The following is a 72,089-nucleotide window of genomic DNA, read 5'->3' as shown; positions in this document are numbered from 1 at the left end:
GGCAGATGAGAAAAAAGTGGTCCCCTTACCTGCTATCACTGCAATGAGGTGGGAAATATTATCTCTAGGTGCCCCAAGAAACCCCCAACACCCACTGGTACTCCATAACCGGTTTAGTGAGTGCAGCTTTGGAGAGGATTTAATTTCTAGTAAAGGGATGGGACTAGCAGTTATGACCCTTGTCTCCCTAGAAGACCACTCGTTGTTCCAGGAAACCTACCTGCCCCCGAACACTAAGAAATACGGGCAGAAGGTGACCATCAATGGGAGAGAGATAGAGGCTCTGGAGACACAGGAGCCAGTGTGTGATCCGTGAGGTGGGTGTCTGAAGAGCAGGTCATTCTCAAAGTACTTCACCCAGTAGTTGCAGCTGACAACTCAGTGCACCTCTGCAAATTGGCACAGGTTCCCTTTGAGTGGAGGGGGGTCTCAGGTCTCTTGAAGGTTGTTGTGAGTCCATCCATGCCTGTAGACTGTCTTCTAGGTAATGACCTGAAGAGTTCCCTATGGAAGGAGGCAGAACACCAGGCTCATATGGAGATGTTGGGTCTGCCTGAGTGGGTCAGTGTGACCACTCAGTCTATGTGGAAATAACAAGGACCCCCTGTAAAGGTAAGTACAGTTCCTAGGACAGGGAAAACAATTACGTGTATAACCCTAGGCATTCAATAACAACATAGTGGAGAACTGAGATCACACTTGAGAGAGAACAAACCAGGCACAAAATTCATTAAAAAATTCACTTATTTTTAATTTATACAAGCATATAGGAAAAACCGTTTATATTATACAAATGTAATCAAACTCAATAATACATAGTTGGTCATATAAAAATTAAAACATAATTTTAAACATAACAATAAATATAAAATCAATTGGTGGTATTAATGGGACTCTACGCGCGTTTCGGCGTCAACAAAACGCCTTCTTCAGGAGCTACGAATAATTCTGTAAAAAAACATATAAAAAATTCCAGCTGTTAATTTACCATTCGTACAACATTATACATAAATAATTATGAAGTTGTACATCTGCCTAATTATTTAAATGCTTGTTCTCCTCTTATAACAGAATTTAACTTTCTTTTATTGATCTCACAATTATCCTCTTTATTCAACACAGTATATACTTTGAACAGATTCATAGTCGATTTAATGAGCATTTGCATTTGGGACTTTTTTCCTTTATTATTATACTTTTGGTAACAATCTATAAGCCAAATAAAGCGATATGACCCTCATTCCTAGGCATTACTTACTTAAGCTAACTGATGGCTGTTGCTATTCCTGACCAAACAAAGATATGTTGACAGGTAGACTCTATATGATGTAGATGCGTTGTCTTGATACAAGCATCACAGCCTGGACCTAGTGAAATGAAAAAGGTGGAGTCAGACTAATAAGACTCCTAATCTTGTTAGGACCCTTCTTGTAAAGTTTGGACAGAGGGGTCTGCTATGTAGTACTCACCGATTAAAAACTCTGCCACCTGTTTATATATAGGTTGATGTTCATAAACACGGGAACTTCTTTATATTGATGTCTCCACTTTATTTTTTATTTTTTATCTAGGGGACAAAGCAATTTCAATGTTATAATATTTTGTGTCTTCTACCATGAACTATTAATATGAGTCCTAAAGGGTCAATTTGATTTACCAATAATGCTTACATTAGTGAAGGAATGGTCTCATGTTTAATTAAAAGCAGTTCGGATAAAGATCTTGATCTTTGAATTATCGATGTTCATCAGATCGGGCGCCTAAAACTAATGACATGGGCTCATGAGCATATATTCAGTTAGTCCAACAAGAGGATCTAATACACGTTAAGTAAACCGATGATTACTAACCGCGAGTGCAGGTTTCCCCGGTTAGACTTGTGATGGTTCCAAACGTTCCATCTATGATAACACTGGATTAGAATCCGACGTTTCTCATTTAGGGCTGGATGTTACTCGGTGGATTCTGGGCACTTAAGTCTGTGTAAAGAGAGATAGGGGAATAAGCGGAAAATCAGATCCGCTCATCCGACTCCATTTTACACTCTTCCCTTCCCTAAATTAGTGGCTCTCATTCTAATAGCGCACTTACCAAGATAGGACTTCGTGCAGGCTGCCACGGCGGATGTCCAGCAACGTCTCCTCGGCGGTTGAAAGAAAACGACCACCGCTTTGAAGCTGGGCACTTTAAATACACCCCGTTAATTAATCACATGGACTGCCGTATTCTAGATTTTTAAATTTTAAAGCGGCAGTGATATAATGTCAGCTTTATAAGGATTATTATTTGAAAGGCAGAATCACACGATATAATAGCGTGCGTTAAGCAATGATCACGTAGTTGCTCTGTCATAGCTTAGGGGAACCGGCACCTAGCCGCCATGCCGGAGACAGTCCACATCCGGCAAGGGTTCGAAACCAGCCTGATCACTTCAAGTCCACCCTGTTTATTAGTCGGTGAACTGACATATTCTAAATTTTTTTTGAAAACGGCAGTGAAATAATAAAAGCTTTTATCTGCTTAAAAGTATACAACTCTGCTTCCAATCACCAAGATTAATTATGTGTAAGGCAAGATCACAGGATATAATAGCCTACATTGTAATGGATCAGGAGGTTGCTTGGTCATAGCTTAGGGGAACCAGCACACAACAGCCATGCCGAAGACAATCAACTTCCGGCAAGGGTTCAATACCACCCCAATTCCAATCAAAAATACAATGTGAAAAAAATGTTTTTAATATATTATTAAAATTCTAAATATAAAGATTTAGAATATAAAAAAATTATATAGTTGTGTTGTTTTGTAATTAGACGACAATATTTTTTCTTAAATATATAATGTTATAGTGTCATTTGTTTCTTTTTACTTAAAAAAAAAATACGTAAAAAGAAAGAAGTCTATTGGATTTTTGTTCTGAATACATTTAAACAAGGTTTGAACGGAGAAATTCCTTGGGAAAATGCGATATTTTAATTAAATATTTTCAGTCATATTGGCAATAAGTTTCTAGATGTGCTGAAACCCAGAGTTATTATGGAACGCTGTATCCAAGGTACTTTAGGTCCAAACATAGTTTATGTTATATTAACAAATGACACTATAACATTATATATTTAAGAAAAAATATTGTCGTCTAATTACAAAACAACACAACTATATAATTTTTTTATATTCTAAATCTTTATATTTAGAATTTTAATAATATATTAAAAACATTTTTTTCACATTCTATGTTTAGTTGGAATTGGGGTGGTATCGAACCCTTGCCGGAAGTTGATTGTCTTCGGCATGGCTGTTATGTGCTGGTTCCCCTAAGCTATGACCAAGCAACCTCCTGATCCATTACAATGTAGGCTATTATATCCTGTGATCTTGCCTTACACATAATTAATCTTGGTGATTGGAAGCAGAGTTGTATACTTTTAAGCAGATAAAAGCTTTTATTATTTCACTGCCGTTTTCAAAAAAAATTTAGAATATGTCAGTTCACCGACTAATAAACAGGGTGGACTTGATGTGATCAGGCTGGTTTCGAACCCTTGCCGGATGTGGACTGTCTCCGGCATGGCGGCTAGGTGCCGGTTCCCCTAAGCTATGACAGAGCAACTATGTGATTATTGCTTAAAGCACGCTATTATATCGTGTGATTCTGCCTTTCAAATAATAATCCTTATAAAGCTGACATTATATCACTGCCGCTTTAAAATTTAAAAATCTAGAATACGGCAGTCCACGTGATTAATTAACGGGGTGTATTTAAAGTGCCCAGCTTCAAAGCGGTGGTCGTTTTCTTTCAACCGCCGAGGAGACGTTGCTGGACATCCGCCGTGGCAGCCTGCACGAAGCCCTATCTTGGTAAGTTCGCTATTAGAATGAGAGCCACTAATTTAGGGAAGGGAAGAGTGTAAAATGGAGTCAGATGAGCGGATCTGATTTTCCGCTTATTCCCTTATCTCTCTTTACACAGACTTAAGTGCCCAGAATCCACCTAGTAACATCCAGCCCTAAATGAGAAACGTCGGATTCTAATCCAGTGTTATCATAGATGGAACGTTTGGAACCATCACAAGTCTAACCGGGGAAACCTGCACTTGCGGTTAGTAATCATCGGTTTACTTAACGTGTATTAGATCCTCTTGTTGGACTAACTGAATATATGCTCATGAGCCCATGTCATTACTTTTAGGCGCCCGATCTGATGAACATCGATAATTCAAAGATCAAGATCTTTATCCGAACTGCTTTTAATTAAACATGAGACCATTCCTTCACTAATGTAAGCATTATTGGTAAATCAAATTGACCCTTTAGGACTCATATTAATAGTTCATGGTAGAAGACACAAAATATTATAACATTGAAATTGCTTTGTCCCCTAGATAAAAAATAAAAAATAAAGTGGAGACATCAATATAAAGAAGTTCCCGTGTTTATGAACATCAACCTATATATAAACAGGTGGCAGAGTTTTTAATCGGTGAGTACTACATAGCAGACCCCTCTGTCCAAACTTTACAAGAAGGGTCCTAACAAGATTAGGAGTCTTATTAGTCTGACTCCACCTTTTTCATTTCACTAGGTCCAGGCTGTGATGCTTGTATCAAGACAACGCATCTACATCATATAGAGTCTACCTGTCAACATATCTTTGTTTGGTCAGGAATAGCAACAGCCATCAGTTAGCTTAAGTAAGTAATGCCTAGGAATGAGGGTCATATTGCTTTATTTGGCTTTAGACTGTTACCAAAAGTATAATAATAAAGGAAAAAAGTCACAAATGCAAATGCTCATTAAATCGACTTTGAATCTGTTCAAAGTATATACTGTGTTGATTAAAGAGGATAATTGTGAGATCAATAAAAGAAAGTTAAATTCTGTTATAAGAGGAGAACAAGCATTTAAATAATTAGGCAGATGTACAACTTCATAATTATTTATGTATAATGTTGTACGAATGGTAAATTAACAGCTGGAATTTTTTATATGTTTTTTTACAGAATTATTCGTGGCTCCTGAAGAAGGCGTTTTGTTGACGCCGAAACGCGCGTAGAGTCCCATTAATGCCACCAATTGATTTTATATTTATTGTTATGTTTAAAATTATGTTTTAATTTTTATATGACCAACTATGTATTATTGAGTTTGATTACATTTGTATAATATAAACTGTTTTTCTTATATGCTTGTATAAATTAAAAATAAGTGAATTTTTTAATGAATTTTGTGCCTGGTTTGTTCTCTCTCAAGTGTGATCTCAGTTCTCCTCTATGTTGTTATTGAATGCCTAGGGTTATACACGTAAATGACCACTCAGTCTATGGCAGACAGTAGGGGTGATTCAGCAAACCTGGAGCCTGAAACAGTGGGCCAGGTACCTGCCAGGAAGCAGAGGGATAGGGGGTGCGGTAAACCCGCCCCCGCTGTTCCCACAGCCCAGGAGAGAGCAGAACCTGAGGGGGATGTCCTGGAGCCTACCAGGGAACAGGTGGTCAGACTGGGGGACCTACCTGAACTGACCCATTGGCAGCAAGAAGGTGGCACCTCCAGGGAGGAATTCTGCAAAGCGCAGATGAAATGCCCTTCTCTCATTGGTGTGGGGCAGCAGGTTACAGAACAGGCAGCAGGTGGAGCATCCAAGGATCATCTACTTTACTGGGAAGATGGGTTGCGTTAAAGTGAGCCTAAGTTCACTGAGCCTGGTGCAGCCCGTGTGCTGGTGTTACCCGAGCACTTCAGGGACTTCCTAATGGGTCTGGCTCCTGACGTGCCTCTCAAAGGACATCTGGAGCAAGACAAGACCTTCCAAAGGCTTGTTACCCACGTCTTCTAGCCCCAGATGAAGAAGCACATTGGTACATTCATTAGGACTTGCCAGACCTGTCAGGCAAGTGGCAAGAGCAGAGGGAAGTGCAAGGCATCCCTCCAAACCTTTACTGTAGTGAGCAGCCCTTTCGAGCAGGTTAGCATCGAAATCGTGGGGCCACTGGACCCCAAGACAGCCTTAGGCAACAGGTTCATCCTGGTCTTGGTAGACCATGCCACCCGGTACCCGGAAGCTGTCCCTCTCAGGACAATCACAGCACCCATGGTGGGCCTTGCATTGACGGGGATCTTTTCCCGTGTGGGGTTCCCCAGAGAGGTGGTCTCCGACCGGGGTACCAACTTCATCTGTACGTACATGAAGTCTCTGTGGGAGGAGTGTGGGGTAACTTATAAGTTCAACACTCGTTACCACCCTCAAGGAAACGGGTTGGTTGAAAGGTTCAACTGAACTCTGAAAGGTATGATTATGGGCCTAGCAGAGCCCAGGAGACGGAAGTGGGACGTCTTTTTACCATGCCTGTTGTTTGCCTACAGGGAGGTGCATCAGAAGTCCTAAAAGTTCAGTCCCTTTGAACTTCTGTATGGCCACCCTGTTAGAGGATCTCTCACACTGGTGAAGGAGGGGCGGGAGAAACCTCGCGGAAAAAAAACCCAGGATGTGTTCAGCTATAAGCTGGCCTTCCACAACCAGACACAACACTTCAGGAAACTCGCTCAGGCGAACCTAGAAGCTAGCAAGGAAGAAATGAAAAGATGGTATGACCAAAAACCACTCTGGTCGAATTTCAATCTGGGCAGAAAGTGTAGGTGATGGCGCCAGTGGAGCCCTGTGTGCTCCAAGACAAGTGGACTGGCCATATGAGGTGGTGGAGCGCAAGAGCGAAGTAACCTACCTGGTTAACTTGAAGACTCCCAGGCAGCCCCTGAGGGTCTTGCATGTGTACCGCCTCAAACCCCACTTTGTGAGGTCTGATGTGACAATGCTCCTGGCTACAGATGCTGGAATGGAAGAGGAAAGTGACCATCTTCCTGACCTCCTGGCAGCCAAGGAGCAAGACGGGTCAGTGGATGGTGTTGTCCTCTTGCCCACCCTGACCCCAGAACAGCAGAGGGACTGTTGCTAGGCGTTAGGTCAGTTTGCCTCTCTGTTCTCCCTGACCCCAGGTGTCACCAATTGGTGCGTCTATGATGTGGACACTGGAGATAGTCTGCCTGTGAAAAAAATATTTTACAGGGTAGCTGACAAGGTCAGGGCCAGCATCAAGGAAGAGGTTTGTACAATGTTGGCGCTAAGAGTAATTGAGCCCTCCAGCAGCCCCTGGGCTAGCCCAGTGGTCTAAGTTCCAAAAGCTGCTACGCCCGGTGCCACTCCAAAACTTCGGTTTTGTGTGGATAACTTTGGGCTCAATGCGGTCACTAAGACTTATGCCCACCCCATCCCCAGAGCTGATGAGCTCATGGATCGGTTGGGAGCTGCCCAGTACCCCAGTACGTTTGACTTAACATCCGGGTATTGGCAGATTGCCTTAACTGAGTGGGCCAAAGAGAGGTCTGCGTTCTCAATGCCAGAGGGGCACTTCCAAATCCGTGTCATGCCCTTTGGGTTGAAGAACACCCCTGCCACGTTCCAGAGACTTGTGCCCCTGGAACTGACCGGGCTGGAGGAATTTAGCGCCACATACCTGGATGACATTGCTGTGTTCAGCTCCACATTTGAAGGACACTTGCAATACCTCTGTGTAGTGTTGAAGGCTCTGCAAAGGGCAGGCCTCACTATCAAGGCCAGTAAGTGCCAGATAGGGCAGGGATCTGTAGTGTACTTGGAACACCAGGTAGGGAGCGGCCAGGTGGCGCCCCTACAGGCAAAGATTCATACAATTCTGGCTTGGGAGCCCCTCAAGACCCAGACAGAGGTGAGAGCCTTCTTAGGTCTCACCAGGTATTACCGATGGTTTGTCAAGGGATATGGCACCATTGTTGCCCTCTTGACAGATCTGACTTCAATGAAGCAGCCCAGGAGAGTGAAATGGACCGATGCCTGTCAAACTGCTTTTGATGCCCTGAAGACTGCCATGTGCACAGCACCTGTGCTCAAGGCGCCTGATTTCTCCAGTGAGTTCAAAGTGCAGACAGATGCTTCAAAGCATGGTGTGGGAGCAGTAGTCTCACAGATCAATGATGAGAGCTTGGACCAACCTGTAGCTTTCAGTAGTAGGAGGCTACTACCCAGGGAACAGAAGTGGAGTGCAATTGAAAGGGATGCTTTTGCTGTGGTCTGGCCTCTGAGGAAGCTGAGGCCCTACCTGTTTGGGACTCACATCGTGTTCAGACAGACCACAGGCCCCTCAGATGGTTAATGCAGATGAGGGGTGAGAACCCAAAACTGTTGAGGTGGTCCCTCTCCCTACAGGGAATGGACTTTACGGTGGAACACCGCCCTGGCACAGAACACACCAACGCTGATGGTCTGTCCAGATTTTTCCACCTTAGTGAAGAGATCTCCCAAGAGCGTGGGACGTTTTTCCCACTTTCAGCTGGAGGGGACACATGTTAGACCTGGCATCTTTGGCATGGTTTACCCTGACTTTTTGCCTTTACCTCCTTTATTTTTGACACTGTGCTGAGTTTTGTTTTTGCTGGTTTAGTAAGTATTTTAGTATTTTTTTATTAGCACAGTTAATTAAAACCAATGCAATACAAAAACGGAGTATATAAATCAAAGGTATAAAATGACATGGATTTTAAAATGATGATTTGGGCACTTAACCACTGCTGATCAGTGTCAAAGTGCAAGTGCTCCCTGAGAAAATTGTTATTGGTTATCCATGATTGGCATAATTTTATTACCAAGAAGTCCCTAGTAAAGTGCACTGAGTGTGCCAGGGCTGGTGATTCAAATTCTACTAGTGGGCCTGCAGCACTGATTGTGCCACCCACATGAGTAGCTCTAAAATGGTGTCTCAGGCCTGCCACTGCAGTGCCAGTGTGTTGTCTGTGGAGGTGTGGAGTGCAGAAAATTATGGATTTAGGCCCAGATCTCTGTACTGGGGTGAATGTATGACATTGTTCTGCATTCTATCCATCAACTGTTGTTTTTGCATTTGTCCCCCCGAGGGGGATGGGTATGCTCAGACGTGAGTCCCATGCTCTCCATACCACTAGAGTCAAGCTATTCTGGCTGAAGACGGCTGATAGCCAGAAACCGGTCCTAGGATGCTTGATTCCAGTCCAGGAAAGACATGGCTTGGCAGTTCGTGCTGGACTGTTCCCATGGGGCACAGGGTCAAGGCTGATTTGCATAAGGCCATGTCTGAACTGGGGTGGTGTGGAGTGCAAAAAAAGATTAATTTAGGCCCAGATCTCTGTACTGGGGTGAATGTATGACATTGTTCTGCATGAAACAATAGTTAATCCAAAATAAATCACATGTAAAGTAATATGTACTCATTCACCAAAAATGGTATGTCTGTAAGTACCATTTGTGAGAAAGTGCCCTATTACTGCATGGTTACCCTCACTTTTTTCTGAATTGTTGATGTGCTTTGATTGGGTGTGCCCAGGGCTCTTGCTCATCAGGTACCCAGGGCCTATGTTCTTTCCATAAAACTGCTTTGAAGCTAAATCCAATTGGCATCTCTGGCCACAGGTCAGCCCCTGGCAAATGGTAATACCGGTACCCAGGGCACTCAGACCAGAGAAGGACTCTAAGGGCTGCATTACTTATTATGCCACCCTTGAAGGTCCAGTACCATAATACCCACACACTGCCTTTGCTGGCTGCATATTGTGGAGCAGAACAAAGTGAAGAGTCGACATCGCACACATCTCTGAGTGCCATGCCTATAACCCACTGCTCTGGCAAAGGTCAGGCACCCCTCAAGCTGGTTGCACTATACAAGTGATGAGAGTACAGGTGCATGAGCCCTGTACGCCTACAGTGTCTAAATCCATTGTAAGTGTAGTGCTGCCATTCAGAGTATATGGAGCTGGGAGGTTGTCATTATATACTTCACAGCACCATAATGGCTACACTGGAAACTATGAAGTTTGGTATCAAACTTCTCAGCATATTAAACTCACACTGATGCCAGTGTGGGATTTAATAAAAAATGCTCACAGAGGGCATCTTGTAGATGCCCCCTGAAAACTAACCTACCACTAGTGACCAGGCTGAGTGGCTGCTTTCTACCACCAGCTATGTTTCTGGACCAGTGGACGAGAGCCTTCTGCTCTCCAGGGCCTGAAACAATGCACGTCCCGGGACGAAGTACCAAAACTTCTCCACCAGGATGGGCAGGGTTCACGAAGGGGAAGCTTCCAAGGCCTGCCGCCGCTGTGATTTTCCCCAGGCCACTTGCTGCTTTCAGCACCTGGTCCCCACTGGTCTGACCCCAACTTTGGGTGGGAGAACCAGCAGGAAAAATAAGTGAGGAAGAGAGGTGTGCCCACCTCTGCCAACACCATTCGTCAGATGGGGGAGGCAAGGTGTAACACAACTGTCAGTCCCCACCATCTTGCATATGGGGGGCTCAGTCAACCAAGGACAGGCTCATGCCCCCCTCCCTCTGGAGTGTGGCATATTAGGGGTTGTACCTGTAACTCCCCTAAATCTAGTATGTAGGGGCACACCTGAACCTTGCTTCCTCAGACAAGAAGAAACTATAAGAAGGACAAACAAAATACAAAGTCAAAAAGATACCTACCAATCACATTCAATCAAGGCCTAGCATAGAGGTCATTTGATAAATAAAAGAAAGCCCCACGGAACAGACATAAAACAGTTCAATACAAATGTATAAAGATGATGCCGCCCTTCTATTTAGAAGAAGGACGAACAGCCGTGCAGAAGCTAACAAGAGGAAGTCATTCACTGACTTGGCCCCAGCCCTATCTGTCAGGATTGAGCAAGTTTGCCGTCAGCGCACACACCAGGTTCCCATCTTTAGAGTCAGAAAAGGCTATTTAGTTTTACATTCTCCGTGGGGTTGGACACAGAGGGTTGCCAGGTCCTTTTGCCGACATTTCCCCATCTGAATTGAACTCTCTACCCTACTTCCCTGTTGCCACGTTTTTGCCTGAAGTTAGCGTTCTAGTCTTTTTCCTGTTCCCCAGCTGTCAGCGGTTAGGTGGTGCGCGAGCAAGTTGAAGGCTTGGCACTTCACCCGTCGGCTCACTGAGAAGCAGCCTTTCTTCAGTCTGCGTCCTATTCCTGTATCCTGAACCCTTTGAACTTCAAGTATTCTTTCGGAAGTTCGTTCATTCCTTCGCTCGCATTCAGTAAATCCTGCGAGGAAGGTTCCAGTCCAGTTTCCAGTTTCCAGAGCAGTGTCAGTCCGAAGTAGTTTAATAATTCCCTCACCTTCCATGTGACTTTGTGAGGAAGCCTACGACCCAGTAAGGTAGCGGTAACCCATCTCCTCTCTCTTATTTTCCAGTCAGCGAGAGAGTCGGGGTAAGAGCTGAACCTTTTTCATTTACAATTCTACAGTGACTGAAGCCTCCGTGAGAGTCAGTATCTCAAGACATAGTGATTATTCGTTCCTGGTCTTCTGGGTTCAGGACGTCAATCCTAAAGACATTATAACTCATGTTAGCAGGTTTACAGTTACAACTCATCTTGAGTGAACTTTCAAACCATAGTAGCTGAGAGCTGTATTCTTCATCTGTTGCCAGCAATTGAATATAGAACTCATTCTCAAGTCTTCAAGTAAATATAAATATATATATATACATATATATATATATATTCACTGAAAAAACCATAGGTTATACACCATATATAGTTAGGAATTAGCATTTAAAAAACCTTATTTTACTCACACAAAACCAATGAAATTCCATATATAGTTAGTTGTACTAACTATATATCACGCACCCGCAATCCACTGCTGATCATGTCACATATGACATCATTCATGACATGGTCAGTGACATCACTGATGACATCACTGATGACATCTCAAATGACATCACTGATGACATCACTGATGACATCTCAAATGACATCACTGATGACATCACTGATGACAACATCCAGTGATTGTATTTTTCTGTAAAGTTAAAATATGTCTTACATATTTAAGAATGAGTGGATGTATAAGTGTCTGGATGAAGGATTTAGTAGGTGCATGACTGACTGTATGAGTGAGTGGTTAAATGTGTCTCACTGAGTGCATGGGTTAGTGACTAAACTGTCTTAATTTGTGCATCATTATGTCTGTTGTTCTGTAAACTGCTGCATGTGTTGATCAGTAGCTATATGAGTAACTATATGGGTTATTGATTGGTTGCCCAAGCATTTGTATGGGAGACTGAGAGTGTGTGTGGGTGGCTGGGAGGTGTATGACTCTGTGCATAGATGTATGGGTTCAAAAGTGCATGTGGAAACAGCTGTATGGGTGGTTGACTGTGTGCATGACTGTATTGGTGAGTGAATAGATATCTCAGTGCTACATGTCAAAGTAAGTACATATGTAAAATACAGTACATGTGAGAGTTGACATATATAAATAACTGTGCATAAGAGCCAGTGAATGTGTGAGTGGCTGTATGGATCATTGTGCTCTTGTATCCAGGATTGTATAAGTGAGTAAATATGTTTTAGTATATGTTTGAATAAGTAAGGTGTGTATAACTGTATAGTTGTGAAAATGGAGCTGTGATTGATTCTTTGCATGACTGACTAGGTGTGTAAGTAACTCCATGGATGAGTGACAGTCTGTGAGTGTCTGTTTACACTGAGTGTATCTAAGGTTATATTAGAGTCTGAAGAGGTTCATCGTATTATCACATGAATGATGTCATCAGTGATGTGATCATTAATGTCAAATGAGATTTTATCAGTGGTGTCATCAGTGATGTCATTTGAGATGTCATCAGTGATGTCATCAGTGATGTCATTTGAGATGTCATCAGTGATGTCATCAGTGATGTCACTGACCATGTCATGAATGATGTCATATGTGACATGATCAGCAGTGGATTGCGGGTGCGTGATATATAGTTAGTACAACTAACTATATATGGAATTTCATTGGTTTTGTGTGAGTAAAATAAGGTTTTTTAAATGCTAATTCCTAACTATATATGGTGTATAACCTATGGTTTTTTCAGTGAATTTTCAAGGTTTTGTAAATGCAAATTCCTAACTATATATGGTTTATAACCTATGGTTTTTTCAATGAATTTCATTGGTTTTTTAAAAGCTAATATCTATAGCTGTAAAATGTATTCTTCTTTAAATACAAAAATATATTTTATATGTTTATTAATAATTTTTTTTAAATATTTTTTTTGTTTCGCTCCCGGTCCGCGAACCGGGAAGCTTTCCGTTAGCTCAAATAGATGCCGCGACCCGGTCCGCGAACCGATAAGAAATCAACATAGTGACGGTATCGCGTTGCCCCGTAATGCGTCTTATGACGTACTGCGTTAGCGCACCCGGAAGTGCCCCGGGGCGCGGACCGAGGCGCGAAACGCAGCTCCCCGGAAGCGATCCGTGGCGCGTCGCGAAAGCGCGACGTATCGCGTTGCCGCGAAATGCGTCTTGTGACGTATCGCGTTAGCACACCCGGAAGTGTCCCGGGGCGCGGACCGAGGCACGAAGCGGAGCGACCCGGAAGCTAACCGGGGAGCGTTCCGCAGCGCGTAACATGAGCGTGAGAGGTCATGTGACTTGGTAATAAAACTTTTCATTGGTTCATTTCACTTTTGGTTTCATAATGATGGAAGGCTAGGTCAGATGACCTAAAAATAACACTTTTCATTGGTTGAGAACTTTTGCTTTTCCCAAATGATGAAAACCCCTCCTTCTTTCCTCACTCTGACTTTCATCTTGGTGAGAGAAAGACCCTTTTACATTCTAGAGAAATGGCTTCCATTGTTGCTTCAGCTAGTGTTCCCCCACCACCACCCCCACCTCCTCAAGGGAAGAAAGGACCACCTGCTCAAGCAATCATAGAAGAAGAGGAAGATCAAGAAGAGGAGCAAGAGGAGGAAGAGCCTGAGTTTTTGCGAGAGGAGCCCAGAAGATACAATAGAAAAGAAAACTACATCTGGCAATTTTTTTAATTTCCAGCAGGGCAAAAAAAAGTCAATGCCAGATATGTGTTTTGCCGTATTTGCGACGATCGACTTTCAAGGGGCACTGACAAGAAATACAGCTTCGGAAATTATACGATGCACAGGCATATGAGTAGGTGGCACCCAAATAATTATAGTGCTGCCCAGCTTCGTGATGAACAGCAAAATCCCCCGGCAATGGCGAGAAGATCTGTTGTCAAAGAAGTATCGGGACCAGAGGCGAGGGAGGTGATCCCGAACATTCAAATGGACATGGGGGAAGTAAAGCAAGTGTGCGTGTGGTGCAACCAAACACTTTGCTACCGAGAAAGTAGCATTACTCTTATAATGAGAGCTATCAATAATCATGTTTGCCCGAAACGCCCCAAAAAATAAATTCTTCTTTTTTTCGTTGCTCCTGTTGAGCCCTTTTCAATGAATCATTTTTGTTTCCCCCCTCCCCCCCAAAAAACAAAAAAATTACAAAATGTTCAGAAAAAACAAAAAAAATATAAAAAATGTTCAGAAAAATAATAAAAAAAATTTAAAACAACAAAAACCAAAAAAAAAAGTTCTTTTCAGAACTACCTCCCCATTATAAAAAAAATTGGTAGAATTTTTGAAACTCTGCCAACCTCTATTTCTTTTAGTTCGCTTCCAGTTCGCACTCCGGTACGCGAACCAAGAGCGAACCAAAAATTTTTTTTTAAAAAAAGAACAGTAAGTATAAGGGAAGGAAACAGACAGTTATGTTACAAGAAAGACAGCTACAGGGAGTAAAGAAAACATACTGTTACCCGCAATCCACTTCTGATCATGTCACATATTATATCATTCTTGACATGGTCAGTGACATCATCAGCAGTGGATTGCGAGTAACAGTATCTTTTGTTTACTTCCTATAGCTGTCTTTCTTGTAACATAAATGTCTGTTTCCTATCCTTATACTTACTGTTCTTGTTTTAAAAAATTTTTGAGATCATTCAGAAACAGTAACATTAATAGAGACAGAATGAGTGAATAATAATGAAGAAGTATGAGAAGAGAGGGACTGAGAAAAATACTGGAAGGAGTAGAATAATTAAGTAATAGAGAAAGGAATGAGAGAAGTAGCAAACGCAGGAAAGTAAGGATTAAAGAAATGAAGCAGTAGAACTAATAGATGTTAAATGTGATAGATTAAATGATTGATTCAGGATGACGATAAGGTGTGTCCTCTCCAAACGTTTGTTTAAGATGAGGCCTACTCAGGGTTGCATATCAAATTTATGCTTGTTGAAGAATACAGAGGAGATAATACATGTGAAGGCCTACCATTGAAGTAAAACATGTCCACTTCACTCTTGAACAACGGCCAGACCTCTTCTGTGTCCATAGACAGACCTAAAGTTCATCTGCACAATGTCATCCGTAAACTTAGAAAACACAAGTAATGTAATTGAAAAACGTGGAGTTTCTTTTGCTCATTTCACAATCACATCACCTGTGTTGCCTTTGCTTAGGTATCTCATAGTGCAGATGTAGTTCAGCATATGAAACAGTACGCAGAAGTGCAGCAGTGTATGCATTAATACATGTGAAGGCCTACCAATGAAGTAAGTCATGTCCACTTATTACATCATTCATGACATAGTCAGTGACATCATCAGCAGTGGATTGCGGGTTAAAAGAGTAGAAAACATTTACCTTATAATTCTTGTTAACTTTTTCAAATATTTTTTCATACTTTCAATCTGTAAAAGAGAGAAGAAACATTTCAAAAATATTAAAACATGTATTTAAAAATTTGAAAAGACAAGGGAAAAGGTTCAAGAAGAAACAGTTTTTCAAAAACTTTGAGATTTACAGAAGCCTCTGCTGCTATACGTCCCCTACACAATCCTAAAGATATATATTTTAAACAAACAGTATCTTGATGCTGATGAAGTGAGGCCTATTTTGGAACATGGTGCATCTTTTGCACTGCTGATGTCTCACAATAGTGATGCAATAGCAGCGCAAAAAAGATGTAAAGCCATCATAAAATTGTGTCTAACATTTTAAATGATTCTTTCAGGATACAAATAAGATGTGTCCTTTCAAGAGGTTTCTTTAAGGTGAGGCCTATTCAGTTTTCAAAAAAAAACAGTACCCAGAAGTGCAGCACTGTAAGCATTAACTTTGACACTTACAGAAGCCTCAGTTTCTCCATATCTACCTCACATTTCTAAATGTATATCATAAGTACAAAAAGTAGAACATTAATTATACATGTTAAATGGTTTATTTTTGCTGTTCTCAGAATGTATCAAATTTCACTTAAATCAGTGACTTGAAGGTATTCATCATGTAACAGCGGGGAAAAAAAAACACAATCAAAATGATTGTGTTTAAAAAACCCATACAACATAAGAAATCAGAATTCAGAACTCCTTAAAGTTAACTTACTTTCCATGACGTCAAAGGATGTCCTATGAACAGCTTACACTCTTTTGTGCTGTTATTACTTTCAGCCCGCCACTTTCTGAAAGAAAATCTCCATCGTTTTTAAAAACACGTTACATGCAATAAATGACTTCTTGCTCTCTACCACAAGTTTCCACAAGGCCAAATCTTGTCAGAGCCATTTATAACTCTTGGATTTCTTGTAAGCCAATCCCGTCATTTGGCATTTCCGCAACTTTCAGAATTAAAATGTTGAAGATCATTTTCACAATCCTGGAATAGTAATATCTTCCCCTTCTTGCTCAGTCATGTTCTACATTTCCTATGACACTGATACTGCTTACTATGAAGCAGACTTACACTACCTCTATGACTACTACAATTATTTAATTCTCTACATCACTTTTAATCACAAAGCAATGTAAAACAGTAGACAGCATTGCAGACTTACATTCCCTCTACTCCATGTTTTGATTGGCTGCTTCAATTAGCTTATAAAAAGAAACAGTTTTTCTGAACTCATTCAAAGTGCACGTATTTCTCCATGACGTCCAGTCTTATGGTTAGAAGTTATGTCTCTGAACTACACTTATCCTCAAGGCCAAATTGTGTAGGAGCCATTAGAACTTCTTGAAATTCCACAGAGCACATCCCGAGATTCTTTCCCTAAAATTTTGGTTTTAAAAACACCAGGTAAGAGTTTTTAAGGTCATACGGCAATTTTTTTTTGAAAATTAAAACAGAATCATTGCAGAATGACCAGCCATTTCTAGACTTTAAATAAGCTGTGTAATGTCCTGATGTTATTGAAGGGCCGTCATGATATATAATTGCTGCAGTTACAAAAGTCCTTCCTGATATTGACAACTGCGAAGCTACAAAATTTTTAATTAAAGTTGTCAATTTTGTTCCATCAGGCCTACATCGTTGGAACATTAAAATTACATACTGGCCATATGTTCGTATAAATAATGTGGACATCATTTCAGATTTACATTGGCTACACTCCATGTTGTGATCAGCTGCTTTTACTAGCTTATTAAAACAGACTGATTTACTGTCTGGCAAAGTTAAATATATAAATCTTTCTGAGTCTACACTAGTAGTACTTGATACCATACAGTTCTCGCAGTCATGCTGCCATTGATAAGAAAGCCCAAACAGCTGATCTACATCTACACCTTCAGCATGTAATACATCAAGCATATACATTAAAAACTCCTGACAATCTTGCTGAATATTTTGAGAGAATTGTGTTTGCCCTGAACATCTGTCTAACAGATTTCGAATTTCAGACACACTTTCTATGTTTCTTCTATCAGTGCTACATTTCTCTAACACAGAATTTAACAATCTGCTAAATCTTTGATCAGAATTGACCACAATCTCTTCTTTTACATTTTCTAGAGAAAACAAAACATTAACCACTACATTAGCATAGCAGTTGACACCAGAACTGTTTTCAAACTGAAAACCAACAACATCTTCAACAGAATCCTTTTTGTTTCTGCTTGTAATTTTAGGTTCATTGACTTTTTGTCTTTTTGCTACAACCTCCCCAGTATTGGTCACATTTCTTCGTTTCCGGCCTACCACACGTTTCTCAAACAAAGGATACTGAGGCAAATGTGGCGCATACTCTCTTCTTAACCTATTGTATTCCTTAACACAATCTAGATCCGCACAAATGTTTGTGACATCACACTCAATCAAGTACAATCCCGATAAAGTTCTAACTCGTGACAATGCCACATATGCCATACCCTCCTTGAACACAGAACTGCCAATATTCACCAATGCACTGTCTAACCTTGCGATTTATGAATTGTCACCGCATATGCCAAGCAAACAGGAAACTGCTTACGGCGAACATATAAGTCTTTTACAAGCAAAAATCTAGCAGAACAACGACCAATTAGCTGTACTTCCTCAATGCCATCAAATTTAATTTTTAAAAATTCAATTCCATCTCTATTTCTGTATTTCACAAAATCAACAACATTACCCATTGATCCATTTACCAGACCTCTTTCAACATGTAAATTCCTTCTTAAAATTATACGGCAGTTCAAGCACACATTCAGAGTCTTTTCAAAACCTGCAGTTTTAGATATACTCTTCTCTAATGAATCCAATTTTGTTTCCAGATTCTCAGACAAAATAATTGTTGATCCCATATGCTCTACTCTATCAATAGCTTCCAGTTTCACAATCTCTTGCTTTTCTAAATGCAACATTTTGTTGTTAAATTTGGCACATTCTGCAAGAGTTGGCATCAAACATATTCCAGATTTCTTCTCAGTAATTTTCTGAAAAATATTCTCAGGCACAACATCTTGTTCTGGATATAAATTTGACAGTAATCGTGCATGTAAAGCTTCTTTCCCATGCTCGGTCACTTTTCCAATTCTAACATCTTGTAGAATAGTCTTGTAAACTTCATCCTTCGCCTGATGCATATTTTCATGCAGTTCAGCATAATTGAAGTTTAACCATATATTGACGTTGCCAATGCTGCCTATGCACTTCCTGGTATCTTCATGCGTGAGCATTTTGAACACAGGTTGCCCTTTCACTGGTGTCAGCTGCAGAAGATCTCCGAAAACAATGATGTGTTTGCCACCAAATAACACATCATACTCTGTTTTGAGAACTTCTTGCATCCTCAAATGCACAAAGGCAAGCATGACATTGGAAACCATGCTTACTTCGTCAATGATAAGAAGTTTCATTTTCCTCAAGATTCTTGAAACTTCAAAACAAGCATCTCCAGATAGCTTGTGATATTGTAATTTGTTGTCATGCTCCACTGGCAGCATCAGTAAACGATGTAAAGTAATCCCTTTAATATTATGTGCTGCCAGTCCAGTTGGAGCAGTGACAACACAAGACAGCGATGACTCTGTCCTTTCCTGCAAATAGCATGAAATTGCTTTAATGAGGAAACTTTTTCCAGTTCCCGCTTCTCCACTCACGTACAGTCGGACAGGCTTCAACGACGTACATGAGCACTCTTTCTTATCATGACTTAATCCATGATCAATTTGCATGGTAACTTTTTCATATATTTTCCTCTGCTCAACGTTGAGTTGTCTTTCCAACTCTTCTAAGTTAACCGCATCCTCTTGAGCATGTGCCATGGCTCTTTCCACTTCATTCATAGCAGTGGCAGCTTCATTTTCAATAACAGGTCCTCCTAGTGGATCCTGACTCAATGAAGCAGAACTCTGACTGTCCTGAGAACTGTCTCTGGCAATCTCGGCTGCAATCGTTGCTTCCTGCTCAATTTCCGCATTCAACATTTCTACATATTTGGGAAAAGCAGGACATTCTATGGTCTCCTTGGCGGCATTGAAAGAGTCTTCGTAACAGAGGAAATCTCCAAGCAGTTCCTCTTCTGCACGCCAAGGCTTGAAAAGTTGCAAAAGTGCTAAATAGAAAAACTCCTTTTTTTCAGGAGATTCGCCACTCAATTTTCGATGGTTTACCAAGTGGCATTTTCTTTGCTTGACCAGACATCCCTCACTTCCTATTACAGCATACACTCCTTTCTCAGTATCTTCTTTGATGTTCCTCTTGAATATGTAATTTTGAAGAACCTCATACAGACAAACATTCTCGAGGTGAAAGCTTCGATTTGGATAATATGTATCCAACATGTTGGTCTTCAAAATGTCGGTACTGTTTGGCTCCTTTTCCGCCAAATACTCAATTTCCCGCACAGGTTTGAGAACTCGATTACGCGTTGCAGCAAGACCAAGACTCGCCCAAACGATACTCCTGGACTTGGCATAGAGACTTGCTGAAGACAACCGGTCAGAACATTCGTACGCTCCGATTTCTCGATGCGACAACATCTTCAGACTGAAACTGTACAACTTCTTGCTGAGGCTCTTTTCATGGGAAATGTCCTCCCACATATCCTTCAATTCTGTCTTCTCTTTTTTGGTGATGTAAGACGTCACATACCGAGCCACAGCCATACAGTTATCAGCCACAAACTGAATATCCATGTTAGCATTTCACATGGACAAAATCACCGGGTTGTAGTCGTTGATGTACTTGGACTCTTCGTTCCTCTTCAAATTGTAAGTGTTTTTAAGTGATTTCTTCATGACATTGTGTCGCAGCGAAGACATCAAACTGTTTACTCTTCCTTTAGAAATCACCGGTCGTGGAAAGCCGAAACGACATTTGGTGTAGAACTTGTCCTTGTTTCGGAATTTACGACGGCAGTACTTTCCACATCGATGGCTTTGGAAACGCAGAACTTTTTCTCTTAGGCTTTTCTTCTCCTTTGCGTTTGGAACAGCACACGTAGAATACTGTTGGATGAAACTCATCACTGAGTCTTCTGGATCCGTTCCAAATTTAGGTGCATCCTTGATCCACAGCAACATATGTATATGAGGAGCACCTCTTGCTTGGTACTCCTTTCTCCAGAAGAAATCCAACACCTCTCCAAGAGGTGGATTCTTCTTATTCATGATGAAAGACATCATAGCTTCAAATCTATGATTGAAGTACCTACATACATTGACTGGATCCAAAGAGCACAGTTCTCCGGGTGTCTTGAATTCGATGTTATCTACGTTAGCATTTGCCTCTCGTAGAAATTCAAGTAAGTCTTCCCAGCCATACTCGGCACAGCTCAGAGTGAGGAACCATGTGGGAGTACCTAAGTTCCTCAGCATACATTTTAAATCACCATGACGACGGTACCAGTACTCATTAGTACCACGCTGACACGCCATGAGATTAATCAGGTGAGAATCCAAAATACTGTCTTGGACATTGACTTTATCCATAAAGTCACTTGCCGAGATGTTTTGCATGTGTATACCACTTTTCAAGATGTGGTTCACTGCATATGACAGTCCAGACAGATCGCTTTCAAACAGGAGATGAAACAAATAAGGAATGCATTGTCGAAACCTAGCATCTCCTGCATACAATCGCAAAGTCCGGTATTCAGAAGCAGGAATTTGATGAGGTCGCTCATCATATCTTCCTCCCTGACCTGTTGGAAAAAGCTGTGGGAAACACCGAGCTTCCAAACTTTCCTCCCAAACACTAATGGGACTCCCTTTGGCTTGTTTCATTTGAAACAACTCAATAGCATTCCCCATGACTTCCTTGGAATGCAAAGGATGAACACTATAATGTTCATATATTTCTTCACTAGTAGAGGGTTCTACTTTCTCAATTTGACCAGCACACAAATCGCTATCCTCTTCCTCACTTACTTCCTCTTCTGCAACATATACATTCTTATAGTATTTATTATTTTTTTTCAAATACAATGTTGCCTTTTTAACTTTCCTAACATCTACTAAATCTTGCCATATTTTCTTATTCTTTGTCGGAACCCCATTAACTAAGATAACCAGAGGTTCCTCTTCCACTTTTTCTACTCCAATTGTGTTAATGTTTTTCTTCAAATCTAGAGGCAAATAAACAACTCTTCCCTTTAATCCTCTCTGTAAATCTGATGGAGGCAAATTCCCTGTCTTTGGCTCCATTCTTACAATAGCCTGAAAGGGATGGATACTTTGAATCAAAATAGATTCATAAGTATTTAAATCCTTCAATTCAGAAGGAATCTCAACCAATTCCAGATTATTATGAACTGCTCTAGCAGGCATCTGGTTTTGATTTAATTTGCAACAACAATAACTACACACACGTTGATCCAATCCCAAATCAAAACAATTTTCTACCATCAAGTATGTTGCGAAATCCTTCCATTCACTATTATTTTCCCTTTCACTTTTTGCATATAAATCCACTAACTTAGTCTGATTCTTATAATAAGTGCGTCGACAACACACACAAGTGAAATTAGGCCTCTCACTTGATTTCACCTCAAACGTCGCAATTTCCCTCTGGAAATTATCTGTACTGGAAACCTGTACACTATCTTCCACATGACCCTCTTCTTCTTGCTCAATTTCAACATTCTCCTCTTTACTTCCAAAGTAACAAAACTCAATTTCTTCACATATATTCTTCACATCTATTTCAGAACCATGCAAAAGAGCAGCGCATAATTGTTTAAGCATAATTGCTGGACTCTTAGCATAATACAACATTCTAACTAATTTCCTCACTTTATTATGATGCACTGCTAGCATCCTGAAATGATGAAAAACACTCTGGCATACTCTCCTGGAAAGACAAGCCAGTGAATGACCATGCAAATCTGTCACTTCTCTTACTCTGCAAGGATCTAATTCTTGCAACAACCTTATTTTCTGCTTCAAACTTTTCTTATTAAATGACCGTACAAAATCACAAAGCAAATTGATGGAATCCTGTCGCACACTACAAATACTACTACACTTCCAGGTGTACACAGGACCCTTAGCACGTCTTCCTAAAACCTCATTACCTAACACCTCTTCTGCCTCTGTTGTCACAAGTTTTTCTTTTTCAACTGGACAACCATCTTTCACTTCATAAGCACGACCACTGGTGTCAACTGCATGCACCAAATCATTATCCTGGAAATAACTCGCCTCATTAAAAAATGCCTCACAGCTTGAACTATGCATCCATTCTCCAGAAAAAACTTCACAAAAATTACTACGATTAACTATTCTCTTCCATCTACTATTTCTTTTGAAATCATAAATTGCCTTGTTTAGCTTCCTAATTCTATTGATTATCAAAATAAATAACTTACGTTTAATTTCAAATGCCTGATCAATAACTTTCTCAACTTTTTTTTTTTCTCTTATAAAAAACCAGTTTCTGTTGACCTTTCTTAATATTTTTTAACAAATTGCCAATTATCCTGTTGCGGAACATTCGTTTACGAATCTCCCTAAACTGTTGTTTCCTTCTACTATCATGCACAGAGTTATCTCTTGCTCTAGCAGTAACATTTTTGATTGGCCTTTCCTTTCCATTTGAATTCCTTCTCGTTTTATGGACTGAAACATTTTCTGTAGTAATATTTTTTTTACTACACATATTTCTTATGAAATATTTTGTGCTCTTACCCGGTGCTTTCTTCGTGACTTGACAAATCTTTTTGTTAGAGGACTGCTGCTTATTTTCTTTCACCTGCTGTCTTTGACGTTTTGCAGCCTTTCTCTGTCTTTCTATTGTTGGCATGGAGAAATCTTGAAATGATCTGCAGTTGAATCTGTGGTAAAATATAATAAAAAATGTTATTAACCATTATTACCAAACAGTAAAACAATAACAGTGATCAAAAACTTAACACACTACTTGACATTTTAAATAGAAGATTTTTTAGTCCTTGCAAATTTACAATACAGAAATAGCAGAAAAGAAATGACATTTATATTTATGTTACCTGTGCTATTTTATATGTGAATCTGATCTAATTTTATGAGCATATTTTAATATTTCATTGAAGACACTACACATAACCTGCTTTTGAAGGTGTCTTTATTTTTAAATTAAACGGTTTACCTTTTTACTTTTTATTAATTATAAATTTTAAAAATAAATGTTTATATTTCCATAGGCTCAAGCAGGTCAGCTTCCCATCCTATGTCATATAATTCGGACAAATCTGCATCCTCATCACGCTCTTCTTCATCCTCAGGATTTAAATCATCCAAGGGATCAACATCCACTGATGTTTCAATTACAAGTTCAATGATGAGGTCAAAATCAACTGATTGCAGATTGTCGCTCATGTTGAGGTTGTCTTTATCTTTAAAGAAAGATAACAACAATGAGATGTTGCAGAGTAAGAGACAAATCTCAGAGATTATAATAGTAAAATTGTTTAACAAGAGTAATATTTTGCAGCTATTATTTAGCCATGTCCAGCAATGCTGAGCAGGTGAAGACTATGTCTAAATTTTCAGTGAACAGGACTCATCTCTTCTTAACCTTGGATAAGCCTCACCGACTCTGTGTGTCCTGCACATACTTAAATGTAAAGGGGCAGATTTATGTTAAATGGCACATCCCCAGGCATGCACCAGTTAACGTGCACCACTACTCTGCCACCCATGGTGTGCCGTATTTACAATCAGATAGGAGAAAGCTTCGTCAAAACCCTGCGCCTGCTTTAAGCAGGCATAGGTCTTGACGCAACATTGTGGAGATGGGGCACCCCTGAGCCTTGCTTGAGCTGCATCGCACTTGCGATACAACTCCAGCAATCACTACCTTTACAGCACAGATACGTCACGCATCTGTGCCATTTTTGCCCCATGATGCCCCGCATTCTAAATGCAGCACACCATGGGTGGCGGAGCAGCGGCGCAGGATGACTGACACATCCCTGGTGATGCACCAGTCATCATAAATCTATCCCTAAGCTTCTTATCTTGTTACAGATGAACCGCCATATGTAGCATGAAACTATTTTGCATTTCCTAAATAGCGAATTTTAAGGAATAAATAGCAATTCTTTACCATTCCTAATTTGAATGAGCAAATTGCTAATTGCAAGTTACCCATTCATTTCCATGGGCTAGGAGGCTCATAGGAATGAAGGTTTAATTTGCGATTAGCAATTTGCTCATCACAAATTAGGAATTTTTCCAAGGGTGCAGGGGTGTCTCAAGAACACCCTGCTGCACCCCTGAAAAAGAAATTTGGGGGCATATGGCACACATACATGCCCTAAGGGCATGTGTTGGCGTCATATGGGACCTTTTGTTTTTTTGAAAAAAAGCTTTTTGAAAAGAATTCACAAATTACCACCAATTTACCACAATAGTTTCCAAATCCTTAATGTAATTTTTTACATATTTTTTGTTTGATACATTGCATTTAAGTAGTCACAAAATTTGCAAATCCTTCAGTGCAATTGCAAAATAAGGAATAGCAAATTTTGCTACTCCTTATTTTGCATCAAACTTGTTTGATACATACCATTTGTCTAATTAACATTCGCAAAGGCCGAAATTCGTAGAATTTTGATCTTTGCGAATGCTAATTAGCTTGATACATATGGCCCCAAGTGAGGCCTGTCTTGCGACATTGTGCATCTTTTGCATCACTGCTGCATCGGTTTCATGTGGTACGTTTTTTTTACACCATGACATATCTGCCTAAATGCATCAATTTGTAATGTTGTCGCCTCATAGCAAATCTTTTGCACCGCCGCTGCATCATAAAAGTGACGCACAGTGGCACAAAAGAGGCATACACCTATCATAAATCTGTCCCTAGCATTTTAAATGATTAATCCAGGATGACGATAAGGTGTGGCCTATCCAGAGGTTTGTTTAAGGTGAGGCCTACTCAGGATTGCAGATTAAAGTTACGCTTGATGAAGAATACAGAGGAGATAATACATGTAAAGGCCTACCAATGAAGTAAGTAATGTGCACTTTATTGCGCCAGTCATCATAAATGTATCCCTAAGCTTCTTATCTTGTTACAGATGAACCACCATATGTACCATCAAACTATTTTGCATTTCCTAAATAGCAAATTTTAAGGAATAAATAGCAATTCTTTACCATTCCTAATTTGCAATGAGCAAATTGCTAATTGCAAATTAGCACCGCCGCTGCATCATAAAAGTGACGCACAGTGGCACAAAAGAGGCATACACCTATCATAAATCTGTCCCTAGCATTTTAAATGATTAATCCAGGATGACAATAAGGTGTGGCCTATCCAAAGGTTTGTTTAAGGTGAGGCCTACTCAGGATTGCAGATTAAAGTTACGCTTGATGAAGAATACAGAGGAGATAATACATGTAAAGGCCTACCAATGAAGTAAGTAATGTCCACTTTATTGCGCCAGTCATCATAAATGTATCCCTAAGCTTCTTATCTTGTTACAGATGAACCACCATATGTACCATCAAACTATTTTGCATTTCCTAAATAGCAAATTTTAAGGAATAAATAGCAATTCTTTACCATTCCTAATTTGCAATGAGCAAATTGCTAATTGCAAGTTACCCATTCATTTCCATGGGCTAGGAGGCTCATAGGAATGAAGGTTGCAATTTGCGATTAGCAATTAGCTCATCACAAAATAGGAATTTTTTCAAGCGTGCAGGGGTATCTCAAGAACACCCTGCTACACCCCTGAAAAAGAAATTTGGGGGCATATGGCACACATACATGCCCTAAGGACATGTATAGGCGTCATATGGCACCTTTTGTTTTTTGGAAAAAAATGCTTTTTGAAAAGAATTCACAAATTACCACAAACTAGAAGTTGGTGGCAGTTTCCAAATCCTTAATATCATTTTTTACATATTTTTTGTTTGATACATTGCATTTAAGGAATCGCAAAATTTGCAAATCCTTCAGTGCAATCGCAAAATAAGGAATAGCAAATTTTGAATTAAGGACATTTTAAGTAATTTCCACATGTGGAGTGTTTTCAAATTATGATTTGAAAATCGTTTTTGGGGAAAAGTAATGGTTTGCAAATTTATGACAAGGACATAATGGTGTATGCTTCTCTATAAGGCATTTCAGTGTCTCTGATGTCATTTTTCCCATATTACATTGTAAGACCTTTCCCCATAGAGCACATTCCTTGTAAATATGCTCCCACCTGTGCATGGTGAATTTAGATTTTGACTGTTTGAGTCACATAGCCATGTTAAAAGTCACCCCAAAAAATTGCAAACGCTTTAAAAAAACACATTCATGTGTCTTAAGGACATTTTAAGTCATTTCCCCGTGGACAGTGTTTTGTAAGTGGCGCAAAAGAGGCATACACCTATCATAAATCTGTCCCTAGCATTTTAAATGATTAATTCAGGATGACGATAAGGTGTGGCCTATCCAGAGGTTTGTTTAAGGTGAGGCCTACTCAGGATTGCAGATTAAAGTTACGCTTGATGAAGAATACAGAGGACATAATACATGTAAAGCTCTACCAATGAAGTAAGTGATGTCCACTTCATTGCGCCAGTCATCATAAATGTATCCCTAAGCTTCTTATCTTGTTAGACATCAACCGCCATATGTATCATATAACTATTTTGCATTTCCAAAATAGCGAATTTTAAGGAATAAATAGCGATTCTTTACCATTCCTAATTTGCGATGAGCAAATTGCTAATTGCAAATTACCCATTCATTTCCATGGAGCAGGAGGCCCATAGGAATGAAGGTGCAATTTGCGATTAGCAATTAGCTCATCGCAAATTAGGAATTTTTCCAAAGGTGCAGGGGTGTCTCAAGAACACCCTGCTGCACCCCTGAAAACGAAATTTGGGGGCATATGGCGCACATAAATTTTAACAACATTCCTTTACCTCAAAAACGATTTTCAATTCACAATTTGAAAACACTGCCCACAGGGAAATTACTTAAAATGTCCTTAAGACACATGAAAGTGTTTTTTTATTGCCTTTCCAGCATGGTTGGGTCACTTTTAACATGGCTATGTAACACAAACATTTAAAATCTAAATTTCCCATGCACAGGTCGGAGCATATTTACAAGCAACTTGCGCCACAGAGAAAGGTCTTACATTAAAATGGGAAAAATAACATCAGGGACAGTCAATTGCCGTATAAAGAAGCATACACCATTATGTCCTTGTCATAAATTTAAAAACAATTCCTTTTCCCCAAAAACGATTTTCAAATTATAATTTCAAAACACTGCACATGGGAAAATTACTTAAAATGTCCTTAAGACACATAAAAGCGTTTTTTGATTGCCTTTGCAGCATGTTTGTATCACTTTTAACATGGCTATGTAACACAAACATTCAAAATCTAAATTTTCCATGCACATGTGGGAGCATATTTACAAGCAATTTGCGCCACATAATTCATAATTTTCTCCTTAAAGCACACTATTCTCTATCTAAATTAAAGAAATATTTTCTCACCTTAGCAAATACTTTGAGTTTGAAAACAGTCTCAGAAACACACCAATTTGTCTTCAGCAGAGCAAAAGGTATGCACTCCAGAGTCTGCAGCTATCAAAAGCACAGAAATGCTGTAATTCTTCACACATATCTCTCATGTCACCCAATCAAAACTCTTCCCTCACTTTTTTTCAAATGAAAACCCTTCCCCCCTCTGCCCTTTCTGCCTTTTCTGCATGGCAACCACCTCTTGGAAGACTTCTGGTGTTTGCAAGTTCACACAACAATGTTGCAATTGAACTCTGAACTCTCAGTGCACCTGCATATCCAGTGCATTCTTTCATTTAATGATTTTTTATTGACCATTCAAAATACATCTTTCAAAGAACACATCCGTGCACCCTAACTTTCTGTTTTCAGCAATCAAAATCCACCAATCACTGTTACTGCTTCATGAACACAGAAACTCCACAGTTTTTTTCATTTTAAACTCTCATTTTTTCAACTGCCATTTCATTGCCACACTTCATCTGACTGCAGGAGAACCTTCTCTCACCATGTTTTCTGTCTGGATTGTTGGACATAGTTATATTCACTGGGCTCAAAGGTACGTTGAAAACAGGAAATTACCTAACCTCAATTTACAAGATGTGGAAATTAAGTGGTTTGGCCACAGAGGATTAAAATGTCACCAATTGATACCATTGGTGAAAACCTTTATGCATTTGCCCAAACCTGACCTGTTAATTGTGCACTGTGGAGGTAATGACTTGGGCACTTTGACTGGTGTAGGTCTGGAAATGCTTTTAAAGGACACCTTTGAGCAATTAATGGCACTTTTTCCTCAGACTGCCTTGGTATATTCAAATATATGCCAAAGACAGAAATGGAGGTGGTCAAACCAATTTTGTCCACAAATTGAGAAGTCGAGGAAGCATGTAAACAAATCTGTTTCAGCTTACATGAGAGACCATGGAATGGGCTCCCTGTACAACAATAACTTGCGTTACTACATGCAAGATATCTACAGAGGAGATGGAGTTCACTTCTCAGATGAGGGCAACAGAATTTTCACTCTGAATTTAAGAATGTGCATTGGTACCTACTTATAAGTACCTAAATGTACCATAAACCCAAAAGCTCTTCTCAGAGCTACCCTACATCTAATCACTCACAATTATTATTTTACTCTAACATTTTTCACTAATTTTCAACAAAGTACGCTCCCTGGGGCGCTACCCGGTACGCGAACCGGGAGCTAACCTCGCGAATTTTTTTTTTAAAATGTTTTTTTTTCGCACATATAAGCCTCCTCAGCCACCCTCAGAAAACCTAGGGGGTCAAGATAACTCTACCGTGCCCCCTTCTACCCATTCTGAACATTATTTGCCCTCCATCTTGTATCTTAATTCGACTGAAACACAAAATGGTGGACTCCCGGAACGCTTAAGGTTCGCGAACCGGGGCGCTCAACGGTTCGCGTACCGGGTCGCTCCCTGGGAAGCGCACCATCAAAAGAGGTGGGAAAGTAGTTCACAGAAAAGCCACTGGAGACAATTTCACCAAATATAGATTAGCTCATACTACATACCAATCCCTACCATTTTCACAAATTTGATTGGAATTCCATTTAGTCATTTAGCCTGTAGACCTCTCTAAATACCCTGAGGTAAATTACTTCACAAAACACATCTGAAGTGTTGGAATTGACAACCAATGAAAATGTTACTTTCATTTTCTACTTTTTTTACCTGACATTTCATTGGTTATATACCTGAATATATATAAAGGAAGAGAAGAAAACACAGCCATTTTGACTACTACTTCTTGCTGTACATTTCAATAGTATTTTCACTAATTCCTTCAACTTCTTTCTAAAGGTAAGTTTTTATTTTTAAAACTGAAGTATATTGTGCACTATAAGTTAATATGGTAAACTTTTTCTGATAGATATATACTATCCCTCTGTAGTAGTTATAGATTTAGAGAGACTTCTCTGTTATAGTTATGGATGGAGTTAGGCTTCTCTTGTATAATTATGAATTTACTTACGTTAAATCACATACACTTTTTTATATTCCTACTTCCACTCTGATACTATACACTGCCCAAAGATAAATTCACTGATAAAAAATGCCTATCTAAAATTATTCCCAACATTGCCCTATCTCTACTAATATATATTTTTTTAATCCAAATTTCAGGCAAAATGGAAGGCGAAAACAAAGTTTCTTTTGAAATGGACCTGCAAGAGAGCAGCCAAGAATTGATTGATACAATTGATCAAATTGACATTGAATTTTTCGATGAAACTTGGGACAATGAACTACTGCAATGTGTACAAGCAGTAGATAACCTCCTTGCAAATGAGGACATTTTACACCCTCAGAGACTACAATGTATATTCCATGATAATTATGAAATTTCTGACAATGAAATGTTAGAAAGTTTAATAAATTATGAAACACAATCACAATAAAAAAAAATGCTTAAAAAATAAAGAAAATAAAAAATAATCAACAAAACCAACAATCAATTAACATACTGCATTTGAAAAGTCTCTCATTCATTTTTCATTGTAGTACGCTGCCCAGAACGCTTCCCGGACCTGGCGCTACCCACGCAAAAAAACAAAAAAAATATATATTTTTTTTTGCCCCGCGGGGCCCTTTTAAAGCCTCCACATTAAACCTAGGGGGTCAGGGAGGATCTACTATGACCCTTATGGTTATTTCCACCTTTGTTTTGGCCTCCTCTTGTCTCTCAATCCTACCGAGAGACAAGATGGCGGCCGCTCCGGACTGTTTAGAATGTTGACAGACACCGGAGAGCCAATCAGCTTCGCTACGCGAAGTTCTGGTACGCGCCCCGGTCCGCGAACCGGGGAGCTGCCCGGTCCGCTGTTACAGATATATATCTTTTTTTAAACGTTAATTTCTCAAAATCCACTGGAGCACATATATTGAGACCTACAAAAGGCACATCGGGCTACCAGTCCCTACAATTTTGCCAAGTTTCGTGCAAATCCATTCAGCCGTTCGGGCTAAAAGTGAGGCCAACCGCCCTATGGAAAACTCAATGTTAAAAAGACGTTTTGGGACCCCCCTTTTTTCTCGGCCCCCTCTTGACGAACACCCCCCAAATTTTCAAGGGCTGCTCAGAAACAAAATGTTCCATTTTCCAGAAAATTTCAGCCAATTCCGTCCACAAACGCCAAAGTTATTAGACATAGAATTTTCAAAAAACCCATAGGGAAAAAATCCTAACTATATATACCTACTGGCGACCGCCAGTAGGTAATATATATATATATATATATATATATATATATATATATATATATATATATATATATATATATATATATATATATATATATATATATATATATATATATATATATATATATATATATATATATATATATATATATTGTGCTTACCATCTCTAATGAAAACATTCCTCTTTTGGGCTATTTACAAGGAGCACGAGTGTGAAGAGGATTCAACACATTTATTTTGTTCTCATATTCACTCAGCTACTAGTTCTTGTTTCCACATAGGAGAGAGGCTAACTCCTGCACACATTCAGGTAGGATAAGGTCTTGGGGAGTTTAAGGTAGAAACAGTCTCAGGATAGTTTGCTTATTGTTGCCTTGCTTTACAGGAATTCTACCACAAGAATTTCCGAAGACTTCAGTGTGTGGGCAGTCTCTCTTGTTTGTCGTCCCATTCCCCTTTCCCCCGTATCTCAGTGTCCAGCCTTGACTGGGTCCTGGGGTGTAGGGGAATTGGGAGTTAGCATCTCGTCTCCTTCGCTGAATCGTTCCTGCGGAGCTACAATTCAGGTACTGCTTCTGACAGATTCAAGTGCCCGCAATTGTTCCGCTTGGACGTTATGGCGGAAGGATTTGATGTTAAGGTTTGGCTGGTATTCTCGAGGGGTTGCAAAAGCAGTTAAGTGAGACACAGGAGGAGGCTGGAAAATCTAATAGGGAGGCGAGTTATTTGAGGCAAAGAATAGATGAACTCTCAATTAGTCCTAGTCCAAATTTTGGAGCGCAAAAGCCTCAGCCATTATCCCCCTGCTCATCTGAATTGACCACGCAAGTAGTTCATGCCATGTCCCCAACTATTCCTTTGCCCCCCCCAGAAAGGTTTCAGGGAGATCCTCATAAGGCACAGGTATTTATTACACAGTGTTCTCTGCATTATCTTTGCAAGCCTATTATCTTTAAAGAAGATAAGTCCAAAGTGGCGTTTATGCTGTCTTACTTGGGTTTGAGATGTTGCAGCATGGGCTATGCCCATAGTTTCTTCTAATGATCCCATTTTGTACAATTTTGCGGATTTCAAAACAGAGTTTTTGCGTATATTTGACCGAAGGGCAGTTGCGCAGTCCACAGATAATGAACTACTGGAATTGAAACAAGGAAATCGAGAGTTGGTCGCATACCTCGCACAGTTTAATAAATAATTGTAGAAACTAAGTGGCCTGAATCCAAAAGAGCAGCCATTTTTTACAGAGGACTAAAAGATTAACTTATAGATTGTTTGGCTCAGATTCCAAAGAGACCCACAGAGGTGTCTGAATTAATTGATTTGGTTCTTCAGATTGATCAGCGTCAATCGGAAAGAAAAAGTGAACGAAGGAAGGATATTCGTCCAATTCCCCCCAGATTCGATCGCATGCGTACTGAAGTAGTGAAGGGCAATGAAGGAGCGTCGAATGAAGAACCCATGCAAATCGGCACCGTGCGGGGGCCTTTAAGTAAAGAAGAAAGAGAGAAACGCCGCCAGGGAAAATTGTGTATGTACTGTGCGGGTTCGGGCCATTTTGTAAAGGATTGTCCAAAGTAACCCAAGACAAGCCAATGGGTAAAAGACAGGATCCCCCAGTAGACAGAGTTGCACTGGTGGGAGCTGCTCAGGAGACAACTCCAGATATTCAATCTTTAGCTAACACACTACAGAATTCAGCCCCTCATCTGATAATCACTAGTCAAATTTTCTTTGGTTCAAATCGCATGGAGGAAGTGGCCGTTATGATTGATTGTGGGGCAACGGGAAATTTCTGCGACATTCAATTTGCAAAAAACTTAGGAATACAATTTGTCAAAAAAGAAAAACCAGAATCAGTTCGGGCCGTGGATGGAACAACGTTGTCGTCTGGTCCTATTATCTACGACACAGAAGAAGTCCATTTGGTGGGGCCCGGTTAACATCATAGCTACTTAAATTTCACTTTAATTGACGCTCCACAGTTTCAATTGATTTTAGGATTGCCCTGGCTGACGGAACACAATCCATGGATAGATTGGGCCAAGCGATCTATGGAATTGGATTCCAGCTATTGTTTGGAGAATTGTTTTTATCAAGTTCAGGGAGAGAGAAAGGTTACTTCGTCATTCTGGCTGGCAGATTCTTCTCAAATGGTCTGTACCATTGAAGTTCCCAGTATCCCTGATGAGTATTTGGATTTGGAACAAGTGTTTAGTGAAACAGAAGCTCAGAAGCTCCCTCCACATCGAGATTATGATTGTCAGATTGAACTGGAACCTGGGGCGAACCTGCCTTGTAGCGCAATCTATGCCCTCTTGGAATCTGAGAACGAGCATTTGAAAGAGTACCTGGATCAACATTTGGCTAAGGGATTTATTCGTCCCTCCCAGTCCCCAGTTTCTTCCCCCCTTTTCTTCATTCCAAAGAAGGATGGAAGTTTAAGACATTGCATCGATTATCGTGCACTGAATCTGGTCACAAAAAAGAATCGGTATCCTTTTCCACTGATCTCTGAACTTATGGATCAAGTTAAAGACGCCCAGATTTATACCAAATTGGACTTAAGAGGCGCTTATCATCTTGTACGAATGGCCAAGGGAGATGAGTGGAAGACGGCATTTTGCACTAGGTTTGGCCTATTCGAATATCAGGTCATGCCTTTTGGGTTGTGCAATGCCCCAGCGGCATTTCAACACTTTGTAAATGACGTTTTACGAGACTTTCTGGATCGTTTTGCCGTCGTCTATATTAATGACATATTGATCTTTTCCCAGAACCGAGAAGAACATGTTTGTCATGTGAGAAAAATTTTGGAGCGTCTACAAGAAAACCATCTCTTTGTAAAACTTGAAAAGTGTGTTTTTCATTCCACCAGAGTGGAATTTCTGGGATACGTTCTCTCTCCCGAAGGAGTGTCCATGGAACATTCCAAGGTTAAGGCTATTGAAGATTGGCCAGCTCCAAGATCAGTCAAGGAAATACAAAGTTTTTTTTGGTTTTGCCAATTTTTATAGACGTTTCATTCAGAATTTTTCAGATAAGGTGAGTCCAATCACGCAATTACTAAAGAAGAATGAGAAATTCGTCTGGGGAGTGGAAGTGGAAGAAGCCTTTCAAAATTTGTAGACAATGTTTATTTCAGCCCCTATCCTTCAGCATCCAGATTTAAGTGAGCCATTTTTTGTGGAAGCTGACGCTTCCAATCTTGCAATTGGTGGAGTTTTATCTTGGAGGCATAAGAACACTGGTCAACTCCACCCGGTGGCCTTTCATTCAAGAAAACTTTCTGCGGCTGAAATCAATTATTCCATTGCTGACAAAGAGCTTTTGGCTGTAAAGGATTTCAGGAGTGGAGACACTATTTGTTTGGTGCCAAGCAAGTAATCACAGTTTATACTGATCATCGAAGCCTGCAGTTCCTGAAGTCAGCCCGAACTCTTACCCCTAGGCAACTTAGGTGGTCTCTCTTTTTTGCTGATTATGATTTTGTCCTAACCTACAAACCGGGATCTGCTAATGGAAAGGCCGATGCTCTTTCTCGGATGGGTTTGAGGGATGGACAAGAAGCTTCAGTACAAGGTCACATCATTCCTGTGGAGAAAATTGTGGGAACCACTTCTTTTCAGGTTTTGGAGGATCAGATTAGAAAAGAGTTCCAGAAAGAAGAAGAAGAAGGTGTGGAGCATTGGGAATCTAAAGAACCAAACCGACTGATCCGAGACGGATTGCCTTATCTGCAAGGAAAACTGTTTGTGCCTACAAACGACTTGAGAAAATAAGTCATACGGTTATGCCATGATAATCCTTTGGCTGGTCATAAAGGAGTTAAAAAGACTTTAGAGCTTGTGAAGAGAACCTTTAATTGGCCTGGTATGGATGCTAAAGTAAGACAGTATGTAGCAACGTGCAAGCAGTGTGTTAAAGGGAAGATTGCTCGTCTGTCCCCACAGGGACTTCTCCAGCCTTTGCCTCTAGCCCCATCTCCTTGGCACATTGTGACTATGGATTTCATTGTTGAGAATGGGGTATTCGGTGATCTGGATGGTAGTAGATCAATATACTAAAATGAGTCATTTTGTTCCTCTAAGCAATCTTCCCACAGCTTCTCAATTGGCCACTTTGGTTATCCAGCATGTGGTAAAATTGCATGGAATTCCACAGGTGTTGATTTCAGATCGAGGCCCTCAATTTGTATCTCGTTTTTCATTTTTGGAAATCCTTTCTGGTAGGCTTAGGAGTAGATTCTCGTTTGTCCTCAAGTTTTTATCCTGAAACGGATGGTCAAACTGTGAGAGTCAATCAGGACCTGGAGCAAAATCTGCGATTGTATTTAATGGATCAAGAGGGAGAATGCTACAAGTATACAAGTATACAAGTATACTACAATGGCCCTCTTTGCTCGGTACTGCAGAGTTTGCGTATAATAAATCCATTCACTCAGCTACAGTCATTACTCCCTTTTATTTGAATAATGGCAGGCATCCAAATATGATCTTTGGGAAGGTTGAGGTTGAGGCTCCAGCAGCAGGTGACCTTCTAAAATATCTACAAAAGACCTATCAGTTAGCCACCGAAAATCTTATTAGGGCCAGGAATCAGTACAAAGGTCAGGCAGATAAGAAACGGAGAGAAAGTCCTGTTTTTTAAACCTGGGCATCAAGTTTGGATTTCAACTCGTCATATGAGATTGAGAGGAAATCGAAAATTTCAATTGAGATTTGTGGGACCCTATTCAGTTTTAAAGATGGTAAATCCAGTGGCAGTTAAGGTTGAACTTCCTAAGAGAATGAGAATCCATCCAACCATTCATGTGTCCTTAGTGAAGCGTAGTCCACCAGAATTAAGACTTAGTTCTCCTTCAATACCTGTTCAGATACAATCAGAAGAGGAATTTGAAATTAAAAGAATTCTGGATTCCAAGTATAAAGGAGGAAATCTTTTCTACTTGATTGATTGGAAGGATTTTGGTCCAGAAGAGAGATCCTGGGAACCAAGTTCTGATGTTCAAACATCAGATTAGTTAGACAATTTCACAAGACATTTCGACAAAAACCTAGAGGGGGGTTTTGGTGGGGGGTACTGTCAGGATAGAGCAAGTTTGCCGTCAGCGCACACACCAGGTTCCCATCTTTAGAGTCAGAAAAGGCTATTCAGTTTTACATTCTCCGTGGGGTTGGACACAGAGGGTTGCCAAGTCCTTTTGCCGACATTTCCCCATCTGATTTGAACTCTCTACCCTACTTCCCTGTTGCCACGTTTTTGCCTGAAGTTAGTGTTCTAGTCTTTTTCCTGTTCCCCAGCTGTCAGCGGTTAGGTGGTGCTCGAGCAATTTGAAGGCTTCGCATTTCAACCGTCGAGCTGACTGAGAAGCAGCATTTCTTCAGTCTACGTCCTATTCCTGTATCCTGAACCCTTTGAACTTCAAGTATTCTTTCGGAAGTTTGTTCATTCCTTCGCTCGCATTCAGTAAATCCTGCGAGGAAGGTTCCAGTCCAGTTTCCAGTTTCCAGAGCAGAGTCAGTCCGAATAGTTTGATAATTCCCTCACCTTCCGTGTGACTTTGGGAGGAAGCCTACGACTCAGTAAGGTAGCGGTAACCCATCTCCTCTACCTTATTTTCCAGTCAGCGAGAGAGTCGGGGTAAGAGCTGAACCTTTTTCATTTACAATTCTACAGTGACTGAAGCCTCCGTGAGAGTCACTATCTCATGACATAGTGATTATTCGTTCCTGGTGTTCTGGGTTCAGGACGTCAATGCTAAAGACATTATAACTCATGTTAGCAGGTTATCAGTTACAACTCATCTTGAGTGAACTTTCAAACCACAGTAGCTGAGAGCTGTATTCTTCATCTGTTGCCAGCAATTGAATATAGAACTCATTCTCAAGTCTTCAAGTAAATATAAATATATATATATATATGTGTGCTTACCATCTCTAATGAAAACATTCCTCTTTTGGGCTATTTACAAGGAGCACGAGTGTGAAGAGGATTCAACACATTTATTTTGTTCTCATATTCACTCAGCTACTAGTTCTTGTTTCAACATAGGAGAGAGGCTAACTCCTGTACACATTCAGGTAGGATAAGGTCTTGGGGAGTTTAAGGTAGAAACAGTCTCAGGATAGTTTGCTTATTGTTGGCTTGCTTTACAGGAATTCTACCATAAGAAGAATTTCCGAAGACTTCAGTGTGTGGCCAGTCTCTCTTGTTTGTCGTCCCATTCCCCTTTCCCCCGTATCTCAGTGTCCAGCCTTGACCGGGTCCTGGGGTGTAGGGGAATTGGGAGTTAGCATCTCGTCTCCTTCGCTGAATCGGTCCTGCGGAGCTACAATTCAGGTACTGCTTCTGACACTATCGGCCTGTCTCCACCTTGAACCTGCTCCTGCGAAATCCCAGTGTATCCTGCAGTCAGCAACCTCAACACCCCAGAGGACCTTCAACCACAAAGACTTTGTCTCCTGTGAACACAGCATTTGTTCATCTGCAACCTCTGGCCCCGGCCGGAAACCGCAAATCCGCACCACTCTGCACCCTCGGTCCACGGCCCGAGCTCGAGTCGGCGAACACCAAGAGGAGGTCTCCAAGAGATCCTAACCCGTGATCCTAAACTGAGCTTGAGTGGGCGAACACCAAGAGAAGGTCTCCCAGTGATCCTAACCCGAGATCAGATGACCCCTGACCTGCCTTAAACCTCCAGCCGATGCCTGCACCCTAAATCCAGAAGGTCCCCCCAACCGAGACCAGGATCTGGTAAGAAGATCCGACCACAAAAGGTACCAATGCACCCGATGCCCCACTGCCTTGGGAAGCCAAACTGACTTTGCCTAACCAAGCACCAACTTCCCAACTTACCTCTTGAAGTGATGGCTGCACACAGAAGACCATCGTCCCCAAGCATGCAGTGCTTTTGCAAACCAGAGATTCCCCATTGAAAGTTACTGGGGATCCAATCCCAAAACAGCACTGTGCACCTGGCTGCCCTGGTGCCGCTGAGGGTGCACCTTTTTTGCTGCCCTAAACCCCCAATTGCCCTGAGCTTAAGTCAAGGAGCTTTGCTCCCACAACCCAGTAGCCTGCTCGTCAGCAGCCACACACCGTATACCCCCTATCCCCCATTAGATAATAGTGGGCGTCAGCACTCTGCACCCGCTCGTCCTAGTGCTGCTGAGGGTGTAACTAGAGTGCATCCATGACCCTGGGGGACCCCTGAGTCTACCCCTAGAACCTCAACTCCCACTACTGAATACGTACCTCAAAACCGATAACATTATTTTCCTCCATATAATAACATTGAGTTTTTTTCTGTGAAAAGTTTGGAGTTTGAAAACCTAAAGAAATTCTTTAAAATTGTTCTGTTTAACATAAATGATTTTACTTAGCTGTTTACAGGAAATGTCCTAGAATAGTATCCAGGTATACTACTCTGTGTAAGAAAAGTAATCTCAAAAGTAATGTACCTGTAATCTTACTTAAAATCCCATTCAAAGTATATGTTCTGTATTCTGAAAAGCATTGCATTATCAGTAACACTAATGTAATCAAATCTAAGTACATTTACAATTGCAATCCAAACTGTGTTACAATCTGTATTTTTACTGCAAAGGACATATCACTTACCTGTGCCATACTTGCTTCGTTCTAGGAAATAAAATAACTACAAGAATATTTTTATACAATACCATAACATAACATAACCTAACCTCACTACCACAAATAGAGAGTGAAGTGCTATCTAACGTTACTAATTTTGGAGTTCCACTGGACTCTGTGCACGCAATTCCTTCCTTTGGTATAGTACATACAGAGCCAGCTTCATACATTGGTGGATCAGTGGTGGGATATACAACTTTGCATTCTTGGACTACTTGGTTACCACCTGATCATTCAACAGAACTCCTAAATTGTCTTTAGAATTCTGATTTTTTAAATTGGTATTTTTGCAAAAATTACTAAAAGTCTTGTTCGGGCCTTGGTTAAGTCCCTTTAGAATTTTAGAAAATTAAAAGTCACTTTAGCTAGGGTTAGAGAAGTTAGAAATCTTTTTTTAACAATGTCTCAAAACAAGAACCCAGCTGTTAGTGAAAATAACCACAATGCCATAGAGGACATGGTTGAGGAGCTTGACCGCACCTCTTACCTTCACCTGTATTTCTAGGAGGTAAGGTCCAGATGCAAAATAAAAACCATAACCATGGGGTCCCATCCCACCAAACAAAAGCTCCAGGAGCTGTTGGCTGGGTATGCTACAGACCACACATCTCTAAATGGTGAAGACGAAACAGATGAGGAAGAAGAGGAAGGGGATGACCAGGTAGATCAACCCCGTCCACTTCCTAGGGAGAAAAGGGTCCAATTGCCCTTGACTCCAAGAGTAAACCTCTCAGTAACTAGATCCCACACAGGTGGTTCAGGTACCACTAATGACAGTGAGGACAGCCTCAATGAGGAGGACGACCTTTTAGCAAGGTTGACCACAAAACTGGATCTAGAGACCAGACTCCTCGTTCCAGAGAGAGAGAGAGAGAGCAGAGATGTGGATAGCAACCAAAGAGCAATCTTATGATCCTAAAATACCCAAAGGGATTGTTCCAAAATATGAGGAGGGTAATGATATCACAAAAAGGTTCACAACCTTTGAGAGTGCTTGTGAAATGAGAAAGGTGAAAAAATTACTTTGGGGGCTATCCTTTGTGAACTGTTTGGAGTAAGACCTCCGAACCACGTTCTAGGTCCACTCTCTCCCCGCAGCTCTGCTGTGCCGTCTCTTGCCTCCAGACCCAACCTCCTCCTTGGGAGATTAGAGGCTGCTGCCCGCTCCTGTGCCTGCTGCCCGCTCCAACTGGGGCCACACTACCTGCAGCCACAGTAACCTTTCTCAGCCATTTTTTTCTTAATTTTTCCCTGTTGTGCCACTGTTATTGTGCCTATCTGTGTCTTGCTCTAATTCCATCACAGTTTCTATTTTCTCATGCCTGCCTGTTCCTTTCGTCATTGCTGCCGCTACAGCCCCTCACCCCGGAATTCCCCCTTGGAATTCCCCAGGAATCCCACCACTCCCGCCTTCCACTTGGAGCCGGGTCCCTTAGCCATGGTTCTGGGGTGGGCGGGGGTGGAAAAGAAACTAGGTGTAAAAAATAAAGCCAGGAAAAGAAGTAGGAGAGTAAAAAAGGAAGTAATATGAAACATAAGAAAATAGCCTCTCCTCCCTCCCAACACCCCTAGTTCATGGGGGTCATGCAGCGGACACGCACAGCGGGCTTTCCACCAGTGCGCCAAAGGCAAGCCCGTCTGTGTCCCGTCCAGATACTCCAAACCTGGACCCACTAGGAGAGTGGTAGTAGCTCAGAAGTACACAGAGTTTATCCTAACTTTAGTTCCTGACATCCCTGGACATCTAGGCCAACCCAAGACTTTGGAAAGGCTAGTTGGCCACCTTTACTGTCCCCAGATGTTCTAATAAGTGAAGGAATGTGTCAGCTCCTGTGTCACCTGTCATGCCAGTGGAAAGACAAGTGGCCCCTCAAAAGCCCGCCTCATACCACTCCCTGTGGTGGGGATTCTCTTTGAAAGGGTAGGTGTGCGCATAGTGGGTTCACTTGAACCTCCCATAGCATCAGGAATCAAATTCATTCTAGTGTTAGTGGATCATGCCACTAGATTTCCTGAGGCAATTCACCTTAGGACTACTACAGCTCCTGCAATAGCCAAGGCCCTCACTGGTGTCTTCACCAGGGTAGGGTTTCCTAAGAAGGTGGTTTCAGACATAGGTTCCAACTTCATGTGCAGTACAGGCTTAGTACACTCTATTACCCACAAACCAATTGCCCTGTTGAGAGATTCAACAAAACATGGAAAAGCATCATTATGGGGCTCCCTGAAAAACTCAAGAGGAAAAGGGATGTCCTCTTACCATGCCTTCTTTTTGCTTACAGAGAAGTGCCATAGAAGGGATTAGGGTTTCCCCCTTTGAACTTCTGTTTGGGCATCCTGTTAGGGGGTCACTCTGTCTTGTAAAAGAGGTTTGATAGAAGCCTCCCCAAGAACTCAAACAAGATATTGTGGACTATGTGCTTGGGCTAAGGTCCAGAATGGCTGAGTACATGGAAAAAGCATCCAAGAATCTTGAGGCCAGCCAGGAGCTTCAGAAGCACTGGTTTGACCAAAAAGCTGCACTAATTAAATTTCCAACCTGGGCCGAAGTTGTGGGTTTTGGAGCCAGTGGCACCACGGGCTCTCCAGGACAGATGGAGTGTCTCTTACCCTATCCTAGAAAAAAAAGTGAGGTCTTACCTTGGTTGAAGTTCGCGTAACAAAAACTCTGCAACGCTAGGCGGAGTTACGCAAGTATGCGGTGTTGCTTGTTTCCCCATGCTCGTGTATACTCGCGAGATGTTTTTGATGTTTGGCAACGTGGATTATGTGTTCGGGGAAATATCGCACAAACTTCACCACGCGGTTGCCATTTGGCATGACCATCTTGTTTTCCTATTCTTTGCATGGTTCTCGGGCCTGTTTTTCAATCCTTCTCGAATCTTTTCAATCCTTTGTTTTCTGCACTGTCCTTTTTATTATAAATAAAATCTACCCCTCTCTGTCTCCAAGTGTATATTTTGCGTTTTCTTTCTATTTTTACTGTGTTTTTTAAAACTGTTTTCTTATGTTTCATATTACTTCCTTTTTTACTCTCCTACTTCTTTTCCTGGCTTTATTTTTTACACCTAGTTTCTTTTCCACCCCCGCCCACCCCAGAACCATGGCTAAGGGACCCGGCTCCAAGAGGAAGGCGCCTGCACCCAGAAGAAGAGCCGCCTTACTTGCAGCAATCTGCCCCAGGAAGGGGTGCAGGCCCAAGTCCGTTTTAGCGAGGTGGCCGCCCTTGTTTTTTTTGTGCCGCGCCACCACCCCTTCACCTTGGCAAGAGGCGCAGGACTGGCTTCGTGTACCCAGGATCATCACCATCCGTGTGCGAGGGTGCACCGGGCATTGTTTTGCTGCTTTGGGGTCCAGCGCACCCATAACCATCTTACTCAATGGTGGTCAGACATCTTGGACCGGGAGCAAAACCTGCTGGACCTGCTAGGTGTTGAGGTTTTGGGGCTTTGTGAGTAGCTAATAGTATAATACTAGTAGTTTTGTGTGTCCTGTTGACTGTTTTACTGTCATTGCAAATATCTTATTTTTCCAAATAGCAGTAATGCTGCTGCTTACATTGCAGGTAAATTACATTTAAAAATCTTCTGTGATTGTAACTCTTCTAGACACAGGTGCTCGGCACTACTATTCTTAATTGATTGCAACTTTGCGCTTGGTTGGGCTGATAATGTAAGAGAGTTTACTTTAGAGAACTTAAGTTAGATAATGCTAGGGTGACTCAAGTCCTTCCTTTGTCCTCCTGTCACTAAGATAGTGGTGGAATGATAGGTAGTTTAGTTACTTAGCATTAGTTGGTAATTTTTTAGCGGTCTGTGTGATGCATTCCCTGTCATGTCAAATGCTGCTGAGTGCTTCTTACTCCAGTCCTTAGTAGAATCCTTTGTAGGTTGTTAGTGAGTGAGTAATAGGCTTATCAGAACATCAGCAGCAACCAACCAACAGTTTGGTGTTTGCAAAAATGCATGCATGTGTCCTCCATCTATGCATTTTAAGACTAAAATAAAGGAAAATACAGATTTAGTGAACACTTGGCCCGTCTGGCATTGGTGGGCTAGGTCAGGTGGCACTTAGGCTTAGGATTCTGGAATCAAAATGGAACACTGGATTAGTGTTCATAAATAATAACTAGACGCTCTGCAAATCTCCCGATACTACTAGTCAATCAGACTAGATAGGTCAATTTTATTTCTATTATTGTTTCCAAAAATGTTTTTTTAAGCGTTTGTAAATCTTTTATATTGTTTCTCACCAATCATCTATGTTTGTCTCTTTCTTTATTATATCTTACTTGATCAGCACCCAGGGGCAAGAAGAGTCCGAGTCGTCGCCAGCTGGACAAGATGCCTCCCAGCGGCAGGACCGCTCCACCACTGAGGGCTCTACTGCTGGCCCCACTAAGTCCTTCAGTTGTTAATATTCATAATTATATTTCCCTACCTTTTACTGCACCTTATATTTTCTGAACTATTATTTCTATTTCCTAATTCTATTTTTTACAAAATCTTCTTCGATCTAGACCATCTGTTTTTACTATATTAGTCTGTCTGTAGCTAAGCTTTCCCAGTTGGCCACTCTTTAAATGTTATTTAAAAGGTTTTAAAACTCAGATTCACCAATATCTCTAGCCAATGAGTCCAGTCCCTTGAGTTGTCCTCTTCTAGTCTTCTTAATCATGAGAGGCTTTTTAACAGTTCCCACCAACAAAATGCCCAACCTGATATTTTACTAGTTTTGATAGGATAGGAAATACTACTACTAGTGTCTACTTTACTCTAGTACCTGATTTGTTCTAGTAATGTATGTGGTATATGTATGTATTTTAACTTTTTTTCAATCTTGCTAGTGAAAAAGAATACATAGGGGGAGGTGTTTATGGCATCTAAAAAATGTGTAGTGGGTGGCAGCCAGTTTTTGATCGAAATAATCTGCCAATTTTGTAACACATGAACAGATATATGCGGTACCCTCACTGAGTGACTTGTTACTACTACTGTTAGTCTCTTTTCCTAGTCTATGCAGTCTGCAACTGGACTTAAGGGTATAAATGTGTGAATAAATGAATTAATTTCCATTATTAATTAAGACTCCCCCAAACTTATTCTCTTATCTGGTGATGATGGTTTGGTTTCCCAAGATGCCATGGTTGTAGTGGTAGTAGTAGACACTGGTAATAACATTTGCAAAAAAAGAAATTGAGACAGTCAGTCGCCTGAGAGAGACTTTGGAAGGAGTAGTAAAACGAAGTTCAGTACAGTAGAAAAGTAGACTACCAAACAAGAAACCCTAATTAATGATGATTAGCAATGCTAAAGTAAAATAAAAACTAATGGTGGCGGGAATAGCCTAGTACAACAAGTTACAAACTGTAGTTGACTCGAGTCACTCGACACAAACGTAACCTTTAGTGCTGTAAGGAGGCGGATGAAGAATCCAATTGATGCCGGCAATTAATAAGGATGGATTATGTTCCTTTGAAAAAAAAATGGACTTGCAAATATACTGAGCTTGGTTGGAAAAGCAGAAGAAGATCTTCGCCCTGCTTTGAAATTGAATTAGTGTTCCTTTCACCACATCCGCCTCAGCAAGTGTGTGACCAATTATTGGATTACGTTTAATTTCGACACACCTCTATATAAATCACACAGCCTTGGGGTTAGGGTTTGATGAATGGTTGGGAAGGGGTATTTGAGGGAAAGGTTTGACAAAGATAAACACTACACATGGAGAACAACAACTTAACACACACAATCTTGGCAGACAACCATCATATATATGTTAAAGGAGAAAAAGGAGAGGCATGCATGATGATGACTTGATGATTAGTGATGATAAGTAGTACTTAGTAACTAGACTAGTAGACAGTACAGGGCCACTGCCTCCCTGGCGGATACGGATTGGTAGGTGACTGTGAGTTGTTTTTCTCAGTTTAGCATGGGGTAAAGGCAGCCTGTAAGTGTAGATCGAAAAACAAAAGGGATATTGAAAAATCAAGGTGAAAAAAAGCAAAAATTACGGAGGAGTGCACACATTTTTAGAGGTTGCATGGCTAAATCATGTCTACTCTGTTGTTTGTTTCAAGCATTAAACTACAACAGCAACAGGACATAGCAGGCCCACAGTGTCCACCCAACCTCCACGTAGCTTAGATTTTGACTGAGCCAGACAGAGCACACATATAGAGCAACATAACATTTTCCAAAGTAAGTAACTAAATCAATGCACGGATGTAAGTCATTCCACTACTACACTCGTGACTTGACTCTACCACTACACAGACATGTAGGTCTGCTGTGTTTGTTGTTGACTTTTTTACCTTTTATACCACTTTGTGAAATGCCCTGAGTTATACCATCAATCATCTCCGATCCAACTGACTGACTGTGAAGATACTATGTGGTCATCATCATGGTGTTGTCCAACTCATTCTATAGTGTACCGAGTGAGTCCAGATTCCATATTAAAAAATGCAATGGATCGGCCTGCAGTAGAAGTACAATTTTGTTATTAAACAGCAAGAAGGGAAGCATTGAATTGAGTCACATTGTTGTGTGTAGAATAAATACTAGTACACTTTGACTTTATGCACAACAACAACAAAAAACACCAATCAGTCGGAGTCATTGATCAATGCATGCCCTTATTACCTGTTCCTTCTCATCTTAAGTTAATGGGCAGTGCCTCTCAACTCGGAAAGGAGGATAGCTATAGTCATCATGTTCCAGTTCTTTTGGAGGGACTCGACGAGGCAATATTTCTTGTACTATTCTCTATCCAATGTCTGGCTTAAGGGAAATGGATTTAGACCGAGTCAGGAGGATGGAGCAGGACTTGGAGGAGTAGACTTCTTTAATAAATGCACCCAGCTGCAACTCCAATATGGCAATAAATAGAGAAGATAGTGGTGATGGATTTGTAGTGATTCAAGCCAGAAATACAGAGAGACACAAAAGATAAAAGTAAATAAGGAAGAAAGAGAGTAACACACGGAAAGCCTAGTTGTCAGGGAAGTAGAGCTTGTCCTCAAACTCTGGTGGTTCAACCAGAAGTAGGTAATCTAACACACTACTTCCGTCACCTAAGTCGTTGTCCTGATCTTCCTGCTGTGATTTACATATTGTGTAATCCGGTGGTATAATGTGCAGATTCATTTTGATCATGCAACACTTGCGACAGGGCAAGCCAGATGGTTTTTCACCAGCATACTGAAGAATGGCCATAGGCGCCTTTTCCCATACGAATACACCAATGGGTTTTGATTAATCTAGACCTCTGTCAGGTCATCCAGATATGCCTTGACCATCCGCTCGATGCACAGGGGTGCTCCGCTTTGTTGGGCCTCTTTTGCCTTTGCATCAGCACTGAACCTAACACGCCCTTGCTGTTGACACCAATCCTGTGCTGAATTTACTGGGGCTGATGATCCTGTTCTTGCTGTTGTTGATAGTGTTGGTGACTGCTGTGAGCTAAACTCACTGCCCTCAGTCTCTGCAGTTGAACTTGATGCCGGATGCCTGGAGTACTTGTTGCGGGTTTGAGTAGAGGGCTTCTAATTACCAGCTATTCTTTTTCAAAGTCACTGGCTACCTCCGCTATACAAGTTTTGTACATCCACTTCTGAAAAAGGAATTAATGTCTTAGTGTTCAGTACTGATTTGTACTGAGGTTCCAGAATTGTGGCAGAAATGTAATGGTTGTCTGACACAACCTTAGTTTGCACCCTTATATTTTCAGCTAAGCGAAGGGCTTAGCTCTCCACCAACTCATATGCTTCTTTTTTCTCCACGCCTCCCACTGGATCAAGTGGTGTTTTTTCAGGTGGGTTATTTGGCCTCCAGGACCATATTTTGTACCAAGCTTACCCCGACTAAAACCTTGTCGAAAAATTGAGCAGATATAGCAACATTCTCCACCTCACTGCTAACTACAAAGAAGTCTCAAACTGGGGAAGTGAACTTTCTTATGCTGCTGGAGGCAACACTTGCAATGCCGGAGGAACTGAAGGGTGTGCATGGAATTTGACTCTATGTAGTATCATTACCTTCTAAGGTGGTGGTTGTGCTGGATGTAGGTCCCTGCCAGGCCTTTGCAGATGCAAATATGGAAGTTGGAGGTGATGTTGGTGTTACCTGTGTTGGTGGTATCCGTGCCACATCCCTCACAGCAATTTGGGATGGGGTAATGTTGGTCTCCATCTCCACTGGGGCAGGAGTGATGTTCATGATGACTGGCTCGTCATCATCCTCCTCTTCTACATTGAGCTTGCATAACTCTAAGGCTTTCTGGAACCTTCCTTTTCCCTAGCCTTGTTTTGTGGTGTGTTACTCTCAGACTAAGCTGGTGGCTTCCAAGTTGCATCTAGATCATCAGTAGGGGGACTTGAAGAAGAAATTGAAATTGAAATTGAAACTAACCCTCCTTTTCCTTGCTGGGGATCAGGAAGACAATGGGTCTTCTGAAAGAGTGGCTTGCTCTTCTTCTTCCTCTGCAGGAAGCTCGATTTCTTGAACTGCCCCTACTTTGGGAGGAAAAACTAGTATTATGGGTGGTGGTTGCGGCTGCTGTTGCAGTAGTTGTTGCCCACTTATCTGCTGAGTTTCCTCCTGCGTTCAGTGGGTACTACTTTGTGATAATGATTAGTCAATTTCAACATCACTGCTCATTGGCATTTTCGCAATTAGACTGGCTGCCTCTGTGACACTTATGGCCTTGGGGCCTAGGTTAGTGGGGTGGGCCCACTGATGCAGAGGTACTGCTCCCAGATTGGTCCCCGGACACCGCTGCTGCAGGCTTAATTTTTTTTCTCCCAAAAAACATTTTGAGCGTAACACCAGTCTTGCTAAGTACCTTCTCTTCCTTCTTCTCACTGGCAACTTTCTTGGTACTGGAGGACCTGGTATTGTTAAACAAAGGGTTCAGGCAGATCAGGTCGATTACCCCTTTCAAGGTTTACCCGGCGTCAGCCGCTTTTCACCCAACTCACGATTATCAAATAAAGAGGCAGGCGCTGGAGACTGGAAGGCAGGAAACAGGAGTTTATTTCCGATGGAGCAGAACACATCAGATCAGACAACGAGGTATCGTTTCGAGGTGCTCTAACCGCATCTCTGAGGCCTGGCCTCTTATACACAGTTTTATGGCTTTATTACATTTGTGACATCCGTGGTATTGCTTTGAAGTACGGAAAAGGCATCTTTGGAATCCCCGGTTCAGGCCCGTTCCCACACATATCTACAGTAGGAGTCCCCACCCCTAATCTCAGCATGATGGCTATCGTGCAGCTGGACATTCCGCTGGGAATAGAAATGCGGGTAATCGATCGGATCTGGGGTGTGAGGGCATTGATTAATCCCCGCTCCTTTGAAGTGAGGCGAGGTCCTACTGTAGGGGCAATAAACTGCATCTGCTGGGCTAAGTGATGGCCTGGGATCAGGCCGAACAATCGGGCAAGGAGGAAGAGGTTATCAAAGGGCCTGTTTTATGAATGAGATGAAAGGGTGTGGGGGGGTTCAGCACGGGATGTGGCTCGGAGGCAGGGTCGCGCTGGAGATGCGTTTAGGGCCCAAGCAGGAGAGACCGGGGGCTGTCAAAGGGGGGGGTGTGTGCTTGCGAGGCCGGGGAGTGAGGGGGTGAGACGCGCTGGCTATCGGCAGTAGGCAGGGGGCCATGGCACCTAAAATGGCTGCTGTGCATATTTGTGCGTGTGTCTGAGGAAATGGACAAGATGGCGCAGATGATGTTCAGCTCACACACTAGATTTCAACAGTCCTCCCTTTTAACATGTCTCGCCAACTTGTCAATTCGGATCTATCCCCATAAGGCCACGTATTTCTACTTCATAGAGGGGACTCATATGTTCAGTTCCAAAGTCCAAAGTCTTAGGGCACATGCAGTTGGCAATGAGTGAACACAAAGGTGGCAAGCATTGAATACCTAGGCAACACCCACACAGTACCACGACCGGTATCAAGATAAATGTAAACAACCTCCATCCCCAGTCCTTCAAAGTACCCCAGAACCAGCTCCCAAGCGACCATCCTTCCTGCTCCTGGTGAACCTCCGAGGAACGTCTGTGGAGGTGCTTGATTGCTTTGTAGACTGAGGGCGAGTTATCTGGCACGTAGGTGCAACAGCTAGACCCGATGATGCGGCATGCTCCTCCACGGTCGGCTAGAACCACATCTAGAACAAGGCAGTTCTGAAGAGCCACCAGGCGGACTGCCTGAAGCTCGGCTGTATTGTTAGTGAGGATGCCAGCCGTGATGTTCATGGTCGTTTCTACTGCCTGGGTCAAGTGTCGGATGGCGCGGCTGTTTGCCATTGGGCCCCACAGAGGGACAAGTCCCTTCACTGCATCCAGGAACTGTGCTCCAGTGGAGTCGGCTTGTTCAATGTCTCTTGTGCGCTTCTGCCGGTGATGGTTTGCTGGGGCCACGTACGTTGGAGGGAGAACGAAGGCGATGTAGCAAGTACCCCCCCAACCTTTTGGAAGCCAAGTGTAAGCTTTGGTGCCACAAACAAAGTACATATTCGGAGAAGGAACAAAGGAGGGGGGATCAATCGAGTCCAATGTTCTGGTGATGCGGCAGGAACTGTGGCCCACCAGCTGTGTTCCCAGGCCTTCGAGGCACACGAGGCCCGTGACTTTGATAACAGACAGGGCCAGCAGTTCGTTTCCGTAGGTAGGAGAAGGTGGGTCTGGCTGGATTATGGAACACCTGCATTTCGACTCGTTCTTTGGCAGGGATGTCCATCTGGAAGGAGGGACCAGAGGTCAAAGGACAGAAGGGAGCAGATGTTCTTCCGGTTTTGTTCAGCCAGAACCCATGGTATAAGTGTGACACTGTTTGACCTGAAGTGGCGTTGTCCTTGTAGCTCTCTTGCAAGAGAATCAACCAGGCAAGGCAGGAGCCGTGAACTGAGAAAGGGGAAGGGATGAAAGGGATGGAGTGTCCGGTGGCATGCGGGAGCAACTCGCAGATCCAGCAGTTGGTGGTGTTGGCGGCAAGGTTGTGTTGGTGCAACATTTGCACGAAGGAATTGTTCCAGAACTCCTTACGCCTTTCTCGGAGCTGAGGCGAAAGGGAGATCAGGTGATGCTCTTTCATAGTGGTTGGCTGTGCAGTGGTCAGCAATATCTGATGAGCGGGTGCGCTCTCTTCCACGATCCAGAAGGAAGTCATGAGGAGGAGTCAAAAGAGGAGGACAATGAATAGGGCAATTGTCTTCGATTTGTGTATACTGTCAGTCTTTGGGTTCCGATAGTGGGTATTTCTGGTTGCTTCCATCATCTTCTTATCTGGCGCTTCCATCATCTTCGAGGTGCTCGGTAGTGGGCAGAACCGCAGACTTCGTTTAGCTTCTCTCCGGGTAACCCTTGGTTGTGTTTAGGCTACCGTTCTGAGGTTCAACTCAGTCTGTGGTCTACTTAGCCGAAGCTCCCTCCCTTCGATGCAGGAAATACCCTTCCCTGGATGGCACAGTGGGATCAGAGATTTTTGAAAGTTCAAGTGCCTCGGTATCAGGATAACAGTTCAGTGATGGCCGGTCTTTGTTCAGCAGTTCTTCTTGGGTGCTGACGTTTTCTGTCGTGGCCAGGGTCAAGGAGACCTTCTTACAGTGGTGTGCGTGCAGCCAGTGTCGTTTCCCCTCCACTCGAAGAGCCGTCCGGGTGGTGATCAGTACTTGCCAGGGGCCCGTCCACCGGGGTTCCAGACTCTTTGCCCGTTGGAAATTTCGGATCAGCACATAATCCCCCGGTTGGATATCGTGACCCGGACCCCTGGAAGCATCTGGGATGGCCTGCTGCACCTGCTGATGAATGACAGACAATGTTTTAGTCAATTTGCACAAGTAATCAGACAGTAGGACGTCCGGGACGTCGTGAATGGAGGTCGGTTTAGGGGCAGTCCAGAGGTTCATCGGTCGCCCAAATACAACCTCGTAGGGGGTCAAATGGTGCTTAGTGGGAGTGGAGCGCATCGATAGCAATGCCAGTGGGAGGGCATCTGGCCATTTAAGTCCTGTGGTGGCCACTATCTTCGACAGTTTTAGTTTCAGAGTAGCGTTGTGTCGCTCAACTAAGCCAGCAGATTGGGGGTGAAAGACTGCATGAAACCTCTGTTTTACACCCAACCCTTTCAAGATTAGTTGGATAACTTCAGCGATGAAGTGGGGGCCGTTGTCGCTCCATAGAATTCGACAAAGACCGTAGCGAGGGAAAAACTCTTTCAGCAGTACCTTGGCAGTGGTCATGGCAGTGTTATCACGGGTTGGATAGGCTTCTACCCATTTGCTGAAAGCACACACAATGACTAATACATACTTCAGGCTTTGGCATCTTTCTAGTTGGATGTAGTCCATCTGGAGGACCTCAAAAGGATGGTCGGGGACCCCAAACCCTCCCCGGGGTACCACAGTTCCTTTCCCAAGGTTATGTTGCAGGCAGATAAGGCATTGCTGGACCAGGCGTCTGGCTGCGTCGGGGATTTTGTTGTTGTGCCAGACCTTGGAGACGAGTTCGGTCATGGGGGCAGATCCTATGTGTGCAGGGGAGTGAGCCATAGTCAGTATGGGGATCAGGTATGAATTGGGTAGCAACCATTTGTTAGTGTCCTTTGTCCGCCAGCAGCCTTCATCGTCTTTCATTCCCACCCGTGTCCATTCAGTCAATTTGTGTGGTGAGCTGGCCATCTGGTTGTCCCTAATCGTTTCCCTAGCGTCAGTCCATTTTTCTGCTTGTGACCTGGTCACATACATGCGTGTCGTCGTCCTATTCTAAGCTGTGGATCGGGCGGTGATGTCGGCCAGTGCGTTTCCCTGTCCGACTAAGTCTGTCACCTTCCTGTGTGCCTGGCATTTGACTACAGCTAATTGTTTGGGGAGGAGAACTGCTTCAATCAGGGTGGAGACTAGATCTCCGTGGAGGATGGGCGTGCCGTGGGACGTCAGGAATCCCCTTTCTCTCCACAAGAGTCCAAAATGGTGAACCACTCCGAAGGCGTACTGGCTGTCCGTGTAAATGTTTGCCGTAGTCCCTGTCGCTATAATACATGGTCGTGTGAGGGCAATCAGTTCTGCCGCCTGTGCGGATCGTTGCGTGATGCGGGCGGTTTCAACTACAGTTCGGGCTGTGGTAACTGCATAGGCAGCTGAGGTGGTGCCGTCGGGGAGTTTTATGCAAGAGCCGTCTACCCATAGCTCTCCGTCAGGGTCTGTGAAGGCGGTGTCTCGGAGGTCAACTCTACTCCTAGTCTGTTCGTCTGTGAGGGTCACATAGTCATGTATGGGGGGGACATTTGGGTTGTTTTTGGGCAGGGGCAACAAGGTGGCTGGGTTCAGTGTGGTGCATCTTTTCAGCGTGATGTGGGGTGCAAGCAGAGTCAGTTCGTATCCGGTCAGTCGTGCGCTAGTCAGGTGTTGCGTCTTAGTCTGGTTTAGGAGGGTGTCAACAGCATGGGGCACTAATACCGTGAGGGAATTCGAGAGTACGATCCCCTCACTTTGTCGGATAGAGACAGCAGCGGCAGCTACGGCTCGAAGGCAGGCAGGCAAGGCTCTCGCTACTGGGTCAAGGGTGGCAGAGAAATAGGCACATGGTCGTTGCTTGGGGCCAATAGTTTGAGTTAGGACAGACAAAGCGCACCCCTCCCTTTTGTGAGTGTAGAGAGAGAAGGGCTTGGTGTAATCGGGGGTTCCTAGGACTGGCGCAGAACAAAGGGCATCTCGAAGTTCTTTGAAGGAGGATTGGCATTCGGGGGTCCAAGGGAGTGGGAAGGGGACATCTTTGGCTAGTAGGGAAAGTAGTGGCTTTACAATGAGGCTGAAATTTGGCAACCACTGCCGGCAGAAGGAGGTGAGGCCTACCAGGGAGCGGACTTGTTTCTGGGTCTTTGGGACAGGGGTTTCTAGAATGGCCTGAATTCGATCGGGTGTAAGCTTTCTCCCGTCTTTGGACAAGAGGTGGCCTAGGTAGGTGACCTGGGGTTGGCAGAATTGCAACTTCTTCTTGGAGACCTTGTGGCCATTTTCCCCGAGGAAGTGCAGGAGTTGGATGGTGGCTGTGACTGCAAGTGGAGTGGTGTCGGCCGCCAAAAGGATGTCATCGACGTACTGTATCAACACCACTCCCTCCGGTAGCTGAACGGCGTCCAGCTGTCTCTTGAGGGCCTGGCTACAGATGCTGGGACTTTCAGTGTAACCTTGGGGAGCTCTACAAAATCTATATGAGCGGGATTTTAACGTGAAGCCGAAAAGGTAGCGGCTGTCTGGGTGGATGGGGATGGAGAAGAAAGCGTTCTTGAGGTCTATTACAGTGAAGGTGGTGGCTGTGGAAGGAATCAGGGTCAGAATGGTGGCGATATCTGAGACTACGGGGTACTGAGGTACAACTACCTTGTTGACCTCTCGAAGGTCGATGATGAAGCGGTACGCTTTCTCATCTCCCTCGCCCTGCTTCTTCACAATGGGTAGGATAGGGCTGTTGCAAATATTGCTGACTACTTCCTCTACCACTCCTGCCTCTACCAGGGACTGGATTATCATTACCAATGCCTTCTCACCTTCGGGCGATATCCGATACTGTGGGAGTTTTGGGAGTGTCGCATCTTGGCGAACAGTTATGCGCACAGGGTCGATCATCATTCGTCCTACATCAGCGTCAGTTTTAGCCCACAGATACAGGGGTAGAGAGTCAAGTAAGGATGCGTCAGTGTCAGAGATGGAGCACATGTGTCGTGCGGGATGAGGTCTGAGCAGAGTCGGGTTATCGTAAAGTAAAGTAAAGTCCACATTTGTAAAGCGCACAATCACCCGTAAGGGTCTCTAGGCGCTGGGGGCCGTCGGGAAGATTAAGCGAGCTATTGCCCAGAGTCACATGGTGCTGGGCTAACCTGCCGCCGGAGCCGGGAATCGAACTGTGGTCCCCAGATTCCAGCGTCAGTCGCCCTGGCCGCGGCGCCACACCTCTCCCAGAATCCCTCGTACAGAATGACTCGAACTCCATCTTGTGAACACCTGATAGTAGCTCGGAAATGTTTCAGTAAGTCAAGTCCCATAATGGCATCGGGGGTATTGGAGGAAAGCAGAAACGTTGTGTCAGTGGGGTTACTGTCCAAGTCGAAGGAGACCGGTGCGGATAAGGGGTTAGTGGAGGGCGTTCCATCAAAGCCTATTGATGTTATGTGTGAGCCAGACATGGGTGCCCTTGGAATCAGTCGTTTACATAACGCACTACGTGTCGCGCCAGTGTCTACCAGGAATGGAGACTTTGTACCTAGGACCTTAGCGGTGACATAAGGACCTTGCTGGTCAACATAGAGCTCGACTGGATCCCTTCCTTGCCCTTGGCAGTCCTAGGCAAAGTCGCGGGCATTGTCGCAGTCAGACTGTTGGCACTGATTCTGTCGGGGACGGTCAAACGTGTTCGGTCTGCCAGGTCTGTCATTGTTGGTGTCGTGGGTGTGCCCTCATCCCTGCCCTCTAGTCCTGGGGCCATTCGTCATGTCCCTCGTCTCTTTATTTTTAATCATTTCCAGGAGAACCGGACATTGAGACTTCCAATGGCCAAATCCTTTGCAAAACGCACACTGGTTCTCATCGAGGTCTGTTCGTGGAGTGCCGGGTGTGGGTGTGCGGTCTCTAGGGGGTGGATTTCTAGGGGCATTCGACTGGTAGTTTCCTCTATACTGTTCCCTTCCTGTCGTCACTCCTTGCAATTGAGCAATCATCACTCGTTCTTTCAAGTCCTTTTTCTTTTTCTCTGTCGCCCTATCGTTCTCGTTCTTTTGGTGTTCGTAGTAATGAGCCATCTGAAGGATAGCTGCAGGTTTGGAGGCCCCCCAACTACTCTCGCTCCTCTGTAACTTTTGGGAGACCTCTTGCTATAGACCCTTTACGTAGTTTTGCACGAATAGGTGTTGTCCGGTTGCAGTGGTCATGTCTTGGCCACTGTAGTCGGAGAACACCGTCTCAAATCGGGAGAAGTATTCTGATACGTCTTCCTGGGGTTTCTGACGGCAAGCCGTGACTATTGACCAGTCTACCTTCTTCTCTGGGATCAATGTCTTTAGCTTCTGAACTATTTTGTCCGGGAGTTCCAGTATGTCTTTTACAGGTTTCTTTCCGGGCTCTCGCTGTCTATCTAGTTCACTGAGTTGATTCCAGGTATGTCCGAACAGATCTGTGTGGTCGGTTTTCCGGATTTGCTTCCACACGTCAGCCGGCAGACATAGCCCGAAAAACAAGTCAATGTCCGCTAGAGTCATTATGGTTGAATCCAAGGCTGTACCTAGTTCGGTATAAAATGCTGTCGGGTTCTTTCTTAAATCGGGCAGGGTTTGCCTAAAAGTTAAAATATCTTGCCGATCCCATGGTTGATAAACCCAGTTGTACACAACCCTCCCCTTTGCATCTGCGTGGTTGATATCGTCATTTGTTCCCTGACCTCGCGGGGGAACCCAGTAGGGGGCGGCTTCTCTGATAGGCATCATGGTGGTGGCTACTTCTGATGAGGACCCAGTCGTGTCAGGGACTGTAATCTTAACTTCTGGTTTCTGTTCCGTGAGGTGGCGGAAGACCTCAAGCGTTTGCATGAAGAGGTCCATCACGTCATGCTCAGCCTCGTCTCCAACATTGACTTTTCTATATAAAGCTGTCAGTTTAGCAGGACCCTGATTCTGATACCTATCCTCATATGCGTTCAGAGTGTGGTAGCTAAACCGTAAAACGAAATGAAGTCTGTGACTACCGGCATGTGAATTGTGCATATCTATCGTGTATTCTTCGCTCTCCTTCCGTTCTACCAGTGTCTTTACTATCTTGTCAATTCCATCCCGCTCATCTTTGCTCAATCTACTCAGTCTGGCTGGTGGCGGTTTGCTAGTCTCGAGCTCATCTGATGTCGTTACTAATGCGGTCGGTGCGGAGGCCGTGAGGGCTGGGGTACCAGCTCCAAGGTCATTCTCATTTGCACTCGGAGCTGGCAGGTGCTGTACTAGAGGTTGGGAGGGGGCATATGGGGGGGCGCATGTAGATGATCGGAGGACCTAGCAGTAACTCATCGTTCGCCCGTTGTTTGGAGGGTAGCTCAGGGTAGAGCGTAGAGGGGGTCCTAACAGGGCATTGGCCTGCCGACTCAGATTCCTGCTTTTGTCTGGCCTCCTTTCTTTCTTTTATTTCTTCTTCTAGTTTCTTAGCGGTCAGGTGGGCTGCCTTTCGTAACTCTTTTCCTATTCTTGCTTCTTCTCTTTTCTTTCGTTGTTCTGTTTCTTTGCGCCACATGCCGAAACTATCAAGCATAGTGGGCGTTGTTTTATTGTTATAAAGGGCTGTTTCCAGCACGCTTATTTTTGCGCCATCGAAGGATCCTATCAGTGGCCACTGACTTTCCTGATCCTTTTTAGTATATTTATGCCATAACTTACTATAAGCTACGGCGACTAGTCCATACTTTAAAACTGGTAGCAGAAATTGATGGTTGCTAAGGAGTAACCAAGGTAATATGTTGGTTGCTAAGGGTTACGTTATGGTATGGAAATAGGATCGATGTTTTAACACATGTTGAGTTCGTTTTTCGTGCTATCTGTAAGCTATACCGGTATAGATTGTGTGGCGAGAAATTAGTCACGCAAGCCATCTGTTCTGTTTGTAGTGATATCGCCGAGTATCACAAGAGGTATCGCCGTGTACCATAGTGTTGTCGCCGAGCAGCACAGTTTTAGGGCTAGGTCTGAATCTTGTATAGTGAGGGTTTTCTAAGAAATTAAAGCAGCATGAGAATAGGGACAAAGCGCCTTCCATAAAACTCACTGTGATAAGAGTATTAGTTATATCCGAGCTTGAGTGAAGGGTAAATTAACGTCGGTGCATGATTATCTATAAACAGGTTAGAGTCCTGTACGGGTACATGTTTCATATCTATAAACAGGTGAGAGCCCTGTACGGATAACGTCGTTATTTTGCTAACGGTGCATGATTTCTATAAACAGGTGAGAGTCCTGTACGGATTTCATGTGTGTTTGAAATTAGGGAAATTTCAGCGTGAAAGTGCGAGTTTGAATTGTATTTTATGTTCAAGTGGAACTCTTAGAACTTTCACTTCGCGGTGGGTTCAGAGCAAAGCGAGTTCATAATTATACGTGTTAGAAGGGTGGGGTAAGGTTACTCTACTGACACTTGAATATTATCCTTAGTGTGAATAGCGCCGTCTATTCCGAAGTGTGGATACTTGAATGTATGTAAACTATCCTAAATAGTGAAACGAACAGATGTTGTCTTTATAGTCATTGTTAAGAATTAATTTACACTGAAAAGTGTCCTTAAAATGGCGCTGTGAAAAGATTTTGTGAAGGAGGGGTAAGCGCCAGGAGTGAGAAACGAGAAACCGCAGCTGCTGTGTACGTCACAGAGCCGCGCTGGGATTGGGTGACCTACGTCACAAGCTATATTCTGATTGGCTCTTGAGTCTCTGACGGCCTGTGAGCTGATTGGTCCTTCGGAAAAACTCTAAATTTATTGGTTGAGCAGAAAAGTGACGTAGCTCAACTGTCATTGGCTTGTTGGTGTGTTTCGCGCACGGATTGGTTGTTTTACGGAACATCCCGGAAATATTTTACGAACGATTTTGTGAATTAGATTTAACTCTTAAAAATGAGTTATCATTTTAAACATGTTGAGAAAAAGCCAACATTATTTCAGAAGTTTAAGAATTTATTTTCACCTGACAAGAAAATCGAAACGCGAGGTGGTAAACTACTTCATAAGTATAAAACACCTGCAGCGTATATGGAAGGTGAATATGGATATCATACTGTCTTATGGTTCGATAGTTGGAAACGATATACTAAGAACGACGGTGTTTTAACCTGGCCTGATGATGGTTCATTTAATGTAAAGGTTTTAAGAAATTTACGAGAGAAAATGAATGCTCTTGTTCCAAAACCGAGACCAACTCAATTTGAAGCTTTAGTTGAGTGGGAAGACGAGATGTATCAATTACAAAGAGAAGCTAGTGGAATTAAAAGACCTTCTAAAAATCCATCTTGGAAAAGAGAAACTCATGAAGATAGATTGCGAATGTGGAGACAGGGAAACATGAGTGAAGGATTGTATTTAATTCATGAAATGGTAATGGGTTCTCCTACAGGGAAATCTATGGAAAGTGAATCTGAGGATGCAGTTATGGAAGAAATATATACAACTGCTAGAAAGAATCAGCCTTTGAGACCTCCTAGATCATGGTCTACTCCGGTGGTTTCTACTGAAACTTCACCGAGTGCACCTCCAATTAGTGAAGCTCCTAAACTTTATCCAAATAATTGTGAAATCATTGAAACTCCTAGAAGACCAGAATTCGAGAATGCTCGAAATGAAGGTAGACATTTTACAATGGCTCCAAGAGCAAGGGAACCTCCAAAAGATTATACAAGAGAGGCAAGAAATGTTGAAGATGTTGATTATAATGAATATATAAGATCAAAAGAAGAATTAATAAAAAGAATGACAAAAGGCATGGAAGCCGTGACAGTTCCAGTAACAATTGGTCCTGTTCAGCCCGTATTTAATCAAAAGGAGACAAACAAAACTGGATTAACTATTCCTTTAAATACAGAAATTCAAAAGGCTGCTGAAAAATTTTATTCAGATTTATCTGAAATAAACACTTCTAAATCGAGAATGCCTGATTTAACCTTTAATGAGGATTTATCTCCAAAAACACCAATGGGTGCTATATCAGATATAGGGAGTCCTGAAGCCAGGGTAACCACACCAAAACTTGATGTGGCCAAATTAAAAGCGAATATCGAAGAATTAATAATTGGAACAATTGGTCCAGATAGTTTAAATTACTATCGAGATGATGAACTACTGTTCATTTGCAAAAGCATACAGTGGAAAACGAAAAACAAATATGATCAACTAGAGGATCTAGCAGCAGAACTTGAAATCGATGTGAGTAAACAAAAGAATTTTGCAAAGCATTACAGATTAGACTTTTCAGAAAGTGACATTGAGAGTTTAAACTCAATGGGAAGAATAGTTCATATTAAAGATTTGATTGTCTATATCAAAAAGCTAGGAGAACTGAATAAATGGAGAGTAAAATGGACGAAAAAGAAGGAAGATGAAAGATTGGAAAAATTGTCAAAACAATTTCCAATGAGAGAAATTGCAGGTGGAGGATATGTTCATATCCCTTGGTCGAGACAGGACATTCTGTTATTTACAAATGACTTTCCAAAATTGAGGGAAAAACCAGTTGAGTGGTACAGGCAAGTCGATAGATTTATCAAAGTGTCAAAAGTTCTGTGGATTGATTTAGATGGATTTTTTGACATTGTTGTTCCATCTGATCTTTGGACAGAATGTAAAATATCGATTAGTTGGCCAAAAACAGAACCTGAGCGAATCAAAGAAACAGGTGCTCCTAATCCACTTGTAATGGATTTTTATGAAAAAGTAATTGTTTGGATGAAAAACAAAATTCCACCCAAAGAAGTTGATTGGGTTAAAATAGAAAGGACAGAACAGGAAACAAAAGAATCAGTTCATTCTTTTTATGAAAGACTACTGTTAATCTTTAAACAATACAGTGGTTATGAAAAATTAGATGAAAAAGACATGAGCCATTTTGTCTATAGATTTGTTTATGGACTAAAACCTGAAATTGGAGAAATGATCAGAAATAGTATTGTCGGATGGCAATCACTATCTGTAGATGATATTCTAAGAAAAGCAAAGTATTGCAGCGATGAAATAGAAGTAAAACAGAAGAAGGTGAAGGAGAAAGCCATGTGGGCTCAGGTAAAGGTGGCTGAGCAACAGATTGCCAGCATGGGAAATAAGAACACTAATTTTGTTCAAACTGGAAATACAAACCAGATACAAGGAAAGTTTAAAGGTAATAATTTCCCAAAGAAATTTAGCCCAAAGATTGAGGAGTTAAAGCAAAGATTACCTTGTTTTAATTGTGGCGAAATTGGACATTGGAGAGACGAGTGTCCTCATCCTCCTAAAAACTTAAAGAATCCCTTATTGAATCCACAGATGCAGAATGGTGTTGACCTGCAGCGACAGCTACAGATGCAACAGGGGTTAAACGAATTTAATATTCAGCGACAGTTACAGCAACAGCAACAACAACAGGTGAATAATCGTCAAGATCAATTGCCACAACCACCTTTTCCGAATTGTGGGGGAGTTCAAAAATATAATCCAAACGTGGGATTTCAGGGAAGTGAACAGATAATAAAACCACAAAAACAGCAAAAGCAGCAAAGGGTTCAAATGCAAAATGCTTCACAACAATTCTTATTAACAGAAAGTCAAGACAGCGATTCTGATGATTATTGCTGACGGTGCCCGAGAGAGGAGGAAGAGTGTGTTGTTGGAGCCACTCTTGAGGTTGACCAGTCTGGTCCTTTTGTTAATGGGAAAGTTAATGATGTAGACATCACTTTTCTAGTGGACACTGGTGCTACCCGTTCTACTGTTAGATCAGTGGAAATTGAAAACCTACCTCTCTCTGGGGATACCATCCAAGTTGTTGGAGTAAGTAATCAACAAATTAAAACTGACTTAACTGATCCAGTACCAGTTGAAATTGGGAATTACAGAGACAAACACAGATTTGTGGTTTGTAATAGTAGTCCAGTAAATCTATTAGGCAGAGACATCCTATGTAAAATGAATTGTAGAATATATTGTTCTCCTGATGGAGTTGAGTTACAAACAATGGAGGAAGATGGTTTATACAGAATGACAATGATGATGATAGAAGCAGAAGAAACAAAATTGTTTCCTGCATTTGAAGAAAAAGATTTACCTGAAGAACTCAAAGAAACAGTGAAATCTGAAATATGGGATTTTACTGGAAATGAGATGGGTCTGATGAAAAACGTAGATCCAGTAAAAATTACATTGAAACAGGGAATAGAATTTCCAAACACTCCACAATATAAAATGAAAACAGAAACAATTGAAGGTATTACACCTATAATTGAAAAATTAATTAAGCAAGGTGTATTAAAAGAAATGGAAAGTAGCTCTTGTAATTCACCAATTATGGGAGTTAAAAAGTCTAACGGAACATTTAGAATCGTACAAGATTTGAGAAAGGTTAATCAAATTGTCGTTCCATGTTGTCCTGTGGTTCCAAATCCAGCAGTAATTCTATTTCAGATTCCACATGATGCTGAATGGTATACAGTCATTGACCTTTGCAATGCATTCTTTACTGTTCCCTTACATCCAGACAGTTATGAAATATTTGCTTTCAGATTCCAAGGTAAGACCCTCGGATGGTCAAGAATCCCTCAGGGCTATACAGAAAGTCCTTCAATCTTTAATGAACTGTTAAAAAGATCATTAGAAGACCTAGACTTACCTGGTAGGTCTACGCTAGTGCAGTATATTGATGATTTGTTAATAGCTGCAAAGACAAGAGAAAACTGTGTAACAGACACAATAATTCTGTTAAATCGCCTTGCAGAAGAAGGACATAAAGTGTCCCCAGCAAAACTACAGTTTTGCAAACAAGAAGTAAAATATCTTGGTCACAGAATTGCAAAGGGAAAAAGACAAGTAACAATAGAGAGAATAAAAATGATTCAAGCAATGTTACCACCAAGAACACAAAGACAGGTAAGAATGTTCTTGGGAATGGTTGGTTACTGTCGACAATGGATAAGTGGATTTTCAGTAATTGCAAAACCATTACAAAGACTGACAAAGTCAGATGTAAAAGATCCAATTATTCTCAATGATGCTGAGATGGAATCTTTTGAAAACCTGAAAAAGAGCTTATGCCAAGCTCCTGCTTTAGGTATGCCAAATTATGAGAAAGATTTTGAACTGTATTGCAGTGAGAGAGAAGGATGTGCATTATCTGTGTTGATTCAGAGACATGGAAATTTAAAGAAACCTATTGCATACTTCTCTGCAGTTCTTGATCCAATTGCAAAAGCATTACCAGGTTGTTTGAAAGCAGTTGCAGCTACAAGTATCAGCCTCGAACAAAGTGAGGGGATCATAATGGGATTTCCTGTGAAAGTTTTTGTGCCTCATTCAGTTGAAATATTACTGACAAGAGGTAAGACTCAACACTTAACAAGTAGCAGATTGACAAAGTATGAGGAAATGATACTGGGAGCAGATAATGTTTCAATTTCAAGATGTTTGAATCTGAATCCTTCTACATTACTGCCTGATTCTGAAATTGTTGATGACATTGAAACAGAACATGAATGTTTAGATGTCATGGAATTCTGCACTAAACCAAGAAAAGACATCAAAGACAGACCTTTGTCTGAATCGGATTTTGTCTACTTCGTAGATGGCTCATGCTTAAGATCCGAAGGAGGTGTCTTAAAAGCTTCATATTCAGTTTGTACAGTCGTAGATATTGAAGAAGCATCATGTCTTGAAGGAGTTCGTTCAGCACAAGTGGCTGAATTAATTGCTTTAATTCGTGCATGTGAAATATCAAAGGATATAAGAGTTACCATCATTACCGATAGTCAGTATGGGTACGGAGTTGTGCATGATTATGGACAACTCTGGTCACAGAGAGGATACATGACATCAGCAGGATCACCAATTAAAAATGCAGTTTTCATTAGGAGATTAATTGAAGCAATACAATTGCCAAAAGAAATCGCCATTGTTAAATGTGCAGCGCACACTAGAGGAACTGATTATATTTCCAAGGGAAATGCCTTCGCAGATGAAACAGCTAAATACTGCGCAAGGAAAAATTATTCATACAATCGGGAGAGGAGTAAAGAAACTGATTCAAATTCATTAATGCTAACAACTGTTGTAGAAACATGGCATGAGATTAGAGATTTACAAGATGAAGCAGAAGATGATGAAAAAGACTTATGGTTAAGATCAGATTGTAGACCACGTGAAGAAGATGGAGTGTGGGTTTACAAAGATGGCAGAGTAGTCTTACCAAATTGTTTGATTGCTGACATGGCCAGATTATATCATGGTCCAGCACATCTAGGAAGAGATTCTATGGTTAGACTTTTCAGAGAAACATGGTTCAATACCAAGTTTAGAACTATTGCTGAATCTTTTTGTCAAAGGTGTTTGTCATGCCAACAAATGAATCCAAACAGAAAATCAGTGGTGGGGACAGGAATAATTGGTCGAGAGGGTGGTCCCTTTACCAGGTTACAAATGGATTTCATTGAAATGCCCTTACACAATTGTTTGAAATATGTACTTGTAATTGTATGCTTATTCTCAAGATGGGTAGAGGCTTTCCCTACACGACATTGTGATTCAATTACAGTGGCAAAACTAATACTCAGAGAAATCATCCCAAGGTACGGTTTTCCAGTCACTATTGAGAGTGATGGAGGAAGCCATTTTGATAACAAACTGATGAAGTTAATTTGTGAAGCTTTGAGCATTGAGCAGAAAATACACTGTGCATACAGACCAGAGGCATCAGGAGTAGTTGAACAAATAAATGGAACAATTAAAAACAGAATTGGAAAAATGTGTCTTGAAACAGGTATAAAGTGGACTGATGCTCTTCCACTTGTTTTGATGTCATTAAGAAGTACACCAGATAAAAAGACAGGTTTGAGTCCTCATGAAATTTTAATGGGAAGAGTTATGAGGCAAGCTTTTGTACCTGTAGGTAAACTGTTGAGCATAAATGACAGTGCAATTTTGGATTACTGTAAAAGGTTATCTGATATGGTAACTTCTGTGTCTAATCAGGTGGGAACTGAAACACAATCAAATGAAAAGGTTTTGACACATGATCTGAGACCTGGCGATTGGGTCAGAACGAAAGTACATCGGAGGAGGAATTGTCTAGCTCCTAGATGGCAGAAACCTAGGCAGATAATCTTGATCACTACTAATGCTGTAAAGTGCAGAGGATTAAAACGTTGGATTCACCCTAGTCATACTATTCCAGTACCAACTCCTGAGAGTTCTGATATTGAAAGTGATACTACAGATGATTCTGATTCTGAAGTAGAAGGCAAAACTGAAGGTGAAATAATTCCAGATTCTGAAGATCGACAAGAAAGTCGACATCTGGAAACTGTGCCAGTGAATGGAAATCTGACAAGAAAAGACTTGGAAATAATTGAAATAGATTCTGAAGGTGAAGAGAATCTGTTAAAAGGAAAGATAACTGAGGATTCGGTTGTCTCCATTGAAGACAAAGAAGCAGAACAAAAAGAAGTTTCAGACCAGGAGAGTATCGAAAGGCAGAGAACAAACTCTGAAGTAAGGAACAGAAATCCGAAATCTGGGAAGTTAGAGGTAATTGAGGAAGAGGAGGAGAACGAATTACCAAGTACCAGTGATGGAAGACAAAGTGAAGTTCCTGAAGGAGTGAAATTGCCGAATAGAGAAGTTCCTGAGTCAATTGAGATTTCAGACTACGAAACTGAAGAAAGTGACGTGGAAGGTGAAAGTGAAAACAGAAAGAAGAGGACTTGGAAGTCAGAATCAAATAATTCTGAACCAAAGAAGAAGTACGTGAGAAAAGCAGACTACTGGCCAGGTGGAAGATTGAGAGTCAGATTGATAAAGAAACCAAAGGAACAAGTTGAAGAAATCAGTAGTCAAAAGAGTCCTGGAAAAGAAGTTGGAGTTGGAAGAAAAATTGAAGTGATATCGAGAAAAGGGAAGAGAATAATAAGACCAAACCAAAAATACAAGTCTCCTGAGTGGACTTACTTAGTAATTCCACCTGTTATTGACATATATGATAGTAGTGAAGAAGAAAACGAAATCCAAGAAATTAGTGACAATGATTGAAGTACAGAAATATTAAATTGGCAAAAGGCTGAAGAAAATTTGTTAGTTGACACAAGGTCGAAGAAAAACTGTTTAGTTGAAGAAAACTTATGTATGACATAAGGTCGAAGAAATCTTGTTTAGGGTTTTAAAAAAAAAAAAAAAAAAAAAAAAAAAATTTGAAAGGGGGGTGTAAATATAAATTTAGAATTTTAAAATTTATTTTTATTTTTGAGGCTAAACTAACCAAGAATGCCTTATGTTAAGGAGAGCACTTCAAAGTGTTCTGTTTTTAAAAGATGCTGTAAGATGACTCTGGTATGTCTGCTCATTTTGGTTCTGCTCTGGTTGGTTCTAGCTGTAATTATTCCTTTAGAAATGAATAGAGAATTACACGAAGTTAACTTAACAAGCAAAGCTCTGGTTAGTCAAACTAAACATAGTGCGTCTGCAAAAGTTATTGATCATCAGCCTAACATTCATCAAGATAAATCAATAGGTGATTTTTCAAGTAGTACATTCACAAAGCTATTGAGTGAATATGTTAAGGTAATGGATGCAAAAGACGGTTACGTCTGCGTTAAGTTACCTGCTTCTGTTTCTGAGGGAGTAACATATAATATGCTTCCTCTCACTTATGCTGTAACATGTAGTGTATTAACTAGTTTATTTTATCAAACTGGACGTTTAGAATATTACTATTCAAATTATGATGAAATTTTTGCTAATATTAAGATTGATAATGCTTTAAATAAGCATAAGAAAGCAAAACAAATGAGAGAATTTTTCCTTGTTACTAATGAACTCACTTACGAGTATGCTTACAAGAATAATCTAACATGTAAATTAAGTGCTGAAGGAAAGAAATTTTTGAATATGGTTGAAGAGAGAAGAGCAATTTATAAGAGGAATGAATTAGTCAAACAGACTAAGTCAGCCTTCTGGCAGAAAGAGGATGAGAAATTAAATGGCAAAATGCTTGAAAATATTGCAATTCACATAGACAAACCAGTTAGTGGAAAGCTTTGCATTAGAAGAGATAACACACTTTTTGATAATTATTTTGTAGGTGCAAGTAACTGTGAAGATACTTATCAAATTCTGGGAGGTTGGGGATTTAAAGGTGGAAAGGATCCTATCTTTCCTGGGATTTATTTTGTTTGTGGTGACAAAGCCTACTACAACCTTCCAGACCACTGGTATGGAACTTGTTATGTGGGAATTGTTTTTCCTAAAATGTTTCATGTTGACAGAGATTCAGAAGGATTGTTTAAAATTCATAATTATGTAAATAGAGCTAAAAGAGAAACTTTTACTGAAGTTCTGGGAGATATTTTTCAAGCTGTAATACCTTTTGTTGGTATAACCCTAAATGCAGGGAGAATCAGAAAATTGTCCACTATAGTTGATAGATTATCAACTGACACAGCTGATGGATTTCAATTAGTGAATGTTGAAGTTATTGCAATTAGATCTATGGTAATTCAAGACCGCCTTGCTTTAGACATACTCCTAGCAAAAGAGGGAGGAGTCTGTGGCATTTTACATGTACAACATTGCTGTACATATATACCTGATGAAAGTAAGAATATTGAAATGTATATTAAGAATATTACACAAATGCATTCAGAAATAATTCCTTTAGAAGAAGATGATTTTACAGGGAAACTTTCAAAAAGGTTTCAAGCAATTAAAAATTGGTTTCATATTATCGGAAGTTCAATTCTTGGCAAGATTCTGGCACCTTTGATTATAATAGTATTCATTTTTATTTTGACCAAATTAGGTTGTTTGTTACATAAAAGAAAGAAACAGTTGAAAGAAAAGAAAAGAATCTATAAACTCAGAAAAGAAGAAGAAAGGGAGATTGAATTACAGGAGTTACATGGAGAGCGTTATGTAAATTCCAAAGATTTTGCAGAAACAGACTTTTAGGTTTACTGATACAAATGAATTTGAATCGATTTCTTAGAAATTTAAATTATCAAAATTTTGAGTGCTGGTGTGGTGATTTGTTAATCACCAGATGAGGGAGTTGATGGAGCGAGATAGAAAACAAAATTTTGTTTAATCTCGTTAAGTCACATTTCCATAACATGAATAATAATATTAATGATTTGTGATATGTCGTGCTAATACAACTTAGATTAAACTTTACACATGGGGGGATTAACATGTGTGCTCATAAACGTGCATAATTGTTGCATCTTTTTGTTCGTGCATAATAATAAAATAATTTATTGTTTTCGTTTTTGTCATTACTAACTGCTGCAAACTTAAAAGAAGCATGTGCTTGTTTTGCTTTTCCTTGTCTGTGTGATGTCATTTCTACTATTCTAGGTGCATATGAGTCTCATGGAATAACGGAGACTGGTAGATATAAACGCTGCTTTATTTGTTTGCAATGGCTAGGTAACATTTTGATTAATCGGGTGGGTTAATTAATTAGTAAATCCTGGGGTGGATACAGAATCTACATTATTTCTTACATTAATACTTTTCTTGTGTTTGTTTTATATTAGAAATCATAAGTTGCCTGCTTTTGGGCCTAGTCACTTGAGTCGCAGAAAAAGAGCTGACATGTAATTCTGCAAAAGTCACGAGACGCCCATTCTGAATTAAAGCGTTCACCAAAGCTGCGTTCACAAAGCAAAAACTAATGTGCTGTCATCATTCTGTCGGACATGGCCAAGGTCGAAAAAGAACATTTTGTCAGTCCTTAACTTGGCATCCGCGGAAGTCAATTGAAAGCTAATGGACGCTGCGAGAATGACTTAATACATTTGTTGCAAACTCAGGAAGCTTCTGGTTTCACGTGGAAGAGACAATGGTCTTTATGAAACGTGATTTAATGGAACTTTTTGGAAAGTGGGTGACATGTCACTTGTCACTCTCAGCCAATGGGACGTCGAAGATTTTTGAAAACTTTCCTCTGCGTAGTTTAGTTAGCATAGAAAGGTATAAAAAGTCATGCCCCTAGGGATGGGCTGGCTGCTGCTTTCTGACTTTCCGATGAGGGTGAAGTGCTGATGGACTTTGAGTGGAGCACGTAAGAATCCTCAAAGAACTTTTCTTTAATTTCTATCTATTTAGCTCAGTTAGGGAATTAGGTTTTAGAAATGCTAAACTTTATATATCCACTTTAAATTTGATTTACTTGCTTAAATTGTATTTTTTTCATATTTCTTTACAATCATGCTTGCTTTATTGCAAATAAAATTCATTTATAAAACTATCAACTTATATACCATAATTTAGTAAATAAAATCTTACTTTTGACAAACAAGCTGGTCTTGGTTATTCAGAAGTGTAGGTTACTATTAGCTAGATCACGTCGCCAATGGTGGTCATTTAAATGGTCAAGTTTTATTCTAATGACAATATTCTTTCCGCAGATGTATAAAATGTATATAGCTTGTAGATAATGTGTATATAGATTTAATCTGACCACCTGATTCAGTAGGCCCAAAATATGTCAGGTTTATAAATGGGTCCATATTTGGTATAGAATTTTGTTTATAGGTTATGAAGTTGGGTAGCGTTGTTTATGATATATTTTCTATAGGCCGCTGGATCACCCTCCAGAGGAGCCAAATGATCCACCTCTAATAAGCGGTCCGGGCTGAACCAACTACTGAACAATGGGGAGAAGATAGGCATGACGGGTTACAATGGGGACAAAAGTCTGCACTACCTATCCTTCACTACTTTGCGAAGACTAGACAGAATATTTCTATTCTACAGTATTCGCAAATAGGGAATACCCAGAGAGAGAGAACCAATTCCAAACAGTCAATGTTCGGACAAACAATCAATCAATCAAATGAGGAATAAAATAGGCGCGACGGGTTACAACGGGGGCAATAGCCTGCGCTACCTACCCTTTCACTGTTTACAAAGACTAGACAGAATATCTCTATTCCACGTTATTTGTAAGCAGAGAATACCTCCACAGAACCAATATCGAACAATCAATGTCCGTTCAATCAAACAATCAGTGGCGAGAAAGAAATAGGCACGACGGGTTACAACGGGGGCAAAAGCCTGCGTTACCTATTCTTCACTATCTGCAAAGGAGGACAGGATACTTTTATCCTTCCCCGTTTCTAGACAGAGAATTCTCGAGAAAGCAATCCTCGAACAAACAATTTTCGGGCAACCAATCAATCAGTGGGGGAGAAAGATAGGCACGATGGATTACAACAGGGGCAAAAGCCTGCGTTACCAACCCTTCACTACCTGCAAAGGAAGAGAGAATACTTTCTATTCCTCTCCGTTTGCAGACAGAGAATCTCCAAGAGAACCAACAATTCAGAGAGTAATACTAGTATTTTCCAATCAATCAATCAAATATTTCACAGTTTGTCGTGTTACACGACCTTACCTGGACCGCATGGACAATTTCCTATCTTCCGATTCCAGCGCCCGATCGTCCTCTATCTTCTGTCGCGGCACTCCTGATGGTTCCCAGTCAGGACCGTAGATCACTCGAGAGAGGTCTGTTCAGAACCAGTGAAGTTCGGATGATCGGCTGCCAGACGAGGGTCTATCGGGCAGGTGCACTTTCCGATCGTTGCAGTCGTTCACTCCGTCGTCAGGACCTCTCCCTCTGGATCCACGTGTCGCTGATGGGCCCCACGTTTGGGACGCCAATTGTTAAACAAAGGGTTCAGGCAGATCAGGTCGATTACCCCTTTCAAGGTTTGCCCGGCGTCAGCCGCTTCTCACCCGACTCACGATTATCAAATAAAGAGGCAGGCGCTGGAGACTGGAAGGCAGGAAACAGGAGTTTATTTCCGACGGAGCAGAACACATCAGATCAGACAACGAGGTATCGTTTCGAGGTGCTCTAACCGCATCTCTGAGGCCTGGCCTCTTATACACAGTTTTATGGCTTTATTACATTTGTGACATCCATGCTATTGCTTTGAAGTACGGAAAAGGCATCTTTGGAATCCCCGGTTCAGGCCTGTTCCCACACATATCTACAGTAGGAGTCCCCACCCCTAATCTCAGCATGATGGCTATCGCGCAGCTGGACATTCTGCTGGGAACAGAAATGCGGGTAATCGATCGGATCTGGGGTATGAGGGCATTGATTAATCCCCGCTCCTTTGAAGTGAGGCGAGGTCCTACTGTAGGGGCAATAAACTGCATCTGCTGGGCTAAGTGATGGCCTGGGATCAGGACGAACAATCGGGCAAGGAGGAAGAGGTTATCAAAGGGCCTGTTTTATGAATGAGATGAAAGGGTGTGGGGGGGTTCAGCACGGGATGTGGCTCGGAGGCAGGGTCGCGCTGGAGATGCATTTAGGGCCCAAGCAGGAGAGACCGGGGGCTGTCAAAGGGGGGGGGTGTGTGCTTGCGAGGCCGGGGAGTGAGGGGGTGAGACGCGCTGGCTATCGGCAGTAGGCAGGGAGGCCATGGCACCTAAAATGGCTCCTGTGCATATTTGTGCGTGTGTCTGAGGAAATGGACAAGATGGCGCAGATAATGTTCGGCTCACAAACTAGATTTCAACAGTACCTTTCTTTGTGGCTATCTTCTTCAGATGTCAGCTGGACACATTTGCACACGTGGCAGAGATGACTGTGGTCACACGTCACTTGACGTCGTGTACAGCAGGACTTCAGTATGGCAGTACAACAAGTGATGATAACACCTACTCCTCAGTCTTTTGTGCACCTAAAAGCAAAGAAGTCAGAAGAACATCAGTGAAATGTAGCATTTATTGGTGTAGTCCAATTACTACTAGTATGAACAAACACACATGATATATAACTAGGTGTGTGGTGACCACACTTGTTAGTGTGATATTATCACAATTTATTAACTCAGTTATTTAAAAAAACATAACAACCTGAAACACCCATAGCGGATCCCTACTTCTCAATACACAACGGACACACAACTAATGATATCATTTTCCATACGAAGCGAAGAGCGCAATGGAGAAATGCATTTCTAACCCTATTTACACTCTACGCCACCAAGGAAAATACCACATGGTCTAGTTATCTATATCGCCCCCTCCTAACTTTTCCAAGCGACGGCAACCATTACTATTTATAATAATGGACCCATACTTATGCAATCTACAGATAGTAATCTAAGCCTCCTAGACAACATCTTCCCAATCATCAAGGAGCAAGTGTCTTAACCCCATATGGCCACTCAAGCCACCCCTTCCGCTAATGCTCAACATACCAAACGTCCTATCCTTGCCGACAGCAAGGCTACCTCTTTCCTACCTTTACCCGCCAGCACACGTCAAGCCACCACACCAAACCCCCAATTCAAAATAGCCGTAGCTACCTTCGCACCCCCAGCAAACACCGTTCCCTGCTTAACTGTTAGAACTGATGGCCCTTTGGATAACCCCATCTTGTCCCTCACTAACTCTCTTGCCTCTTCAACCTCCCCAAACACCGTCACCCATAGTAACCACTCTCCCACGCTAAACTACCACCCTTACTTCAGCTGTTAAAATACAGTAAGATCCTCCACTCAGAGGACTTAGATGAAACATGGCCCTCCATTATCACATTGCCCCTGAGCATACCTCCTAAACCCACATGCCAGCCATCCTCTCCCACAACCCACCCAACACCATACACAACTCTACCTGCTCCATCAACCCAGCTATCCTCCTCCACATTACAGACATCCACTCACACAGCCCACCCACCGTCATCCATAACTCTACCCATACCTTCAGTCCAGCCATCCTCCCCATAGACCACCTAACACACACATTCACACCTCCAACACCCATACCTTCCCCGCACACACCCCCACCTTCCCCGCACACACACCCACACACAGTAGCCCCATACCACACACCAAGCCAGTCCCCATCTTTACCCTCATCACAGACACACTCCCCACTCGTAGCCACCCCCATAGCCCACCCACCACACACACTCTCACCCGCAGCATCCCTCCCATCCACACTCACACACACAACTAACCATACACCAGACCAGACACCACTTGTAGCCACCCCTACAGCCCACCTCACACACACACTCCCACCCTCAGCACCCCTCCCATCCACACTCACACACTCAACAAACTATACACCAGGCGAGACCCCACTGCATGCATCCAACCCGTATCCACACCCACACCCATAACACAACCACATACCACATGCCCGCCTGCACACAACCCCAGACTTGATGAGATCATATTTTCATTGAACCAAATCAAAGAAGAACTTCAAGCTCTCAATGATCATTTAGCGAAACAACCATGGGGTATTAGAGCAACTAGACGCCCCAAATT

This window comes from Lissotriton helveticus, chromosome 2_1, assembly GCF_964261635.1.
Source record: "Lissotriton helveticus chromosome 2_1, aLisHel1.1, whole genome shotgun sequence".
In the NCBI taxonomy this organism is placed as follows: Eukaryota; Metazoa; Chordata; class Amphibia; order Caudata; family Salamandridae; genus Lissotriton; species Lissotriton helveticus.
Note: the sequence above shows the minus strand (reverse complement) of the source record.